At 38.5% G+C, this 72,089-nt stretch overlaps 1 long non-coding RNA gene and 1 pseudogene across 6 annotated transcripts; both read right to left on the reverse strand.

The window, feature by feature from the left end:
* Positions 1–12,379: 12,379 nt before the first annotated feature.
* On the reverse strand, positions 12,380–17,584 carry LOC145625046 (cell number regulator 8 pseudogene; annotated as a pseudogene). The gene is made up of 3 exons (XR_014110485.1): positions 17,185–17,584; positions 14,727–14,920; positions 12,380–13,161 (listed from the first exon to the last, which is right to left on the reverse strand). The product of XR_014110485.1 is annotated as a cell number regulator 8 pseudogene (transcript).
* Positions 17,585–39,567: 21,983 nt separating this feature from the next.
* LOC145623951 (uncharacterized) lies at positions 39,568–42,731 on the reverse strand. 5 transcript variants are annotated; one of them, XR_014110318.1, is made up of 4 exons: positions 42,297–42,728; positions 42,112–42,163; positions 41,001–41,086; positions 39,568–40,204 (listed from the first exon to the last, which is right to left on the reverse strand). It is a non-coding gene; the product is annotated as an uncharacterized LOC145623951 (long non-coding RNA). The 5 variants fall into 5 exon arrangements; XR_014110322.1 differs by lacking the exon at positions 41,001–41,086; XR_014110321.1 differs by lacking the exon at positions 41,001–41,086 and having other exon boundaries at positions 42,112–42,177.
* Between the last annotated feature and the right edge of the window lie 29,358 nt (positions 42,732–72,089).

The raw sequence follows: 72,089 nt of genomic DNA on the forward strand, positions 1-72,089 counted from the left end.
GTTTAACTCATTTTCTTCAAAAAAAAAAAAAAACATGCGTATGATCTTTATAAGATTCGAACATGCAACCTCAAACTCTTATATTAAATGTTTCACCAATAAGTTATAACATATTTTTATATTCTATGTCAAACAATATTTATATATGTAGTGTTGAAAAGGCTTTTCGTATCGATTTTTAGGATTTCGTGGCGATTGTAAATGATACGATTTCTCAAAATTATATAAATGTGTAAAAATAGTGTGGATATGTATTATTATGTTTTCCGTATCGATTTTATATAGGAAAACCATGGCGATTGTAAAATGATACGACTTCCTTAATTATTTTACAAACATACTTACATATTGTAGCGAATGTACAATTGCTACGAAATAATCGCTACAAAAAGGCATTTTTCTTGTAGTGTTCAGTCGCAGAACAAGAATAAATTCTGCCACTTCCATCAGGAGGTGGGCCATGACAACAACGACTGCTATAGTCTCAAGCGGACGTTAGACCGTCTAGCTGACAAGGGCTTGCTGAAGTCCTATGTCTTGAAGTCCAAAGCTACTTCTAAGACTAATCTAGGGCAGTCGTCAAAAAGTGTCCAGCCTACTAGTAGCTTGGATACTAACAAGGACTCGGTCTACACAATAGCAGGAAGATTTGCAAGCGGTGGCCCGACCATCTGGGGCACCAAGGATCATCCAAAGAGGATGATCCACTCAGTTGATGATGGACAGGCGTCCTCAAGTGGAACATTCCCAGACGTCCGCATCAGTGAGAAGGATCGGGGCAAAGTTTGTCGACCGCATGACGACCCAGTCGTCGTCGAATTCAAGGTCGCCAACCAGCTGGTTGGCCGGATCCTCATATACACGGGTAGCTCCTTCGATCTTATCAGCTACAACTATCTATTCAGGCTTAATTACAAGCGGGATGGCCTACGCACGTCTCCCATCCATTAGTTGGATTTGGGGGAGGTGTCGTACACCTAGTCGGACAAATTTATATACCCGTCCGGCTAGGGGAGAAGGGACAAGGGCGACACATGGTTGTCCGGTTCCTAGTGGTTAAAGAGTTAACCACCTACAACATTATTCTTGGCCGACCCATTCTGAACGAGTGCAAGGCCTTCATCATTCCAGCTATCATGCTTCTCAAGTATGAAAGGGATGATGGCACTGTTGGCTCCCTTAACGTGGATCAAAAGACGGCAAGGGAGTGCTATCTCTCAGACGTCAAGTCGACTGCTGCTGTAGCCGGTCAGCTAAAGGAGAAAATAGACCTTGACAATGTCAAGGATCCTGATTCATCCCCTCCAGCAGCCGTAAAGAAGAGGAAAATCGAAAAGTTGGTGGAGGTAATGAAGGAGAAGAAATATAAATCACTGACTGGGGAGCGGTCAGATGATCTCCGTCCCTAGCCAGCTGGTGAACACATTTATATCCCTCTGTATGACAACCATCCAGAGCAAACTGTTAAGGTGGGGACGACTGCCTTTGAAAGGCTTGGTGCAGACTTGCACCTTTTGCTGAAAGAATTCAAAGACATCTTTGCCTTTGAAGTGGAAGATATGTTAGGCATCAGCCCGAATCTCGCAATCCACAAACTCTCCGTGGATTCAAAAACAAAGCCCATCCGGCAAAAGAAAAGAAATCATGACAAGGAAAGAAGTCAGGCGGCAGCTGCCGAGGTCAAAAAGTTGTTAGACGCCGGGTTCATTCGGCCATGTAACTTTCCTGATTGGGTTGCGAATGTGGTGCTTGTAAAGAAGCCGAATGGTACTTGGCGCATGTGTGTAGACTACACTGACTTGAACAAGGCATGTCCAAAGGACAGTTACCCGCTTCCAAAGATTGACAACCTTGTCGATTCCACAGCCGAGCATGCCTTGATGAGCTTTATGGATGCCTACTCTGGCTTCCATCAGATACCCCTAAGGAAAAAAGATCCAGAGAAGACGACCTTCGTCACTGATTAGGGGTTATTCTGTTATATGGTGATGCCGTTTGTCTTGAAGAATGCGCCGGCTACTTTCCAACGGATGATTAATATAGTCTTCATTAATCAGATTGGGAGGAATGTAGAGTCGTATATTGATGACATGATAGTCAAATCGAAGCTCCAGACGGATCACCTTGCTGATCTCCGAGAAACCTTCACCACACTCAGGCGGCATAAGGTCATGTTAAATCCCAAAAAAACGTGTTTTTGGTGTTGAGTCTGGGAAGTTTCTCGGATTCCTGATTGATCAAAGGGAGATAGAGGCTAACCCCGAGAAGATATAGGCGGTGATTGACATGAAGTCACCTCGCACTGTCAAGGAAGCCCAGAGGCTTACCGATTTTCTGGCTGCATGCGCTTGGGAGATTCTTGAGTCGGTCAGGTGACAAATGCCTTTACTTCTTCCAAGCAATCAGGAAGAAGACTAGATTTGAATGGGGAGATGATGTTGAGGCGGCCTTTCAGAAATTGAAAGAACATTTACACTCCTTGCCAAGGCTTGTTAGCCCTTTGCCAAAGGAGACACTTTATATGTACCTAGCCGTCTCAGATCATGTCCTCGGTGCTGTTCTCCTTCCTGAGAGAGACGGCAATCAGCGCCCGGTCTATTTCATTAGCCACGTGCTCAGGAATGCCGAGCTCGGTACCCCATGGTTGAAAAAATTTTCCTTTCTCTTTACACGGCTGTTAAGAGGTTGAAACCATACTTCTTGGTACATCCGGTGGTGATCTACACAAATCAGCCCCTCAAGCGGCCAATGACAACTCTAGACTCATCCAGTAGAATACTCTAATGGGCTATTGAAATGCAAAGTCTTGAAATCACCTATAAACTAAGAAAGGTAGTGAAGGGTCAGGGGTTTGCCGACTTCATTGTCGAAATGACAAGGTCGGTTGCTCCAGATAACCTTGATCAGGTTTGGAAGGTGCATGTAGACGGGAGCTCTACTATGAACGGTTGTGGTGTAGGAAAAATCTTTCAATCCCCGGCAGGGGACAAATATCAGTATGCACTACGGTTCAAGTTCCAGGCCTTAAACAATGAGGCAGAATATGAAGCCCTACTAGCCGGCATCCGCATGTGTAAGGCGGCAAGGCCAACAAAAATTGACGCCTGCTCTGATTTTCAGTTGGTCGTTAGCCAATACCATGGTGAGTATGAAGCCACCCATCCGGCTATGATCAAGTATCTGTAGGCGGTCAAGGCTGAAACCGAGCCACTTGAGTAATTTCATCTAAATTAAGTGCCCCGATCGGAGAATAACAAGGCGGATGCTCTGTAAAAATTGGCATCCTCCGCCTCCTGTGATACGCCTCGGTCAGACTTTTGGGAAGTAATGGAAAAACTAAGTATATCTGATGACGAGCCCATTGGAATTATTGACCGATGTTCTACTTCGATGGATGGCATCCGGGCGTATCTCACAGACGGAACGCTCCCTGATTCACCCTAGGAGGCAGCCGTGCTGAAAAAGCGTGCAGCAAACATCGAGATAAGAGAAGGAGAGCTCTTCAAGCAGGGGTTTCTAAAGCCCTTACTAAAGTGTGTTACCCCGAAAAATGGGAGAGAAGTTCTCGAAGAGTTGCATGCGGGATACTACGCCTCTCATTCTAGCGACAGATCCTTCGTCGTCAAAGCCAGGCGGCATTACTTCTTGCCCACTCTAGAGTCAGATGCTATGGAATTTGTTAAGAAATGTGACAAGTGTTAAGGATTTGGCAAGCTTATCCATCGCCCGGCTACTAACCTGACAGCAATCCACAACCCAGTCCCGTTTTCTAAATAGGGCGTGGACATTCTATGTCCGTATACACCTGCACCGAGCGGAAAGCGTTATATTCTCATGGTTGTGGACTATTTCACCAAGTGGGTGGAAGCAGAGGCGGTTAAGGGCATCAAGACAAAGGATGTCATTTCCTTCATCTGGAAAAACATTATCACCCGGTTCGGGGTACCTATGTCGATGGTATTTGATAATGGACCTCAATTTGAGACGCCTCAGCTCAAAACTTGTCTGGGAGATCAAGGGGATCTCACACTATTTTGCATCAGTCGACCCTAGGCAAACAACCAAGTTGAAGCCTTCAATGGGCTAAAATGAAAATTAGTGGCTAAAATGAAAATTAAACTTAGTGGCTAAGTAAAAATAAACTAAGTCAAAAGACTTAGTGGCTAAAATGAAAATTAAAACAGAGGCCAATGGCCGGATGCAAATTTAATTTTATAAATTCGTCTTGTCCTATTTGAGTATGGCCTCCGGCGACGCCCCTCCGAGTGTTATCATCGCAAAGGGAATTATATCGTTTGCTCTACCAGCATATGCAGACGGCAAAGATTGAACGACCAAATTGGTCAACTCATAGTTGTCTGACCAAAATAGTCTAAAATAATGATTAAGCTTAAAACCGGATGTCAAGTGGCATCAGCCGGCAAATTACCGAAGTTCTCTGTGAGACTATTCAACGAAATTGTACCGACTACCCCAATGGGGCAGACGATTAATGTGCAATGGATTGCAGGTATCCTAGACAGCCTATAAGTTGTCTAGGATCCATCAGACAGGTGGACTATATGTCCTTAGTTCCATTGACCGCCAGGCGGCAATTTTCCGCCTGGCTCACAAAGAAATTATATGAGAATACTCGGTTGGGTAAAAAGACTGTTGTTGACGGCTATGTACTTGGTTTGGGGCAATCACTACTATGATTGATTGACTTAGGAACATTTCATACTCTTTAAAGTATCAAACCTTCAAAAGTCAATCAATCAAGGAAGTACTGAAACCAATCACACTGCCACCAGGGGCAAGAGTAGCCGGTATACAATCTAAACTGCTGCATGCTTTAAAAAGTTAGGCAAGAATTCAAAAATAGAAATTGCAAAACTCAAATGCAAAAATGAAATAAAATCACACATTCATTAAGCCGACTCAGTCGGAAAATTTCATGTAAAACCGGTTAAAACCGGAACATATCGTTAACTGAATATACATCCGGAAAAATAGAAAGTATGATTGTAACCTGACCCCTCAGTCGGTAAAACTAAAGAAATACTTGGCACGTAGGCCGGAAAGAGACAAAGGTTGGCATACTGCTGCAGAAATAAAAGGGAGGAAGCTGAATCACTACTGATGGGTCTGCTCCGGCTGGTTCTGACCGGTTGGGAGGATTGCTGATGTCTGAGCATCCGGAACCTGGCCATCCTGGACTTGATCATCTTTAACTTCGTCAGTCTAATCCTGATCGTCCTGGCCTACAGCCAGCTCCTCCTCCTCCTCCTCGTCATCAGAGACCTCATAGCCTTGCTCAAGAGCCCAGTCCTTGAAGAGAGGCGGGGTGTAGACACCTAAAAATGTCTCCCCAAAACCAAACCCGATGATGAACAACCTTTCACCGCCATTATTGGTCGAGTTGAGTATTTAATCTTGATGTGCTTAAATACATGTTCAATCCCAATACATTTCATAAACCAACCCAATTCTTAGCCCATTTCCCCAAAACATAACTTATTTTCCTCTTTTCGTGTCTTTAAACCCAAAATAATTCATTTTGTGTCCTTCAAAATAATTCATTTCGTGTCCTTTTAATAAAAACGTTTAATCCAGTTTATTTTGGTCCATAATATGTGTCAAATGATTAAATAGTTGGATGGGGCTTTAAAAGAGCTTTCCAACGATATATTATAAGCCCAAATCCGAGTTATAACGAATAAGTTATGGCCAAAATATTAAACTGAGCCCAAACCGAACTTAATGCTACCTTACCTACGACCCAATGATCATGTGGAGGGTCCAAATGATTTAATCCAATTCCTAAACCAATTAGGATTAAATAGAAACTTCTATAGTTTTCTAAAAGATCCTAATTATCCTTTTTGAAAAGATAAGATTAAAGAGTTTGAAATTGAATAAAACTCCTTTTTTTTAAAGTCCTAATTTTATTCGAATTGAAAGACATTCAAAGATAGACAGATATTATTTTCGTGCCTAATAGTTTTTATCCAAATTTTATATGGTTGGATAGCACTTGAAATTATCTTTCCAATGATATATTATAATATCAATTCCGAGCTATAACGGAAAAGATATGAATAAAATATCAAACTCTATCCAAAACTGACACCGTCTCACTATTTCGGCCATATATTTTATTATTAAAAATATTTTAATCTGATTCTAATTGGGTTAGAAAGTAGACTTCAAGATCTTTCCAACGATATCTTATTCATCTTAATCCAATTTATGGATCAAAAGATATGATAAAAACAAAAACCGCAAAAACTGCAGTCTATCGAGTTTTATTCCGATTTAATTCGGATCTTATCTTGTTTTTTCGACCCTTCTTTTTTCTCTATAAATAGAGGTCATATCTCCCATTTTTCAAGGATGAAAAGCTTGATCATCAAATAATTCTCTTCTCCCTCTTTAGCCTAAACACTAGCCTTCCTATTCTCTTAAAATACTTCCCCTAAGCAATACAAAGAGTCCATACAATACCCAAAGTTCTATACTTAAACCAAGACGTGAAAGGTATAATTGACTGAGGGTTTGGACCAAATCATCTCTAATTTTATTTAATTTAATTGTTTTAATTTGATTTATATTTTTATTGAAGTTACTAACAATTTATTCATGATGTAGCAATTCAAGGAAACACGGAAAGTGAGTAATTAATTCACTTAATTACACTCTTATTATTTTATATTGCTAGTATCATGATTAGGTTAATTTATATTTGATTTGACTAATGTTATTATTATTTTTGAATTTCTTCCAACATTAATGTTTATTCTATTATATTTATTGATCACCATATTGCATGTTAAAGGGAATACGTAATTGAAAATCACGCCTAATAGGATAATTCGGACAACCGTTTTAGGTTCCTTTTTAATCTTATTGTTTAATCAAGTGATCACAAATATTTTAGAATTATATGTTGCATTAATATTCATCCAATTTAGCCTAATAATAGTTTGGAGCAAATTGAATATTTTGTATGCCTTTGAGATCGCAGGAATGCTTTTCACTATAAGAATTGAGTAGAGGCTAATACGGGCGAATGTGACTCCATGACTCACTTCGTACCATCATCCCCGATCCTCCTTTTGTGGTTCCGAACCATATGAAGTTAGTAATATCATGGATTATGAATGGGGTATAACCTTCACGGGTCAATCGTTGTTGCCTATCGTTGTCCCTTTATCGTGGTTGCCTTTTATGATCCGTGAACGGTTTACAAGTTCCTTAAAAACTTGTTGGCGGCTCCCTACTTTCCTTGTCCCTAATCGTATTATGTCAATTTCCACTTCCTATGAGTGTCAAGCATATTCACAACATGCTTTAACGTAGGCGCACTTTGAACGACGCCTACACGGGGCCTGCTCATTGAGCTGCTGTGCATCGTACACCTCAGTGGGGTAGTCGTATCGAAGCTTCATCACATCAAACTCAACTTTGGGGTGGAGCAGACCCCATGTAATACGCAGCCTGGCCTCTGTGTCCCGCTCGTTCTCAGCAACCAGTCGTTTCTGCTCTTGGGAAATCTTGTCCCTATGCTGGTTCCTAAGGTTGACGAGGTCGACCCCCAGGAGGTTGACGCCTGCCCTCAGCTGGGTGTTCTCTGCATCAGCTCCCTCCAAGGCCTTGAGGTTTGACTGAGAAGTCTTTAGTTCCTCTTCGAGCTTAGCTACCCGTTCATTTGCGGCGTCATTAGCAGCCGTCAAATTCCTTATCAGCTCATCTTGTTTCAACTCTACTGTTTTAATTTCAACATCACATTGTATTTTACTGTATTCAGCAGAGTTGAGAGCTTGAACGACCCTCTGTTTAGCGTCATTTACCTATTCTCCCTTCGCCAGAAGGGGACCTTAAGCCCGTCTATCCTCAGCATCGTCTGAAAAGATGGGTACAGGCGATAAGCAGAGTAAGCTAAAAGTTTTAAAGACGTGAAGTCAAAATTAAGAAATTACCTCAGCCAGCAAGCCTTGGATCTTGTCGAAATCCAAGACCTACACATCTGACACATAAAGTTTCTGTGACCGGGTGAGAGTCCTCACCATCCTCTTAGCAAACACCTGCATGTCAGGCGGAGTTGAGGGAGTATCTGCACTAAAAGAAGTACTTGGTGAGAAAGTAGCATAGGCGGCACCCGACTCATGCCGGCTGCTCGTCGAACCTTCAGGTGAATTGACCCGAGTCTTGACTCGCATATAGTCAACCGGCCAGGGGAGTTCGATTTTTGTCTTACCTTGGACGCGGAGCTGAGGAGTTTCCCCTTCAGCCATTACATAGCCGTCTACAGCAGTGAGTGGCTCGCCACCCTTCGATGCCGTCGAGACATCTGGTTGTTGCCTAGCATATCGCCCCGAGCTTTCGCTTAAAGCCTTCATCACAGCCGAGGTTTTCCCCCGGTTGTAGGACGATCTGGGTTGGCTGAAGAGGAGGTAGGAGTATTTTTTTCTTCCCGTCTTAGATAGGGTCTTGGTCAGCTCGTCCCCTGGGCACTTATTATTACCTGGCTGCTTAAACAACTTGGTGATTAAGCGAGGAATAGACTTGCATCCGCCCTGCAAACAACAAAATAAAAATACAGACATAATTACAATCGGAAATTCATGGGTTGATTAAAAGGGATACAGCCGGGTAATTCATAAGTTGAACAAAGGGGTACAGCCAGCTTACCCCTCCCTTCTTGGCTTCCTTGGCCTCCAAGGACGCATTTCTCTCTAAAACCTGCTCCTTCCTCAATTGAGCAGCCGACTTAGCTGGCGTCATTTCTGGAGGCACCATATTCTTTCCTTCTTCTGCAAAACAAAGGAAAAAGTTGGTTAAAAGATGAACAAAAAACAATGATATCAATACAGACAGCAAATTGCCGGGTGTGTTATAAGTCTACCCCGCTTGAACATAGGGCTAAGCCCACAGGCGGAGAGGAAGGCCTCGTTTTTAAAGAAATTCGGATGGGGTATCCAGTTTTTAGGAACGATTATTTGACTCACGTCCTCTAAGGGCATGGTGGTAGTCTTAAAGAAGGTCGGCTCCATTATCTGCTCATAAGCCCTAGAAGACATCTAGGGTAGGGGACACTTCTTCCCGAGCAGCTCCGGGTCCTTATTGTACTAGCGAAGGAACCGGTTATGCCCCAAAGTTGGAGAGCAAATCAAGTAGAATCTCTCCATCCAGCTGGACCATTTGGACGGCTTGTCCAAAGTCATCAAATATTCCAGGTGTGTGGTTAGAGTGTACCACGCACCATGTCCGCCTAGGGCCCGGCTCATATAGTGCCTATGGGCAAATGCAGGAAAGCTGGGCTCAATGTCTTGAAACTCACAGGCGGCAATGAAACCTAGTATATTGAGCCATGAGTTTGGGGTGAGCTGCCAGATTCCCACGTCATACCCCCTTCAAAATTCTTTTAATTGCATTGTGAAGGGGGAAGCGGAGGTCGGCTTTAATCACAGCCGAAACAGTTGTCGGCATTTTCAATGTCGTCCTCCCAGGCAATCATTGCCTCAGGCGGGGGAACCTCCATTCTCCACCCCACTCCTACCGGGTGCACATTTGCAAAGGCTCTAAAGCTGCTTTGCATCAAAGCTAAATCCCTAAGAAGCATTTTGGTTTTTAAAGGATTTGGCTTCTTCGACCCTTTTTTCCGGCTGCTGATACTCAGCCGCAATGTCCTCTTGGTCAGAGGCAGACGCCTCTGAGCCGGATCTCTCGGCGGCTTCCTCGCCGCATGACTCCCCTTCATCAGACCCCAAGTCTGAGGCATCGTCCTCGCCGTCTGCCCCCATCGAATATGGTATCACTGGGGGTTGAAGGGGTGCCACCTGGAAAAGAGCCCGCCTGCTCTTGCTCTTCCTCCGAATCCTCGTATACCTCATCAGGAATAACTTCATTAGCGGACACTATTCTAGCGCGCCGCTTGCTTGGCTTAATAGTCGTTTGTTTGAATCTGGCCATGGTGTCCTGTATAGATACAGAGACGGAGGTGTTCGGGGATGAGCAAAGTAGGTCCGAATTTCAAGAAAAGGCACCCCCGATTATAGATTCAGTCGTACCAAGAGACCGGCTGAATGACCTAGGCGGTGTCGTGAGGGTCGATGGAGAGTCCATTTTATTTTTGAAGCCTAACTACACAAGCGGAAAATTATAAAAAGCCTGAAAGGAGTACAGGCGACCTTTAACTTGTCTCTGAAACTCTGAAAACTGCTACACGCGGAGACCGGGTGTGTTCTTTGAAAAGCAGCCGGAAAACGCGAAATCACAGGCAGACGGATGCAGATTGTCTCTCTCTAGAAGCTCTCTCTTTCTCTCTCTAAAAATTCAAATCTTAGGTGTGAAATGGGGAGAGAGGGTGGGCAGGTAAAACCTGCTATTTATAGAAGGGTAAAAGTAGGGACATCCCTGTAAAACCCTGGAAGGTGAATAGTTTTACTATTCACCGTTTATTGACTGCCGCATGTCATAGGCGCCACGTGGCCAGCCACGTGTCACCTGTGAAGGGAAAATGTTTTGGGTAAAATGACCCTGTCCACGTGGACCAATCAGAGAGGGCCACGTGTCAAGCCTAGGCAGGTCTATTTGGGCCAATCACCAAGTGACACGTGTCAACCTCAGATGCTTCCTGAATTGCGACCTTCAAAGCCCAATTCCCAAGAATGCCGTAAAACGGCGCAACCCACCAAATCTAGGTGAAATGACCTAGACAGGGGCACGTCCTCCAATGACACGATAAATAGGGAGATATTCCCCATTTTTGGGGACACAATTTTACATTCAATCATTTATTACACCTACCCTACATTTTCTCACATCAGAGAAACACCTGATCTCGGAATCCGAGAAGATCTCACTTTATTTTATCGTACTTTCTCCCACTCATATTCAAGTACTAACTTGATCGTCGGAGGCGGAGCTCCAAACACCCGGAGTCTCCGTTGTTTTGCAGGTACAGGCGCAATCGGATCAGTCCTCGAGCTGTAACTCTCCCAAGGGACAAAAATACCTAAAACAGCAACCACCAGCCAACCACCTCCCAATCATTGTTGCGCCTCACGTTCCCTCATAACAAGCACCCCTTCCCCAAATCCCCCTCCCAAACAATCCCTCAAAATCTCCCCAATTTGAACCTCCAAAACCCTAATTTCTTCCTTACGATTTCGCTTAAATTTCTGCAATTCTTTCTTTAAATTGTGAGAATTTCTTCCATGTAATTGAATCATAAGATTATGGTTTGAAGGCAGTGTTTCGAGCTCGATTTTATGGTTTGAAGGCAATCTTTCGGGTCCCAGAGGTGGGGGTCGATTTGGGTGGGATTCGGGTAGGAGAACAAAAGTGTGGGTTGTGCGCGACGGGGAAAGGGAGGAGGTCTGGGTCACCAACAGGGGAGGGGAGTGAGCTCCGGTGTGATAGGGCCGGGTAAAAGGGTTGTTGATAAGGAGGGGTTGGTTGGCTTTGTTTTTTTTTTTTTTTTTTTTTTAATAAAATAATTATTTAAGTGTTAAAAAATAATCATGGTTAAGGATTTTAATTAAATTAATTACTATGATTGGTAACCAATAATACAAGTTTACCATTTCCTAAAAAAAAAAAAAAACTAATACAAGTTTACCAAGGATAATAACAATTTTCATGATTAACCAATAAGGAAAAAAAAAAATCATAGTGCTATGAAAGAGAATTTGCCTATAAAAATTAACATGTATACAATCTGCAACTTTGTCTAATCCCCCCCCCCCCCCTTTTTTTTTTTTAACAAGAACTTTGTCTAATCCTTAATTGTATGTATAACGGTTGAGGAGATGTAACCAGACTAGCAAATTTTTAATTTATTTACTCTGTATTAGTTTATTAATTTTTTTTTTTCCCTCAAGTATAATCCTCTTTTCTTAAGGTTAAACTTTTGTGCAATCTACTAGCAGGGCATAGAGAAAGGGAAGGAGATTGCTGCTACTAGCAATTCTTCTAGCTGGGTTGCTCCTCCACCCGGGTTTGGGAAGGTCACCGCTCAAGGAGGTTTTGTCAGAAGAGAAGATGTTCATGGCCTCTTGTTTTTTCTGGCAAATACAATGCATTGACTCCACTTGCTGCTGAACTATTTGCTGTTAAAGAAGGAATAACTGTCGAAACTGATGCTTAGTCTCTCAATGACATATTTGATACCATTGGTAGAGCCTTGCACTATGAATTAGCTGCTTTGAATACTGAAGTTGCAGAGCTCATTGATTTTAAGGCTATGGAAATCAAACACATTAGAATGGTGAATAACAGCATGACCCGTTAACTCGCTGCTCTAGGTATTAATATGGCTGTGGGACAAGAGACTATGTCATTGTTCCCAACTACATCAAAAGCCTGTATTATTAAGAAATGGGTACAAGCACACTTCTGCTTGATCAGCGTTCAAATATGAACTTCTCTACTGTCTTATCATTACTATATACGTATATTTATGTTTTTATTTCCTGTGTAATATAGTTAAAATCCTAACATCAAACTTTATCTAATGTTTAAAGATGTTAATGCAATGGGAATATAAAAAAAATAATAATAAATATATTATATTTTTGCAATCTAGGAGCGGTAGTGAAGAAAAAAAAAAAAAAAAAAAAAAAAAAAAAAAAAAAAAAAAAAGCAACCTTATCTTAGGTCCTGAAAAAACATCATTTCCCTAAAAACAAAGGAAGAATGTGTGTATTGCAGATTGATAATAAAATAAGACGGAAATTAAACTTCACATAATACACAAACCACTTCCATTTTCATGTCTCTAACATCACACAAAAAATACTGCACAACTGCTTTCTGTAGGTCTATTAAACAAAATAGATCAAGTATTGACATATCAATTAGCCGCCAAAACAGAAACATCATGTATAGACATATCACTAAAGATGTTCAGGGAACACTATGAGAGTGCTTTGATGGTTAATCACGACCCATAGACTGTCCCCCAGGACAAGCCATAACCAGCACTGGCTGAGCATTCAAAGCAGGGTGTGGCAGCCTTAAACGAATCTCCCAACCTTCTGGCAGAGTGAGCACGGATGGATGACACAGGACATGGGTGAAAATGTCACAAGCGGTTTCCAACTGTTCACGTTGCATCTCATCATCAAAACTGCTTTCAAAACATCCATAGTTTTGCGCTAGAGCCTCGCACTTTCCCTATTAAAAAATTAACTAGTTGATTAGTCTAAATGTGGGTGGAAGATCAAGGGCCTTAGACTCTTCAGCTCAAGATAGGTAAGTAGAGGCTTCAAATCATTCAAAAGACATTGAATAAGAAGCAGAATAGCAGCTGACCTATTGTCACAATGAGTGGTGGATCCTAACACCACTACTCCTATATAATGCAAATACTACTTTGACCAATACTTTCAAAAATTAAATTATGAAAAAAAAAAAAAAAAAAAAAAAAAACACAATAAGATTGAAAATGTACTTGGTGGAATTGAAATTGCTACACAAGGCTACCAAAATATAAGAGGATAATTTCATCAACACCAACCAAACCTAAAGCACAATACTCTCACATTAAATAAGGGTTTGGGAACACATGTCCATGTTCTTTGCCCATGTAATTACACTACATGATTACATCCTTAATTACACGCAGTACCAAATGCAACAACCTAAATATGCATGTCAGCATCAAAATCACCATTACATTGAGGACCAAACACATTTCCAACAGCTTGTTAAAGGATGTTGACTATTTCCTGTTTAACTTTTTGTCAAAGAAGTTTGAGACATAAAAGACAAAATATTTGAATGCATAAAGCCATAAATCTAGTGTCTGTTTAGATTAATTAAGGCTTCGATGTTGTTGAACATCCATTTTAGTTAATGAACATGCATAAATCATGTTAGCTGACCCCAAATCATTTTGGAACTAAGCCTTTGTGTTGTTGTTGCTGTTGAACATCCATACACATAAATTTAATAGAACACAATATTCAAAAATTTTAGGGCTACGGTTTCATTGACAAAATTTATCAGGGAGCATTAAAAAAATTGTTGCCCACTTTATGCCCATATCTCCCTTCCAAAGAGAAGGAAAAAGAATGATTCAAAGAAAGGTGCCAAATAAAGACGCATACAGTGACTTGTCAGTAAACCTTTTATACTTCCTCCATTTCTTTTTAGTTGACACGTTTCTTTAGTCACGTTTGCCCATGCACAAATTCAACCGTTAATATCTCTAATTACTTATAAGCAAAAATTCTAAAAAGTTAATATTTTGAAAATAAATACCGTGATGAATCTAACAAGATCTCACATGATTATATTTTTCATTACGTCACAAAATATGGTCAAAGGGAAGTGTGTGAATAGTGCTAAAGTCAAAACGTGTCAACTAATAAAAAACGGAGGTAGTATTCATCAATGGAATCACTTTCCTAGATGAGCTACCTATATTGATCTCACTAAAATAGATTTTAATGAGATATAACATTGCTTTTTAGCAATCACCAATAAATGATGTCTCCTATCAGGTCACAACTTGGTAGTAAATTGAGCTACAAAATATCAAGAATACAATTCATATATTCAAAATGCACAAGGTTGCGTCCAATACACTAAATCTCCAATTCGTTTTTCTAACTGTTGGAAAAAGCTAAAGGCAAACAAACCAGGTGCAGACAAAGTTGGACTAGTAATTATGCACAAAAGAATGGTATTAAAGTAGAAAGTAAGATATAACAACATCATTGACTAAAACAACTTGCCTCGAGATTAAAAGTACGACAAACAGCAGTACGGCTTGTATATGAAAAAAAAAAGAGCCAAGTTCCACCCAAATAAGGAATTTCCGATCAGGTACAGAGCAGCATAAGACAAGACATGATTAGAAAAAATCCCCGTGGTTGATGTCAGCCTTTCGACATTACTTCCATATAGCGTACCATACTTCCAAGAAGACCTGAAAATCAAAATATTTGGCAAGGGTAAGAAAAGTATCACTCACACATATATGCTTTTGCACAAATTAACTAAGGCATGATACGAAACCTTGATAATAATGAGTGACCTTAATAGAGCCCGAATCAGAGAAAAAAGATATATATATATATATATATATATATATATATATATATATATATATATAAACTTGAACTAGCACTCATTATCTGTATTGTTAATGATTTACAGAGTCTCAGACTCTCAGCCAATGTATACTCCATTACTCATTCAGGCAAACAGCCAGTCAACTTGTACAGGAATTGTTATAGATCAAGTTCTATCCAGGTTTGATACTTGTTAATTAGATAAAAACAAACCATGATATTTTCCAGTCAAGCTTCCCCTTAACTACAACCTGAAACTATATCATCTACAAGCTTGATCATGTTGATTAACCAGGAATTATTTACAGATCCAGTTCTATATAGGTTTAATACTTGTGAATTAGATAAAAACAAACCATGATATTTGCTAGTCAAGCTTCCCCTTCACTACTACCTGAAACTATATATGTACAAGCTTGATTGTGTTGATAAACAATACAATACTTCCTTATTATCAAATAGTCACAAGATTCCTATCATCGGAGACCGCCAAACCTTCTCTTGCAAAAGCAGATTTATAGTATGAACTATGAAGGAGAAGAAATGTATTAGCGAAACTGGATGAAATTCTTTATAATGCGGTTATGCGGTCAAAATTTAATACCATGCATGAACCTTATAAAAATATTCTTGGCAAGCATATACATTTATTCCTAGTTCAAGATATTACATTATTGTAATCACATGCATTGAATCAAAGCACATCACTAGAGAGCTCTTGGCAAGGGGACCAAAGGATATGCCAATATGTTTCTAAAACAAAACAAAAGACAGTAATAGCCAATTTAGTCAAATTTCAGAGAAAACTGTTGGCAGGAAGTGTATCACGGAAGTTACTTTGAACCCATGCTCTGGAACTATAATTTGCAAAAGTAACTTTGTACTTTTTACGGGATTTCCTTTTAAAGATCTTTTCAAATCTAGTCTTCAAACTTCTTAATCTCCAATAGCAATTGCATATTTAATAGCAAAAATTAGTTATCAGACAAAAGCACAGCAAAAGTTAAGACTACAGACTATAATGCTTTTGACTCAATAAATAAAAGCAATCTCTCTTCCAACGTCATAGATTTAAATTCCACATAAGAGCTTGAACTTTAATTGAAAGTATATATTACTGGTGAAACTATCCCAAACGCCACACTTGGGATAAGGGAAAGGGGGAATTAAGTCTTCCATAATGAGGCCTGTGTGGAGGCAATTGTACTTGGAAGAGGCAGTCATGGGTTCTTATTACAATCATATGGGGATAATCAGTTACACTAGGAACGGGTAAACGTCACCTTGATATTAAGGTAATGGCCTCCGAGCATGAATCTATTTCCTATCCTCCCTCTTATTCGCTCGTCCACCAAAATTACTAACAACCACCACAACCTCATTTCATTAAAAGCATCATCATTCAACTTCTAATACGAAAACATACCTAATAAAGCAACTAATTTTCCTACCAATGGAATTTAGGTGTAAAAATATCATGAAAACTGCATATAGCTCCAGAAAAGGCTAAGATAGCACGCAACTCCAAACACCCTCTATACAGATCTATACATGGCAATTGATAGTTTCAACATAAACCAGAACCTAATTTCTGTTATCTACAAATGGTTATATGACATTCAAGAAACAATGTCAACCCATGTGCATCTACAATTGATATCATTAATATGACATTCAAGAAATTATTTAAGCTACGAAATTTTTTTCTAAACGCAGATTACGCAATCCCCATTGACATTCAAGAAATTGTAATTAATTCTATGAAAAATTTCCTAAGCGCAGATTGCGTAATCCCCATTAAAAGAAATAAGAAATATCAAATCTCTCCCTATGAATCAATCCAATTCCACCAAAAATCATAATCAAAATTATCAACAAATTCTACCCACAAAACCCCAACTCGACGCATGATCAAATAAGTCATAAACAAGCAACAAAATCAAAATTAAAATTAAATTCCAATTCAACCAACAATCACAAGCTTAATATATATCTATCAAAATAATCAACATTCTATCTACAAAACCCCAATTCGCCGCATGATCAAATAACAAATAAATAAGCATCAAAATTAAAATTAAATTCCCAAAATAAAAAAATAAAAAAAAGAAATACTCACAAACTTCAAGATCACTGCTAAAAAACTCATCATTGCAACCAAGACAAGAACAAAGCTCAGAATTCCAAGGAGTACGGCTTATCATAGGTTGACCAACCCCATCCATAGGAATACCATCAGCAGACCAACCGTAGGTTTCCGCCACCTGAGGGTAAGATACCTTGGGAACAGGTGGTTGATTCGGCGGCGGAAATGAAGGAAGCTTTGAATCATCAATTGCGTTTGATTGGTTGTTGTTGGTGTCGGTGGTTTGTAACAAAGGGCTTGATTCTGATTCTGAGTTTGATTGGTTTTCGTTAGTGTTGGTGGTTCCTATCGGAGGGGTTGATTCTTCATCTGGTTGCTTGCCGTTTTCAACAGAAATTTGTAAACTAAATTTTTGACGAGAAATTGTGAAGAGTTAAAACTGGAAAGAGCGATGAACAAAATTTATAAGTGTCTCGTAAATTTTGGTGGAAGTCACGAAGTTGCAATTTTGATTTGGTGCGCGGATTTGTGGCAGATGTCTCAATTTTGAGTATTTGAGTCGAGTTCAGTAAAGTCGGTCTTTTTTTTATTTTTAAACTAGTCTTTCTGGCCCGTGCAATGCACGGCTTGTTCATAGAAAATTACATTGAGAGATGAGTGAGAAAATACCAATAAATAATTATGAGTGTAATATGTAACTGAAAACATAATTAAAGAAATAAAAAATTTGGAACTTTAATTTGAAATGAGACTTAATTGAAAGAAGATGGAAGGACTAAAATTAAAGAGAAAAAATAAAAAGGTTGAATTAAAGAGGGGAGATGAAGATGAAGTGTTTGATGAAAGAGTTTAGAAAAATTGTATAATTAAAATAAAAAGGGTAAAATGACATGTGGCACGTTGGGTTGAAGAAGAAGTTAGGGAAGTGTAATAGAATGATGACATATGTCTCTTTTGGTTTGCTTTTTTAAATACTAAGTATAGATTTGAGTCATATAAATTTTTGTGATAAAATAAGTTGATATATAAGTTTTTTTTTTGGTTGGTTTTGGATCGGGTTAGGTAGGATATTGTGAGAACGGTGAAGAAAGGAGCCATAGATGATGCAATTGAATGGGATGACAATAGAAAAGATGACGAGGATGCCCGAATTGTACTTGCTCTAGTAGGAAAAATTTGGACGAACCGTAACATCAATGTCAGTGCTTTTATTGTGACAATGAAAGAAGTTTGGCAGTCGAAACATGGTGTTGAAATTCGGAGCATTGGAAAAAATATGTTCATGTTCCAATTTCATCATTGGAGGGATAAACATAGGGTTTTAGAAGATCAACCTTGGCACTTTGATAGACATGCTCTACTTCTCGAAGAAACCGCTGATTCGATAAAATCCTCGGAAACTCAATTTCATCTTTTACTAATGTGAATAAGGGTTTATAATTTTCCATTGAAGGGCAGGTTGAACCGTAACCTTGGTAACATTTTTGTAACAAACTGGGCATCTTTGTGAAGATGGACAGCGCAGCGCGAGTTGGAATTAACAAGTCTATTTGAGTCCATGTTCAAGTGGATGTTCGCAAACCTCTTGTGATGTCGATGAAGCTAAAGTTGCGAGGAGGAGAGAAGGAGAGCTTTGATGTATGGTATGAAAAACCTCTCATTTCCTGTTTCTTTTGCGGTAAGATGGGTCCACTAATGGAAAAAACGCTATTAGCAACTGGCGAAAAGTGGCTTTTAGCAACTGGCGCGTGAGGCTGCTATTGCGGGGGCTACTAATGAGAATAGTATTTGCAACTGACGCTTGTTCGTTGCTAATAATCATTATTCGCAACTGACATAATGCTATGCCAGGTGCTAATAGTGTGTATTTGCAACTGGCGTTATACAAGGCCAGCTGCTAGTAGTGTTTATTCGCAGCTGGCGTAGTATTATGTCAGCTACTAATTGTGTGTTTATTAGTAGCTGGCCTAGTAATACGCCAGTTGCGAATAGTCATTTCTTTTTTAAAAAAAAATTGAAATTTTTTCAAATTGATCTACAAATTATATTATATACTATTATAACAAATTTTTTTTTTTTTGAAGCAAGGTGGAATATTATTAATCAAACAGATAATTCAAGTTACATAAATAACCACCAAGGCCAAAATACATTGTGAAAAAGATTCTAAGTACATGTACTTGTTCCACCCCATTTACTGGACACAATCTAGCAGCAAGGTGGGCAGCAACATTGCCACCTCATTTCACATGTGAGAAAGAAAAATACATAAAGTGATTCCCCACTAAGCACACATCTTCGATGATCAAATTAATTAGAGCTTTCCCATGTGTAGAATTCCGGACAACCTTCAAGCTAATGCATCACATTGGAGCTCAATATGAGTATACCCAAGCTTCTGCGCAGTCAGAATTCCCCACTTGGCTGCGAGCGCTTCAGCCATCATCACCATTCCTTCATACTTCACTTTTAGATAGATGATAGAGGAATAAACGAGTCGTTAATTGTCTATCCCAAAATCAAATTCAATTTATAATATCCTAAACAAACCTAATACAAGTATAAGGCAAGTATAGGGTCGAACCCAAAGGAGTGAGTCGGTATTAACTATAGCCTAAGTCAAGCTATTTCGAAGATTGTAGTGAGAAAATGGTTGGTACTATGGTAACAAAGCTAGACTAATCAAGTAATTCAAGAAACTAAACACTAGGGATATAGGTTCCACATGCAAGTTCAATAAACATGCTAATTGATAGTTCATTCGCTTGATTCAAGCATTGCAAAGGACAAACAATAATAGCAATCAAGAGAATTCAAGAGCTATCTCCTAGAGTCCAAGCTAGGGGTCACTATGAATGGCTAATCAAGGAAATTCACAATCAAACTCAATCAATTAAAGCAATTCTCAAATTGATGGTTCATGTCATTAAGAATTGCAATGCAATCTAGATTAATCTTATAAGTTGATCACTCCTAATATAATTAATCACATGAAAAACTATGTCAACCAATTTAATTGCAACAATTCAATCAATCAATGATCATCAACTAGCACAAATTATCAATCAAGCATGCTTCCCCTTCTCCCTAGCAACTAATCTACTCACTAATCATGGTGTAGCTCAAGAACAAATCACTAGAAATAGTATTGATCATCATTCTAAATCAAAATCAGGAGAAATCAATATCAACTTCAATATCAAATTCAAATCCAAGCAAATCAAACAATCAAACATGAAACTAAAACAAACAAGTAAAGAGATGAACTAAAAGAAGAGATTCTCACTAACATTAATGATTGAAGATAAAGAAATCCAAGCACAATTGATCCAATGTTGAAATACAAATCCAAAACCAAGTACTTCTCTCTAACTTCTCTCTCTAAAACTAAGCTAATGAAAATTATCTAAAAGTTTTTTTCAAAAAGGAATTACAAGTGTATTTATAGGCAAAGAAGGAAAACGGAATCCCCGCGCCCTCTCTAGTAAACCCCGCGCCCTCGGGGAAATGGGTATAGAACCCATAACAAACTCCGCGGGCTATCTGGGCAACACCCGCGCTCGCGGCAAAAGCCTCCGCGCCCGCGGCAAGGGCACGGCGAATCCCCTGCTCCCAAAGGGTGATCAGAGGGTCGCGGTCTCTTTGGTCTGGAGCGGTCTCTCCAATTTACCGGCGCTCGCGGGGAGCCCGCGGCCAGACCGCGGAGAGTTTCCTGGTCGAAATTGTCTAATTTGGTGCAAACGAGCCCGCGCCCGCGGCAACCTGGCAGGGCTTGATGCCCTCTTCAAGACCTCTCCAAGCCCTCTCTGAGCCCTCTCCAAGCAGATTGCTTCCTCATTGCTTAGCCAATATAGCTCATCTTGATCCCCTTGCAAAGACAACTCCTAGGTACCTACAAGAACAAACAAAGAAAAGGAATAAAAGGCAAAAAGTACCAAATAAAAGGAAAAACGAAAAACACAAGGAAAGAAAGAAAGAATGGAACTAAAGGAAAAAGGACCAAAAATAAGATAAGAAAGCATGAAAAGGAGAAGAAACCATCTTAAAAGACTACCCTATGAGTGCCATAAATGACACTCATCAAATTCCCCCAAGCTAGAATTTTGCTCTTCCCGAGCAAAATAAAGGCTAAAAAGGAAAAAAGAAGGGCTTATTCAAAATAAAAAGAAAAAGAAAGAGGTGAGAATATACACTAACTCACTTTCGTAGGAATCACAGTCAATTTTAGCAACAAAAGACAAGCCATTTAAACCCCTAGATCGCTCTAGAGGACGAGTGATGCTCTTGTAAAGGTTTCCTAGAGATAACCTATAACTCTTATTAAACAAAACAAAAGAAGCAAAAATGAGGCAAAATACAAGAATAAAGAGCAAATTTTGAAAAACAATGATTTCAAAAATCTTTGTGAAATGGACTTTACAAAGTGACTATAGTTCAAATGAATAACAACCTTTCTAAAGTAAATCATGGTATGCACGTTATAAGATACCTAAGGTTGATTGAAACATAAATATGCTAAGCATAGGAACTAGTTGTCACACTCCACTTTCATCCCAAACGATCTTACCGCGTTCCCCCTACTAATCTCATATCTCCCCTTAGTGAGCGTCTCATAGATTCCACGAAGGAACCGGAAAAAGATCAAATTTTTGGCTACTCGACATCTTGACTTCGCATCCCCTTTCCTTAGGCTATAACCCATGATTCCCTCCACCGATGAATGACTCAACCCCTAGGTCAAAAGGTCTTCCCAAAGGTTGTAACGTAAGGCAAAGAGGGTTAAGGTAGGCTAAATTTAAAATTTGGTGGTTAACCTAAATTGTGAAGCAAAGATTGCGCATTTCTTTACACCATAACTAAGCAATCACCAAACAAAAATGCCAACACCCCCAAGCTTATTCAAGGCTAAGATCACAAACATATACACAAAAAGCGTGAGAACGCATCCCCCCCAAGCTTAAATGGAGTATTGTCCTCAATGCTCAAAAAGGGAGAATACTCTCATCAAAATATTTTTGCATTTTTCACGTTTTCAATTTTGTTTTATGTTTTTCATTTTTTTGTCCTAGCCCCTTTTAACTTTGGACGGCTATTTCAACTTGCACTTGCATTGTTGTAGGGAATATTTCAAGCGTTAATCCCCTAGCTTGAACCCCACTGTGATCATACACTAAAGTACGGTGGCGTCCAAAGGGAAAGAAGATAGAGCAAAAGAGTCGCCAACAAGTTTTAGGAACTTGTAAACCGTTCACAGGGTGAAGGTTACACCCCTTAACGATCCAAGAGATCGTCAACTCCATAAAGTCTTGAACCAAATAGGGTTCGGGGATGAAGGTACAAATCCAACCTAAAAGAGATTGAACCTGCCCTAATAATAGGCCTCTACTTTATTCTGATCGTATTCATGTGCGCTTTCTGACTAACATGCAATCAATAGATTTAACCCTAAACCTGTTTAATTATGTTGGTTGAATATTAATGCGCAAATAAACTATTATTGGCGATCACTTGAATTATAATCATATTAACCCTAAACAAGACTATTAATTATCTTATTAGGCGTAATTACAAGTACAAAATTCCCATTAAACATGCATAAAAAGTGTGATCAAGCAATAACAATAAATATCAAGCAACATAATAATAATCATAATAATTATAATAACAACAATAATCATAAAAATAAACATGTTCATATTAAAGCATAATAATAGCAAGATCCTAGGCATGATACTAACAAGATTAATAACAAACCCTAGCATGTCACTAAACAATAAAAATCAAAGTTTTAACCCTAACATGATACTAACAATCATAAATATTAGGAAGAACATAGGAAGCATCATAACAATCATACTTGATATTAAAATTACCCTAGACATGATACTAGGAATATCATAATAATAATCTAAACATGATTTCTACATAATATCAATAAAAACCATCAAAATACTTACTTTGATGTCTCGTACCTCTTTCTAATAACAAAATACACACGTTAGTAACTTCAAGGAAAATAATAAACAAAACAACAATTAAATTAAATAATTGAAATAGAGATTTGGGACCAGATGATGCAAGTCTAAGCATGGAGAATTTCGAAGATTTGCTTATCATGCATCAAGATAGCTTGTCCCTAAACATTGATTCAAGCCAAGCATTGCATGGACACTTTCTTGGATATCAAAGCAAAGCCACGGTTTGCTTAGTGGCTTTTCTTGGAGTCTAGTTCACTTTCTTGAATTTTATTTACTTAGATTTTGCTTACAAGTTTTTACCTTTCACTTGAAAGGGTTTTTCTTGGTTCAAGCATTAGGATCTTTAATCTTTATTTAGTTCTTTAATTTTTATTTATTTATTTAGTTGCTTTAAAAATCAGTTAGTTAGCAAAATAAATCAGTTTAGGCGTGTGCTTGTTCTCCAAGGAGTTTGGTGTATGCTTGTGCGCCAAGGTGCTTGCTCTTCAAGCAAGTTAGAATTCTAGTTTAATTAGGATTGAATTAGGAACTTGTCCTAATCTTCCTAGGTAAACTAAGTCTTATAAATAGGGCTGTAAAACACACGAATAAATACATAGATTAATATTCAGATTTATTTCTTAAGTTGCATACTTGAGTTTTGGTTGATTGCGATCAATTGTTGTTTTGCTTGTTTTAGTTAAAACATTCGTTTGGATTGATTAATTAGGTGGATTCTTAATTGATTAATCTTAGTTTTTATTTAATTCTTGGTGGATTTCCTGTATAGAATTAGACTTAAACATATCCCTTGTGTTTTGTTGATTTTCGGATCAATAATTCACATCATCTTTGGTATCAGAGCAGGTTTGCGCAACTTCAGAAAAAATTAAACTGGGAACAATTGGCTGGGAATTTTTGCGTGATGCTTTTTGCATTGAACTCTAAAAACGTCCAGCTATCACCATATAAAATTTCATAATTTTTAGTTGAGTAACTCGTTCTACACAGCCTCAAACTTTTGGTGTTTGTGCACTGATTTGCAGATGGGAGTCCGGTTTTTGTGTTGCCTAGTTTTCCTTCAAGATTCGATCTTTTAATCAAGATTTTTGCATAAACTGACTTGGTTTGTGTAGGAATCATGAGTGACGAGGAGTTTCCACAGGTTCCAAGGGGATTAACCTTAGAACAAGCTCAAAATCTTAGAAGAGATAGGCGAATTGACGAGTTGGCAGCAAGGATGGATGAGATATTAAAAAGGCTTGATACTCTTGCTGGAGATTCTTCAAGGAAAGGGAATTCTAACCCTAATTCTGGTTCAAGTGAGGAAGAACAACTAAGGAGGAACCCAAGGAGGCCACGAAATAATTATTCCTCAAGTGATGAATCACCAAGGCCTAGGAGGAGAGATCGACCAAAGGATGATGATAGGAACCTTAGATTAGATCTTCCCGAATTCAATGGGAGTATGAATGAACCTGAAAAATACCTTGAGTGGATTAGAAGGGCCGAGACACTATTTGATTACAAGGAGTATGATGAAAGGAAAAGATGCAAATTGGCTGAATTGAAACTGACCGGTTATGCTAGTCTTTGGTATGATAATCTAAAGAAGAAGAGGCATAAGGAGGGGCGTGCAAGAATCTCAACTTGGGAACAACTCAAGAAGCACATGAAAAAAAGGTTCGTACCTAGTGATTATATTCAAGATGTTTATCTTAAGATGCAACTTTTTAAACAAAATTCTATGACTGTTGAGAATTATATTGGTGAATTTGAAAAGTTATGCATGCTATGTGGCTTAGAAGAGATTGTTGAGCATAAGATTGCTAGATTTATTTCGGGGTTGAATGATAATATTGCTGAAAAAGTTGAATTGCAACAATATTGGTCCTTTGAGGATGTTTGCAAGGTAGCTTTGAAAGTTTAAAAACAGATAAAGGGGAAGAAAGGGACGTACACTAAGTCCTTTGTAAAGGGTTTCACTAAACCTTTTGAGAAGAACAGCTTGGAGAAAAGTGGTTCTAGTTCGAACTACAAGGAGACTAAATCAAAATTTGAAGCTCCTAAAAAGCTTGTTGAAGATAGGAAGTGCTTCAAGTGTGGTAGTGTTGGTCACATTGCAACTAATTGTCCATCAAAAAGAGTAATGACTGCTCAAGAGTGGGAACAAGACCAAGCTAAGTGTGAGCAAGGTAGTGACTATGAAGAAAAGAACGAAGAGGAAAACTTTGAAGAAGAGGAGGGGCATATTGACGAAATTGATCCCGAGACTCATGGTCAAAGTTTGGTTCTAAGAAGGGCGCTACACTCTAAAACCGTACCTATGGAAAACAATCAAAGGGAGAAAATATTTCTTACAAGGTGCAAGGTAGAAGATAGGTTGTGTGACATGATCATAGACACGGGGAGTTGCACTAATGTGGTATCTACTACTTTGGTAGACAAATTGAAGTGGCCAACTACTGAACATCCAAGCCCTTATAAGCTTCATTGGCTTAATAATTCGAGTGATGTTAAGGTAACTAAACAAGCCTTAATCTCCTTTTCAATTGGTAAATTTCATGATAAAGTTTTGTGTGATGTTTGTCCTATGGATGCTTGTCATATACTATTAGGCCGTCCTTGGCAATATGATAGATTTGTGAAGTTTGATGGAAGGACTAATGTGTATGTTGTGAGAAAAGGAGAAAAAGAGAGACCGGTTGCTTTAAAACCTTTGATAAGCAACAAGTCTTCTAATGTTACCTCTAATTCGAAGAGTTCTTATTTGATTAGTGAGAGGGAATTAGAAAAAGAGATTTGCAGCAACAATGTGGTATATATACTTGTTTCTAATGAGATTCGAATTGATCAAGATAAACAAGCAAAGAGGTCGTATGAATTGGAATCTGTTTTAGAAGAATTCAAGGATGTCTTTCCTAAGGAATTACCTCCGAGACTACCTCCTATTCGTGGGATAGAGCATCAAATTGACTTGATTCCCGGAGCACCATTACCTAATAAGGCGGCCTATAGAAGTAATCCGGAAGAAACAAAGGAGATGCAAAGGCAAATTGAAGAGCTTATGGCTAGAGGATACGTGAGGGAAAGTATGAGCCCTTGTGCCGTGCCTACTTTACTTGTCCCAAAGAAAGATGGGAGTTGGCGCATGTGTATTGATAGTAGGAGTGTGAATAACATCACTATCAAATACCGATTTCCTATTCCGAGGTTAGATGATCTACTTGATGAACTACATGGTTCAAAGTTGTTTTCTAAGATTGATCTTATGAGTGGTTATCATCAAATTCGAATGAGAGAAGGAGATGAGTGGAAGACAGCATTCAAGACTAAGTTAGGGTTGTATGAATGGTTGGTGATGCCGTTTGGACTCACTAATGCACCTAGCACTTTCATGAGGTTGATGCATGAGGTACTTAAACCTTTCCTTGGCAAGTTTGTTGTTGTTTATTTAGATGATATTCTGATATACTCTAAAAATTTGCATGATCATCTAAATCATCTAACAAGTGTGTTTGAAGTGTTAAGAGAGAAGAAACTCTATGCTAAGCTTGAAAAATGCTACTTCTTAGTGCCTAGTGTTACTTTTCTTGGTTATGTTGTATCAAAAGATGGAGTTTCAGTTGATCATTTGAAAGTAGAGGCTATTAAAACTTGGCCTATTCCTACTAATATGAGTGAAGTAAGGTCTTTTCATGGTCTAGCTTCATTCTATAGAAGATTTGTCAAGAATAAGTTGATGCCTAGAAGTGAAGGTCCTTTCAAGATTATTGAGAAGATCAATGACAATGCTTATAAGTTAGAACTTCCGGGAGAATATGGAGTTAGTGCTACATTCAATGTTGGCGATTTGGCTAAGTATATTCCTGATGAAGAACTTCGAGATTTGAGGACAAATTCTTTCGAAGAAGAGGAGGATGATGCAAGTCTAAGCATGGAGAACTTCGAAGATTTGCTTATCATGCATCAAGATAGCTTGTCCCTAAACATTGATTCAAGCCAAGCATTGCATGGACACTTTCTTGGATATCAAAGCAAAGCCACGGTTTGCTTAGTGGCTTTTCTTGGAGTCTAGTTCACTTTCTTGAACTTTCTTGAATTTTATTTACTTAGATTTTGCTTACAAGTTTTTACCTTTCACTTGAAAGGGTTTTTCTTGGTTCAAGCATTAGGATCTTTAATCTTTATTTAGTTCTTTAATTTTTATTTATTTATTTAGTTGCTTTAAAAATCAGTTAGTTAGCAAAATAAATCAGTTTAGGCGTGTGCTTGTTCTCCAAGGAGTTTGGTGTATGCTTGTGCGCCAAGGTGCTTGCTCTTCAAGCAAGTTAGAATTCTAGTTTAATTAGGATTGAATTAGGAACTTGTCCTAATCTTCCTAGGTAAACTAAGTCTTATAAATAGGGTTGTAAAACACACGAATAAATACATAGATTAATATTCAGATTTATTTCTTAAGTTGCATACTTGAGTTTTGGTTGATTGCGATCAATTGCTGTTTTGCTTGTTTTAGTTAAAACATTCGTTTGGATTGATTAATTAGGTGGATTCTTAATTGATTAATCTTAGTTTTTGTTTAATTCTTGGTGGATTTCCTGTATAGAATTAGACTTAAACATATCCCTTGTGTTTTGTTGATTTTCGGATCAATAATTCACATCACCAAACCCTCAGAAATTAAACCTTTCACGTCTAGGGCGAAGGCAACTTCGAATATGCTAGGTGTATCTAGATCTAATGAATGCGGAATTTTGTATTTGAGAGAAACTCGTTTAGAAAAGAGAGAGAGAGAGTAATAATCAAGAAAAACTTGATGAGAGTTGGTGATTGTCGGTGATTGTGGATGAATGAAAACGGAGTTTTTACGACGTTATTTATAAAGAAAATCAGCCAAAAAGATAAAATATCAAAAACAGAGTTCTGACGCGAAAAACTGAGTTGGCGCCAGACGCTGACCTTAGTGCCAGGCGCCAATCGTAGCGTTTGGCGCTACATCTGGCGTTTGGCGCTGACTTAGAAATCCACGCGTTTTTTTAAAATCAGATAAAAATTGCCGTACAGGAGGATAAAATCATATTTTCCTCAAAATATGTTCTTTGATTTTAATTAAAACTATGAAAAGTCAACAAAAGTCAATTTATCAATGCTAATTGAATTAGGAATGAAAAGAACCTTCTAGAAGAATCTAGAAGACTAAAACCATTCCTAATTGCATTAGGAATGATAAATCTATATTAGGCCCTCCCCTAGATCATTGGGCCGCATATAAGGCTCAAACCGGTCCCAGTTCAGTAAATTGGCCATAACTTCTCAATATTAATCGGAATTGGGCTTATAATATATCGTTGGAAAGCTCTTGTCAAGCCCCATCCAACTACACTACTATTGGACCCATATCATGGACCAACCAAACTGGATTGGCTGTTTCCTTAAAATAAGTTTTCAAAAACAGAGAGAAGAGAAAAGAAATTAAAACTATTCGCAACACTAAACTTTCCACACTTTCACTTCATTCGATTATGATTCGACGCGAAAGGTACTCATCACCGGGTTTGGTTTTGGGGAGACATAAATGGGTGTCTACAATTGTCCTTGCCTTTTTTACTTCAGACGGCTTTTTCATTTATTCACTTGCCACTATTCACAAAATATACACAAAACACGATCTTGCTTTCATTTTGAACCAAATACCAAACTTATATACCACAATCTCCAAAATATGACCATTTGCTTCACAAAAACAAAAGGTGAAAACGAAAATGATACAAAAGGCTCAAGATCTAAAGATGTGGCTTGAAAAGAAGGGAAAAAGGCTCAAAGGGCTAGCAAGTAGGCAAATGTATCCCTAAACCCAAAAGTAAAAAGAAGTACACTATCCTAGAAAAAGGAAAAATACCTCCCCGAAAAGATGCCTTTGTCCTCCCTAGGTGGTTCGGTCTCGGTCTTAGGAATCATACGTTAAGATTATAGATTAGGTTTGCAAAAGTCAAGGATCCAAGCCGCTCATGCAAGAATATGTTGAAAGCTTGAAAAAGTATGAATCTCGCATGGTTGTAGCAAAAACTCACTAAGGTTGTCAAATCAAAGATAGGGAGCAACTACCAAACATGCCACAAACAAGTAGAATCCGGCTTCATGATCCCCCTAGTTCTAAACAACTACCTTAGCATGCTCTATCCTAGAATCAACCAAACGTATCTCAAACCGTGCATACCATGACCACCTAGTAAGATTATTATTCAAAAGCAAGAGTCCATTGTTTACAAGTCCAAGTCAAAATAGAAAGAGTGAAAAAATAAGCCTCAAAAAGCTATGTACAAAACCAAGAACACTTTGAAAAGAAAAGAAAAGAAAATAAAAGATGGAAAACAAAGATAAAGGAAAAGTAGGAGAACAAAGAAAAGGACAAAGATGCAATCATAACACGTATTTCCCAATCGACATACAAGTGGTCAAATGGCCACATCGCCAAAGACCCCAAACACACTCGGTGTTATAACTATACATCCTCGAACCGTTCAACTCCCCTAAAACTAATCCTAATCTAAGCAACCAAAAAAAAAGTAACGGAATAAAAGTAAAGAGAAAATATAAAACAAGAAAGGTCTCACCAAGCATCCAAGCTATGCTACAATAACCAAGGAGCAAGAACGACCTCCTTTAAGAAGCTTCGAAGACCAAAGCATAAGCCACGAGCAAGGCGAGAAAAAGAAAAGGACTATATATATACAAAATGAAATTGTTAGTAACTTCCAAACAAAAGAAAACAAAAGAAAGCTTACGTGAATACTATGTACAAAGATCGAGAGAAACCACCACCATCATCATCAATAAAAGAAACCACAAAACATCATCATCAATACCAAGACAACAAGACAAACAACATACCAACGAGACTACCAAGAGCGAAGCAAGAGAAATCCATCAAAGCCTTTTCAAACACATCCCCATGAGTCCAAGGTGCCTCCCCCAAAACCTACCCTAAAACATCCTTTTTTTTATTCCCCCCTCACAAAATAAGGGCATCGACCGCGATGCTCAAAAACATGCAAAGCTAAAAGGGAGGAAACAAAAAGGGAATCAAACAACCAAGGGGGAAACTAATGGCCACTAGGGCCGGCACCACCATCACTCACATCCCAACCTCCGGTAAAACCGGGAGGGAACCCATAGCGACCCTTAAAAAGGTGAAGTTGGGATGTGGACAATTGGTCAAATGGCTCGGGTTGCATACAGAGCTCGGGGTGAGTGGGGTGAACATAGTAGTAGTCGGGGTCACCCCGATAATCACTCCCCCCCGAAACCCGGTAGTCATAATGACCAGACTCATCTGGGAAATCTCCACCTTCTCCTTCTCCACCTTCACCATCATCTCCATCATCATCATCATCGTCCTCCTCATCATCATCCTCCTCCATAACATTCTCAACTCTTCCATCGTCCGTGGGAATCCTCCAAACAATCCTGACCTCTCGAGTAATTGAGGTGGCAGCCGGGTTTGGGAGCAAACAATGGTGCACATTACTCACTAGCCAAGAATAAACACCGTTTCCCTTAGTTTTAGAAATGAAGAGCAAAGTGTTAAGTTGCTTAAATCCAAATACATGTCTTCACTCCCTCCAATCGCAGTGCAAGATCTCAAGAAACGTTCTTGCTTGAAATAATGCACCAATCTAGTAATCATACCACCACAATGAATCTCACTCGTCTTCTTCCCATTGATGATTACTTGACAAAAATTCATGAAAATATACCCAAAATTCAACCTCGGCCCCAAATCCGGCCTTGTAGCCATCCAAAGCACCAAGATCTCCTCCCTCGAAAGCTTCCCAAGATCTTGCTTATTTAACACGGTATAGCCAAGAATCCGATGGAGAATTCGAAGAGCTGGGTGAATGATCTCGCTAGCAAGCGATTCCTTAGAGTTATACAACTTATTTTTAGCTATGGCTCTCCACCATGCAACCTCATTTTAATCGGACTTGAGAAGGGGAACTAAGGGCTCATAGATGTCGGTATTGGGGTTGAAGCCAAGGGCTTTGTTGAATTCTACAAGGTTCATGGTATGTTTGGAATTGAAAAGTTGGAAAGAGATGATATAGTCGGTATCCCTCGTCATATTATACTCGAAGGTGGAGAAAAACTCAATGCACGGTTCTAAATAGGTGCGCGGGGATGACTTTACAAACTCATCCAAACCAAGGTTATGGAGCAAGATGTCAAGATCGGCATCAACTCCTAATTTGACCATATTATCGGAAAGATAGTTGCGGGTAGGTATAAATTTTTGGGATTTCATTCTGTTATAGATAGGGGTATGTTTAAACTGGTTGTGAAATTTGAGAGGAGGTAAAGGAGGAGGTGGGGTATCATCTTGAGTAGTTTGGTTTTGAGGGGGTTCGGTGGTTGAAGATTGGCTACGAGAGGATTGGCCGGGGGATTGATTTGAACTTTTCTTGCTACTCTTAACTTTCCATAACAAATCCATAGTCTCAAGCTCAACCAACACAAGAAATCACGCAATCACCCAAAATCAACACTACCACCAATTTTATCAAACCACCTTCACAATACCACCCAAAACCACCACAAACTACAAAGTACCTATTACAAGCAACAAACAACCAAAAATCAAACAACAACCAACAACATTAACAATCTATCACAAAAATAAGCGCAAATCACCTAAAATAATTCCAAAACCACCATACAAACTACCAAAAACATCATAGTCATGCTTAATCAAGGCAAATCAAAACCAATGTATAATAATCAATTGAAATTGACAAAAATAAAACAAAGGTTAGAAGTATAACAAGATTGAAGACTCAAAGTAAGCTCAAAAACTGTCTATGACTCGAAATTCTCGAAAAAACCACGAGAAAAGAGATTATGCTTGTTGAAAATGGAGTATGAAGGAAATTGGGATGGAAATTTGAGGGAAAACTAGGGTAAATTTGTGTAAATTTGTGGGAGAAAGATGATTTGGGGGTTAGGGTTTGAGAGGAGGAAGAGAGAGAAAGGGAAAAAATAAGGGTGAAATGGAAAATAAGAGAGGAGAGAGAGAGAGGGGAAAAACCGGGTACTAAACAACCCTGGTGCCCGCGCCCGCAGAGAGACCGCGGGGCTATTTTGGAAAAAAAATTGATTTTTTTTACCTTTAAGGGGCCGCACCCGCGGGGAGCTCGCGGGGCAACCGCGGAGAGTTCCTGATCCATTTTTGTGAAAATAGGCTGCGCCCGCGCCCGCGGAGAGCCCGCGGAGAGCTACTGGTTCGATTTCCCTATTTTTAAAGCAAGGGCACCCGAGGCCTCTCTAGGCCCGCGGGGTGCCCTTTCCCCTGCACTTCAAATTCTCCTTTTTCTATCCTCATCAAACACATTAAGTCCATAGATGATGAACGAAGGCAACCTACAAAACAAACCAAAAACACAAGGAAAGGTAAGAGCAAATATCAACAAAGAAAAATAAAAGAAATAAAAGAAAAGAGAGTAGAGGTGAGAATCCGGGTTGCCTCCCGTAAGCGCTTTTGTTTAACGTCGTTAGCTCGACGTTTACCACCCACTCAAGGTGGCTTGAAAAGAATCATTTTATGAATAAGACCAACAAACACTCCATCAAAATATCTCTTGAGCCGATGACCGTTAACCTTGAATGAAGATGAGGAATCCAAAGGAGAAATCTCCACGGCACCATGAGCAAAAACATCTTTCACCAAGAAAGGTCCACTCCATCTTGACATGAGCTTTTCGGGAAATAACTTCATTCTTGAATTGTAGAGGAGGACTTTATCACCAACACAAAACTCCTTTTTCTCAATAAGCTTATCATGAGCTTCCTTGGAACGAGATTGTAAGTGCTAGCACAGTTATAAGCATCAAGTCTAAGCTCCTCTAGCTCATGAATATCCAACCACCTTTTCTCCCCCGCACTTTCTAAATCAAAGTTTATCTTCTTGATTGCCCACAAAGCACGGTGTTCAAGCTCCATCGGGATATGGCAAGATTTGCCATAGACAAGGCGATATGGAGTGGTGCCAATATGGAGTGGAGCATCATCTAACTTGTCTGACCAATCCTTTCTATTCCTTGCAACCGTCTTCTCAAGAATAAGCTTTATTTGACGATTGGAGACCTCGACTTGGCCACTCGTTTGAGGATGATATGGAAGGCCGAACCATTGATGAAATCCATGTTTCCTGAACATCTTTTGGAAGGCATTGTGAACAAAATGAGAACCGTTATCGCTTATCACAGCCTTAGGCACACCAAACCTTGGGAAGATGATTTTTTTGAACAACTTCAACACTACTTTTTGGTAGTTTGTTGGGGAAGCAATGGCCTCAACCCATTTAGAAACATAGTCCACAGCCACAAATATGAATTGATTTCCATATGAAGATGGGAATGGTCCCATGAAGTCAATCCCCCATACATCGAACACCTCTAACTCAAAATAGGTTGTTGAGGCATCTCATTCCTCTTGGAGATATTCCCTGCTCTTTGACATCGGTCGCATGACTTTACGAAGCCCCATGAATCCTTGAAGAGATGTGGCCACCACAAACCACATTGAAGAACCTTAGTGGCGGTTTTGGAAACACCCATATGGCCACCACTAGGATCCGAATGGCACATTTTTAGAACACTAGGCACCTCTTCATTCGAAACACAACGCCTAAGCAAGCCATCAACCCCTCGTTTATACAAGATGGGATCATCCCACAAGTAATGTCTTGCCTCCCTCTTGAGTTTCTTCTGTTGGTTCTTGGAGAAAGAAGGTGGAAACTCCCCACATGCTAGAAAATTCACCAAGTCGGCATACCATGGGAGCTCCTTAACCTTAATGGCATACAAGACATCATCAAGCATTCTATCTTCAATTGGTAAACCATCATCATGAATTTGATCACCCTCAAGGCGAGAAAGATGATCCGCCACAACATTTTCTGCACCCTTCTTATCCCTAATCTCTATTTCAAAAGTTTGTAATTCAAGCACCTAACGAATCAACCTTGGCTTGGAATCTTTCTTGGCAAAGAGATACTTAAGAGCTGCATGATCCATGAAGACAATGATCTTGGAACCCAACAAATAACACCGGAATTTCTCAAAAGAGTGAACAATGGCAAGAATTCTTTTTCCGTTGTTGTGTAATTCTTTTGGGCCCCATTTAGTGTCTTGGACATATAGTAAATCACATAAAGTTTCTTGTCCACACGTTGTCCGAAAACACCTCCAATTGCTCAATCACTAGCATCACACATCAATTCAAAGGGTAAATCCCATCTTGGGGCTTGAACAATGGGGGTAGAGATTAGGGCCTTCTTCAATTACCATCATAAACAAACTCAACATCTTTTTGAAGAAGATCATTAAGGGGCTTGGCAATGAGTGAGAAATCCTTGATGAATCTTCTATAGAAGCCCGCGTGTCCCAAAAATGATCTCACTCCCTTGACATTCACCGGAGGTGGAAGCTTCTCAATAACCTCGATCTTGGCTTTTGTTGTTTTGGTGGTTTTTAAGTTGTTTGCCTTGTAGTTTGGTGCTTGTGTTGTTGTCTGGTCCTGGTTTCCAGAACCCTTCCTAGAAGGTGGCTGGAAATCTGAGTCCAGTTTGTTCTAAACCCTTCCTAGAACCCTTCCTAGAAGGTGGCTAGGTAGAATCTAGAACTGGTTTTGGGGGGTTGGCCTGTTTTACAGGTCTTGTGGTGTTCTGGTGGTAGTTATAACTTAGCTCTTGTAAGTTGTAACTTTCTCTCTTTGGTAATAAAATCTTATTTACCAAAAAAAAAAAAAAAAAAAAACTCGATCTTGGCCTTATCCACCTTTATTCCTTTATGAAAGATCTTGTGGCCAAGCGCTATTCCTTCCTCCACCATGAAATGATACTTCTTCCAATTCAAGATAAGATTAACCTTTACACACCGTGCCAAACATTTCTCAAGATTCACAAGGCACTCTTCAAATGAAACCCCGCCTACGGAGAAGTCATCCATAAAGACCTCCATTTCTTCCTCGAACATGTCTCCAAAAATGCTCATCATGCACCTTTGGAAAGTTGCGGGGGCATTACAAAGGCCAAAGGGCATTCTCCTATAAGAAAAGGTCCCATAAGGACATGTAAATGTTGTCTTCTCTTGATCTTCGGGGTGGATTGGGATTTGGAAAAATCCCGAATAGCCATCAAGGAAGCAATAGAACTTGTGCCTTGTTAGTCTCTCTAACATTTGATCAATGAATAGAAGGGGAAAGTGATCCTTTTTGGTGGATGTATTTAGACGTCTATAGTCTATGCACATCCTCCAACCGGTGACCGTCCTAGTTGGAATGAGCTCACCTCTCTCATTCTTGACTACGGTCATACCCCCCTTCTTAGGAACGACATGAACGGGAGTGACCCACCTAAAGCTTGAGATGGGGAATATGATTCCCGCATCCAAGAGCTTGGTGATCTCTTTTTTCACCACCTGTCCCATTTGAGGGTGTAGCTTTCTTTGTCGTTCAATAGAAGGAAGGGTGCCTTCCTCAAGCGTTATGTGGTGTGTACACAAAGCGGGGCTTATACCCTTAAGATCATCAATAGTATAGCCCAAAGCACCTTGGTGCTTTCTCAAGACACAACATAACGCTTGAGCTTGGCTTTCACTCAAGGATGCACTAACAATTACGGGGTAAGTGGAATTTGGGCCTAAGAATTCATACCTAAGGTGTGATGGTAAAGGTTTGAGCTCTACCATAGGCACACCTTTAACTTCTTTTATTGCGGCCGCTTGCAAAGCTTCATGGCTTGAGATCTTCAAGCACAATGTTCATCCACTTCCTCCATGCTTCCATTAAGCAATTCCTTATACAATGCCATCTCCTTGCATGGTGCACCTAGCTTGTCTTTGTTCAACAAAACATTCTCAAGAGCATCGTTAGAGGTGAGCAAGTGCTCATGCATGGAAGACACAACATGATCAAGACAGTCAATCATCATGCAATTTTCAAGAGAAGAACTTGGATATTTCATGCTTTCATTCAAATCGAATTGTATGACCTCATCTCCTACCTTAAGGGAAATCTTTGCACTCTTGACACCTATCATAGCACCCGAGGTAGCAAGAAAGGGTCTACCTAGAATGATAGGAATGGTAGCATCTTCATACATTTCTAGAACAACAAAATCCACCGGGAACACCAACTTCCCAACCCTCAATGGAACATTTTCCACTTTACCTTTTGGAAACTTGATTGAACTATCGGCTAGTTGCAAGGTAATTTTAGAAGGTAAGAGTTCCCCTAGATCAAGTCTTTGATAAACCGAGTATGGCATTAGGCTTACACTAGCTCCTAAGTCACATAGGGCGTTATCAATTTGCATCTTGTTAATAGCACAAGGGGTGGAGAAGTTTCCGGGGTCTTTCAACTTGGGTGGCATTTTGTTCATGATGATCGCACTACAATTTTCAGTCAAGTTGATAGTCTCCACAACATCACAAGTCCTCTTCCCACTCAAAATGTCTTTGAGGAATTTGGCATAGTTAAGCATTTGGTTGATCACATCGGTGAAAGGTAGAGAAAGGTGAAGTTGTTTGAGCATATCAATAAATCTCCCAAATTGCTCATCCAATTTGTGTCTCATGAATTTTTGGGGATAAGGGAGCTTGGGTTTCACAATCTCTTTCTCTACTCTCACCTCTCTAGGTGTCTCAACCACAACCTTATCTAAAGATGCTCTATCTCCCTCATTCTCAACCAAAGCTTCCTAGGGGTCCTTCTTGTCTTCACTCCTCCTAGGCAATCTCTCCTCAAGAACCTTACCACTCCTTGTAACAATAGCATTCACGGGTTTCTTGGGATCTAGGACTTGAGAAGGTAAAGAAGAAGGGATTGCTTGATCTTTCAAAGCATTAGCAAGTTGAGAAATTTGGTTTTCGAGCATTTTATTGTGGGTCATCATCTCATTGAACTTCTTGTCACTAGCGGTCATGTATGTGTTCAACAACTTGGTTTGATTTTCAATTATTTCCTCCAAATTGGTCCTAGAAGAAGAAGGTTGTGAATAGGAATTTTCACCTTGAGTCTTTGGAACAAATCCGGGTGGGGGACCTATTTGAGAATTATTTTGAAAATTGCCTCTACCTTGATTGTTCCAATTACCCCTATTTTGATTTTGACCATAACCTTGATTATGGTTTCCACTACCTTGGTTATGATTTCCATAACTTTGGTTTTGATTACCATAATTTTGGTTTTGATTTGTTATAGTTACCACGAGAACCTTGGTTCCCTTGGTTCCTATAACCACCACCTTGGTTATAGTTGTCAAAATTACCTTGGTTTTGGTAATTCCTATTCCATTGACCTCTTTGACTATCAAACCTTTGCACATTATTATTATTTGACACATAATTCACATGCTCATTATCATTATTATCAAAATCATTGCCACATTCCGGAGAAGCATGAGGGCAATTACAAGAGTCATGATCATAAGATCCACATGCATCACAAAACAAGCAACCACTAGGCATATTATTTGAGGAGGGAGGGGGTTGAGGGTTAGAAAAAGTACCTCTCCTCTTAAATTGGGAGGGAAGATTCGAAGCTTGAGAAGAAGAGGAGCTTTCCAACTTGGCCTTGATTGCGGTCATTTCTTTCCCCAAGTTTGTCATTTGTGAGGATAAGTTGTTGATCGCATTTAGATGGTCTATAGAGTACACCAAAGAGCCACTCTTGCTAGTTGAATCCCTCTCACCATCTTGCCAATCTCTATAGTACTTCACCACATTCTCAATAATGTCCACCACTTCTTCTTCCGTCCTATTCATTATGGGACCTCCGGCTCCCCCATCAAGGCATGATTTGCCTTGAGGACTTAGGCCACCATAGAAAATTTGAATGACTTGATAGGTTGGAATTCCGTGGTGGGGACACTCCCTTTGGTAATCTTTATACCTCTCCCATGCCTCGTAAAGGCTTTCATTAGGTCTTTGCTTGAACCCTTGAATCAAAGCTTTAGCCTCCGCCGTTTTCTTTTGTGGGTAGAATCGGGACAAGTATTCCTTGGTGACTTCGTCCCATGTTCTTAGGGAGTTTGGCTTTACCTCCTTATCCAACCACTCCAAGGCCCGGCCTATGAGAGAAAAGGGAAATAACTTTAGCCGGATGAACTCTTGAGAAACTCTGTTCACTTTGATAGTGTTGCAATAATTTTCGAACTCCTTGAGATGGTTCAACGGACTCTCATTCTTAGCTCCGCTATATGATCTCCTCTCTATCAAAGCGATCATAACCGGCCTAATTTCGAAATCATTCGCCGGTGTTGTAGGTGGAGTAATCCACACTCAAACTTGTACGCACCGGGAATTCCCAATTCTTTCAAAGCAACTCTTGGTTGTTCTCCCATGCTTAGTTCTTCTTCAAATCCTTTTTCGCTTGAGGAACTAAACTCCAAGGATCGACTAGCAATTCTTCTTTTTGAGAGAGTCCTTTCAATTTCCGGGTCAAAAGGCACAATGGATCGATCACGAGCTCTATGCATGCAAAACTCAATGAAAATATTAGTAGCACGGCTACAAATGTAGCCTCAAGAAACAAAATATTTTTGTATTTTTCAATTAAAGTGAAATAGACTCAACAACTAAAGCTAAGCACCAATATAACTTCCCAGCAACGGCGCCATTTTGATAAAGGAATAAACGAGTAGTTAATTGTCTATCCCAAAATCAAACACAATTTATAATATCCTAAACAAACCTAATACAAGTATTAGGCAAGTATAGGGTCGAACCCAAAGGAGTGAGTCGGTATTAACTATAGCCTAAGTCAAGCTATTTTGAAGATTGTAGTGAGAAAATGGTTGGTACTATGGTAACAAAGCTAGACTAATCAAGTAATTCGAGAAACTAAACACTAGGGATATAGGTTCCATATGCAAGTTCAATAAACATGCTAATTCATAGTTCATTCGCTTGATTCAAGCATTGCAAAGGACAAACAATAGTAGTAATCAAGAGAATTCAAGAGCTATCTCCTAGAGGCCAAGCTAGGGGTCACTATGAATGGCTAATCAAGGAAATTCACAATCAAACTCAATCAATTAAAGCAATTCTCAAATTTATGGCTCATGTCATTAAGAATTGCAATGCAATCTAGATTAATCTTATAGGTTGATCACTCCTAATCTAATTAATCACATGCAAAACTATGTCAACCAATTTAATTGCAACAATTCAATCAATCAATGATCATCAACTAGCACAAATTATCAATCAAGCATGCTTCCCCTTCTCCCTAGCAACTAATCTACTCACTAATCATGGTGTAGCTCAAGAACAAATCACTAGAAATAGTATTGATCATCATTCTAAATCAAAATCAAGAGAAATCAATATCAACTTCAATATCAAATTCAAATCCAAGCAAATCAAACAATCAAACATGAAACTAAAACAAACAAGTAAAGAGATGAACTAAAAGAAGAGATTCTCACTAATATTAATGATTGAAGATGAAGAAATCCAAGCACAATTGATCCAATGTTGAAATACAAATCCAAAACCAAGTACTTCTCTCTAACTTTTCTCTCTAAAACTAAGTTAATGAAAATTATCTAAAAGTTTTTTTCAAAAAGAAATTACAAGTATATTTATAGGCAAAGAAGGAAAACGGAATCCCCGCGCCCTCTCTAGTAAACCCCGCGCCTTCGGGGAAATGGGTATAAAACCCATAACAAACTCCGCGGGCTATCTGGGCAACACCCGCGCTCGCGGCAAAAGCCTCCGCACCCGCGGCAAGGGCGCGGCGAATCCCTGCTCCCAAAGGGTGATCACAGGGTCGTGGGCTCTCTTGTCTGGAGCGGTCTCTCCAATTTACCTGCGCCCGCAGGATCGCGGAGAGTTCCTGGTCGAAATTGGCCAATTTGGTGCAAACGAGCTCGCGCCCGCAACCTGCAAAATCCGCGCCCGCGTCAACCTGGCAGGGCTTGATGCCCTCTCCAAGGCCTCTCCAAGCCCTCTCTTGAGCCCTCTCCAAGCAGATTGCTTCCTCCTTGCTTAGTCAATATAGCTCATCTTGATCCCCTTGCAAAGACAACTCCTAGGTACCTACAAGAACAAACAAAGAAAAGGAATAAAAGGGAAAAAGGACCGATTAAAAGGAAAACACGAAGAAAACACGAAAAACACAAGGAAAGAAAGAAAAAAAGGAACTAAAGGAAAAAGGACCAAAAATAAGATAAGAAAGCATGAAAAGGAGAAGAAATCATCCTAAAAGACTACCCTATGAGTGCCATAAATGACACTCATCAAAAGACACATCAAGAATCTTTTGTCTCAATCACAAAAGGCTTCTAAATAACATAACAACAAGAGACAACCATTTTCTTTTTCTTCAGAACTTTCAGATGTTACACGCTAAACTACTGAAATTTAACTGCATAACCTGCAAATGAGTGTTGAAACAAATCTGATAGCACTAAGGGATTTAAAAAGAGGCTTTCATTAATATGAAAATAATATGCTTATATAGAAAGGGAATGATCTAACTAACACTCTGGAGGTATTGATAAATTAACAAACATTCTATACTTGTTCTCAATAGCTTATCAAAACCATAAGATAAGGGTTCGTTTGGCATCGTTATGGTTTTCTGTTTTTTGGTTTTTTGTTTTTTAAAAGTGTATTATATATGTCACATAATGAATCAAAAAATATATAGACTTATTAAAATCATGATAATTTTGAAAACTGACAACAGAAAAGTGGAAACACTTTTTTCTTGTTTCCTGTTTTTGGTTTTTGGTTTTCAAAAAAACAGAAAACTGAAAACCAAAAATGATGCCAAACAAGCCATAAGTTATTGAAAACAAGTATAGAATGAGCACAAGCTATCAATTTCCACCTTGAATTTCTCCTGTTCTGAGCTTGTCAAGGTATTCCTCGAAAACCTTGCCGGACAGCCTGACCGTGAGACTCCTCTTTCAGTTTCTACCAATTCAAGCTTTGAAATGAGAGTAAAAGATAGAAAAAAAAATACAGGATAACATAAGGAGGATGATACTTCTCAAGTAAACTAAGTCCACTCAATTATTATACTCACATCAGTAGAAGGATTAAAGTTCTAAAATGACATGTAACATCTTATAGTCCCTGGATGGGGGTCTCCTCATAGATAATGACCACACTGTGAATATAAGTGAAGTTAATGCTTCTATTTCAGCCAAAAATAAAAGGCAGATCTAGATAAATACTTTATTATGTGAATCTTCATGCTCAAAACATATAGAAGATGACAGCAAAAATCAGTTGATCAAGCTCTAATGAAAACTAAACTAAACTTCAAGTCTCAGCAGCAATCCCCTCAGCCACTTTTTAACACCTCCACCTTAATTACCTTCGTATTTTCCTTTGGGTCATGTTACATACAGTTTAAACATAAAGCGTTTTTACTAGTTAAGGCGGCAACAAAGTTTGAAGTTGAAGACATACTTAAATCCTTCATGCCACAAAACTAATTAGAGCTATTATAACATCAAAGAAACTAAACTCTCAATAATGATAACACATTTACACACAGCAAGACATATGCACCATATCAGAGCTATTACACCATCGAATAGAGCTAATTCAGTAATAGGCTTAGTGTGATTGAATCAATCAATAGCCTATCTATTGTAGATACATCTCTAGGATCTTTATAAACGCTACATGGAAAATTCTATTTCATGATATGCATTTCAAATAATTCACCCTTTAACCGTAATAAAAAATAGGAAATTTAAATAACCCTGTTCATCAGTTCCTCTAATTCATGATCCTCAATTACTCAAAATCTAGGTAAAAAAAACAAGCAGAGTTTCCAAAAATTAAAACCTAAAATATAACATTAGATTCGAGAATCAAACCACAACACAAATCGAAATAAATAACAAATATAAAAATAGCCATAATTTTACAAGAACAATAAAAAAAACAGAAAACTTGAATAAAAGTGAGGGAATAATTACATTTACCTCCAACGAATTTTCTGTTCATTGAAGTTTTGAGCGACAAAATTGAAGTTTGCTGAAGAATTCCAACTTAATTTTAATTTTGTTTGGTGAAGAATAAGTTTAGTCAGTGCAAAATCAGAAACCCCGATTAATATCATTACACAATTCAAAAAACAAACAAATCGACAAAAACAACAAAAACTCACCACCAAAGCACCAGATTCAAAGCGGATTGCAAAAGCCTCAGCCGTCATAGCATACAACTCCTCGGATCATCTCCATCAACGAGCGGTGGAGGAGGCGGCGAAACAACCTTAGGAAACAGAACTTGAACTATTGCACCTTCCTTAACCCTAATAATCCATGGATCTGTAAGAAATCTTTCAACCTCAAAAAAAGAAATTCCAGATTTAATCTACAAAAAGCCTAACTCGTAAAATAAATTCGCTTGCTAATAATGACGACAAAAATGGAGATCAAAAAATAAATATTGCAGCATATTATAGAGAAAGAGATCGAAAATATGCTGTAATTCGAAGCTACGAAATCAGAGCCATAGAGAAGATGAAGAACGATTGAAGGATCAGAGAGAATGAAATGAGAGGAGAGCGAATGAAGCTGAAAAAATAAAAAAGAAAAAAAAATAACTTTAGTAGCGTGCTTTATAAGCGAGATACAATTGTTTTGGTCAATAAATATGTTACTAAGTAGTTGCAGCAGGCAAAAAATATGTCGGTTGCTAGTAGAAATTTTAATTTTAAAGTAACTATTATTAGCAGCGCTCATCTTCATGTCAGCTGTGAATACTATAATATTTGCAACGGGCATTAACAAGGCCAGTTGTTAATATAAATTTTATCTTTTATACACTAAGTATTAGCAACGTTCGTTTATACGCCAATTGCTAATGACATAGTATTTGTAACTTACATTACTTTAGCCAGTTGCAATTAGTGTTTTAGCAACTTACATGTATAGCGCCAGTTGCTAATAGGGTGCTGCTAATAGCATTTTTTCCACTAGTGGTCATGGTGTGAAGGATTGTGAAGATTATAGGGATACTGATGATCCAATTGTTCTGTATGGGGCATGGATGAAGGCGTCCCCTTGGAAGTATAGTATTATTTATAGGAGGGAGGATGAAGTGGGTGATGGAGGAAGCCGTGCTAAACCTTTGTTCGTTACAAAACCCAAGCAAAATGCCGAGAAGGAAGGTCCTAGTGCTAAAGTGGTGAAGGTGATTGATAAACTTGAAGGGGTTGAATTGGAAAGTATTGAACTATGCAATTACATTTTAAAACAATATAGTAGTGATGTTTTTACTTTTTGTAGAAGAAAAATAAATAATAATTGTTTGGTGGAGAAGGTAGATGGGGGAAATAAAGGGAGTGGTGGTGTAGGGAATATTTCAAGCATTACCCCAAACTTGAACCCCACTGTGATTAGGGATGTACACCGGTCCAAAACCGGACCGGACCTGACCCGGACCTGAATGGACCGGGACCTGAATTCTTGATTTTTAAGGACCGGAGACCGGACCTGAATCAACAGGTCCGGTTCCGGTCTAGACCTGAAAAATCAAGTCCGGTCCGGGTTTGGACCTGAATAGACCTGATTAAATTTTTTTTTTGATTTTTTTTAAATAATATGAAAGTGCTTACCTGTTTAGACCTGTTTAGACCTATTTAGACCTATTATGGACCTGTTTGGACCTGTTATGGACGTGTTTGAACCTGTTTATGAACCTATTTAAACTTATTAAATAAAAAAAAGTAGTTTTACCGGTTTCAGGTCCGGACCTGAAATTTCCGGGTTTTACCCGGACCGGACCTGAAACCCGGAATCCTTGAATTTCAAGGACCGGGACCGGACCTGAATCTACAGGTCCGGATAAGGTCCGGTCCCAACAGGTCTGGTTCAGGTCGGTTTTTAGGTCTGGGCTAGTTTTTGTACACCCCTAACTGTGATCATACACTAAGGTATGGTGGCGTCCAAAGGGAAAGAAGATAGAGCAAAAGAGTCGCCAACAAGTTTTAAGAACTTATAAACCGTTCACGAGCTGAAGGTTACACCCCTTAACGATCCATGAGATCGTTAACTCCAATAGGTCCGGAACCATGACTGGTAGTTCGGGGATGAAGGTACAAATTCAACCTAAAAGAGATTGAACCTGCCCTAATAATAGGCCTCTACTTTATTCTGATCGTATTCATGTCCGCTTTCTGACTAACATGCAATCAATAGGATTAACCCTAAACCTGTTTAATCTATGTTGGTGGAATATTAATGCACAAGCAAATCTTTTAGAAATGTTAAGGATGGGGAAACGATCCTTGGTTCGCTAAATGTTCGAAACAAGTAGCTATTAAGGCTAGAAAAAGTATTTCCTAGTCTTAACGCGCTAAAGAATTATAATCAAGTAGCTATTATTGGCGATCACTTGAATTATAATCATATTAACCCTAAACAAGATTATTAATTATATTATTAAGCGTGATTACAAGTACCAATTCCCTTTAAACATGCATAAAAGGCGTGATCAAGCAATATAATCAAGCAACATAATAATAATAACAATAATAAAAATAATCATGATAATTATGATAATCATGTTAAAGCATAATATTAATAGCAAGATCCTAGGCATGATACTAACAAGATTAATAACAAACCCTAGCGTGTCACTAAACATCAAAGATCAAATATATAGCCCTAACATGATACTAACAAGAATATTAGAAAGAAAATAGGAAGCATCACAGGAATCACAATTGTCATATTATATTAGAAATTATAGTTGTTACCCTAAACATGATACTAGGAAAATCAAAACGCCCTAGACATGATACTAAGAATCATAATAACAACCTAAACATGATTTCTATATCATAATATCAATAAATCAATTAAAGCCCTTACTTGGATGCCTCGTATCTCTTTCTAATAACAAAATACACGTGTTAGTAACTTCAAGGAAAATAATAAAACAAACAATTAAATTAAATAATTGAAAGAGAGATTTGGGACCAAACCCTCATAAATTAAAACCTTTCACGTCTAGGGCGAAGACAACTTTAAACTTGGCTAGGTGTGTCTAGATCTTGTGAATGCGGAATTTTGTATGCAAAAGCTTGTTTAGAAAAGAGAGAGAGAGAGAGAGTAATCAAGAGAATCTTGAAGAGAGTTGGAGAATTGAGAATTAGAGAGAATTAATTGTTGTTGATGATTGAAAACGGAGTTTTTAGGAGGCTATTAATAGAGAAAATCAACCGGATTGATAAAAAAATGAATCAGAGCTTCGAAGAGAATAAAACGAACTAGCGCCAAACGCCAGACATTAGCGCCAGACGCCAAGGCTAGCACCAGACGCCAAGTTTGACGCCAGGCGCTAATCCTGTCGTCAGACACTAAGAACCAGTTTCCATGCGTGTTCTTAATTTGATAAAATTTGGCTGTACAGGAGGGCAAAATCGTATTTTCCTTAAAACACCTCTTTGATTCTGATTAAAACTCTAAAAAGTCAACTAAAGTCAATTTATCAATGCTAATTAAATTAGGAATGAAAAGAACCTTCTAGAAGAATCTAGAAGACTATAATCAATTCTAATTGCATTAGGAATGATAAATCAATATTAGGCCCTCCTCTAGATCATTGGGCCGCATATAAATATCAAACAGGGCTTAGTTTAGTAATTTGGCCATAACTTCCTCATTATTCATCGGAATTGGGCTTATAATATATCGTTGGAAACTCTTTTCGAACCCGACCTAACTACACTATTATTGGACCCTTGCCATGGACCAAAACAAACTGGATTGGCTATTTTCTTAAAATAGGTTTTCAAAAACAAAGAGAAAGAAAAGAAATAAAAACTATCCGCAACACTAGACTTTCCACACTTTCACTTCATTCGATTATGATTCGACGCGAAAGGTACTCATCACTGGTTTTGGTTTCGGGGAGACACAAATGGGTGTCTATAGAAGCCCCCACTTTGACTGGGTTTGGAGAAACGCGAGTTTCGAAAACAAAAGTCAAAGTATCGATAGGGACGAAGAATGATTCAGAACGTTATGTGATCCTAAATCACTCTTTTAATGCCCATACCTGGAAACTAGCGTTAGTTAAACAGATAAAAGAGTTAAGAAACACGCATCTTGCACCGTCGAGCACACGTCTCTGAAAGTAACTGATTTGCTGCTGCATTTGTTGTTGTTGTGACAACCTTCCGCAAGCTAGGGAATGCCATCCTGTTGTTTGTCTTGACGATCTTTTGCAAGCTAGAGAATACTGCCTGAAGACTGCTACGCTTGTAACTGCCTCCAATTCCTCCGTGATAGACTTCTGCAAGCTAGAGAACCCCATCGAAGATTGCTTCGCCTGAAATGACCTTTTAGCACTTTGTGACCATCTTCCGCAAGCCAGGGAACATGATCGAAGATAACTTCGCCTGGAATCACCTCCACATCACAAACCGTCCTTCTCAAATCTTGGTGACAACCTCCACAATCTTAGCGAATGCTGTCGAAGACCGCCCATCTCGTGCTATCTTCTCAAATCTAAGTGAAAACCTTCACAATCTCAGCGAATGTCGTCGAAGACCGCCCATCTCGTGCTATCTTCTCAAATCTAAGTGACAACCTTCACAATCTCAGCGAATGCTGTCAAAGACTGCCCATCTCGTGCTATCTTCTCAAATCTTGGTGACAACCTCCACAATCTTAGCGAATGCTGTCGAAAATAACTCTACTTGAAGTCATCCTCAGTTGTTGCGATAATATTCCGAAGAAAATTACCGAAGACCAATGCTTTTCGATCTTTAAAGCTCACTTGAACTTTGCTTTAGCCGGTGCTTCAGCGCTTCTACTGCTTGTAAACCAGTATGTCGGTGCTTTTATTGCGAATTTGTATGTCGGTGCTTCTGTTGTTTATGAACCATTATGTTGGTGCCTTTGCGATGAGCCAATGTTTAGGCGCTTTAAGCTAAGTGAGACGATCATTCGTCAGGTCGATCACTTATTTGCGATTGTAATCAAGTCGACTACTCAATAATGTCAAATTGCTTATAGGGGCTAACTGGCGTACCAAGGAACCCAAAATTGCTGTACGAGGTCCGCATAATCTAATATGGGGGCCACGCATTGTGTTGCCACACCAGCGCTCGATGGAACTATCTGGCGCCGCGCTTTTCTTCTGTCGCAAGGCGGCAAATGTTGTCGTCAGGCGACAGCCTTCTCGTCTGGCGCTGGATTTGGGTCTTCCCTATTTTGCTCTTGCTGCCGCTGTTGCTTGGTTTTGCTCCGAACTTTGAGCTTGGTTGTTTCCTTTTAACCAAATACGCTCAAATATTTTGTAAATTAATGCTCTTGATCTCTAATTTACTGATCTATGCAATCTTGCTCAAACTCTCCTTGTCTTGGAGGAGCCTCATGCGGCGTATTTGCGGTTATTTTAAAAAAGTTTGGGAATATTCTTGCTTGCTGGGATGTACCTGCATTTGTATTTTTAAACTATAGGACTTTGCTTATCTTTATTTAGGGTTGACCTAAGACTAAGTGTTGACTCAATGTGATAACACGACATGACTCAATGTGTACATGACTCGTGTGTGCATTGTAATGTGATCGTGCGACTCGAAAATGCAAAAGAGCAAAAATTTTCCGTCATTTTTGTGGAGGGTACCGACTTTCTCCCAAAAAGAAAGACATGAAAAAGAATCGAAGTTTTTGAAGGTGCATGTTGAATGAGCTTAATCCGTTAACGTTGTCTTTCACAGTACAAGGATTGTAACATCTTAGACTATCCTAGTTGACTCGATAATGAAAGTATTTAGGTAACTTAGGCGCGGAGGCTAAGTACTTCATACTTCGTTATGTAATGATGAGTGATCTTGATATGATAAGGCATGCTTCAGCGTTGTGTTAAGATTTCATGACAAAGGGTTCCTAAGGGGAGTATATTTGGTCATGTATTTGTGATGTGTGTGATAGTGATACTAAGGTTAGGCCGCAAAGGCTAAGTGTGTGAAAAAATAATATATTGAAAAGAGTCAAATGGTGGTGACTCTTAGGCTAGGTAAGATAATGATGTAGGGATCAAGCCCCCAAGTCTAGCTCTAAGTAAATAGGGATGAGCATAGGAGATCCCTTGATATGATCATGATGTGTGAATGTAAATATGAATGCATTTTTATTACGGCCGTACCTCGATGTGAGGTTGCCTACGTATTCGTTAGGAATCAGGCTGAACGTAGCTCTAGCCGAACCTCGCACAAGTGTGTGTATACCTCAAAAAGATCTTTTTAAAGGGTTGTAACGTGGTTAGGCTAAAGGTTGAAGAAGGGGATAAAAGGCTCAAGACCCTCGATAAGCCCCCAAGGTGTGCAACCTTGCTTTTGAATCTTTGTATTTTTATGCTTGAGTCTTTCCACTCTTTTTTTTAGCTCTTTCTTTTGCTTTAGCATTTATTTTATTTTTATAAGGGTGGGCAATCCCGATCATGCGGTTTATCACTCACTTGGCATTCATGTTTCTCAGGCACGGTACCGAGCACTCGATAAGAGACGCAATCTAAGACGTGTTCTTATCAAAGATATTTTCATATCAAAAACATTGGAACACTTGCCCTTTTGTACACTTTTATTTGTTTTTTATGCTTATTTTTTGCTATTTATTGAATTCACTCAAGTTTTTTAAAATTGCATAAGTTACACATCATCCCATCCCAAAGTTCGGTAGATATGGGTTGAAAAATGAAAGGTCTATCGTTAGACGAGGCTCAAAGTGGTTTGTCAAAAAAAGGATTGCATATTTGAAGGGTGAAAGGAGATATGATGTGGCTACAAGTGGTGCATCAAATCATTGGCATACCTTGTGCTTAATTCGACATGGATTTTTTTGTTTTTTTGTTTTTTTTTGTTGTTTTTTTTGTTGTTTTTTGTTGTTTTTTTTTTTTTTTATAATTGCAATTCAATGCAATGATCATATGTAAAGAAATAAATGCTCATTTTATTAAAAGGGAAAAGAAAGAATCTACAAAATTAATCTAAGGGAAGAGAAAGGTGTCTATTCTAGACTTATTGGGGAAATGGTAAATAAAAGAAACAGAAAAAGAGGAGGTCACGAAATCTGGTCGTTGAAGCTCGCCTCTTGTCTGTCGTCGTTTGCTTTATCATCACTCGCTCTTCTTGTTAGCTGGAGGCATGGGAAGCTTGTTATTATCGATCAAATGTTGGATAGCCTCCTTTAGCTTCCAATAGTTCTCAGTAGAATGACCCCTACCTTGATGGTACTTGCAGTGTTCATCTGGATTCCAACTAGGAAATCTCTTTTCAGGTGCGGGATCTTGAATAGGTCCAATGGGAGTAATGAGTCCCTTAGCATGGATTTGATCGAAGGCGGTATCGTAACTCATCCCAATGGGGGTGGAGTATTTCCTTAGTTTCTTCTTGGATCCTTGGTTATCCATGGCTAAAACCTTACTGAGATCAAAGGTACTAACATTGTTACTAGAGTGGGCATTTTCGGAAGAAGAAGGATTGTCGTTCTTCTTTCCTTTTCAGCCACTGTTGTTGCTATTGTTAGTAGCTTTTTGCTTTGCGAGGTCATCTTCGATCTCGATACCTATGTCATAGACGGCTTTGAAAGTATTCAAGTTGTGTTGATATTTAAGTGCTTTGAATACTTTTCTTGTAAGTTTTTGATGAACATCCTCACGGATTCTTTTTCGGGGGGCACCTCAATCATTTTAGCGGAAATTTCCCTCCACTTATTGAAGAAAGAAGTAAAGCCTTCATTCTCTTTTTGTCTTAGCATCTCAAGTTGTTTATAATCGGTTTCAACTTGAATATTACATTCATACCTATCAATGAAAGCGCTTACTATTGATTCCCAGGTAGAGGTTTTCTCTTTGTCAAGGGAGAAGAACCATTGTTGGCACACGGTTTCAAGAGACAAGGAAAACAAGGAATGAAAGACTTTCTTATCAATCCCCTTAATGTTCATTATAGTTTCAAAGGCTCTTAAGTGAAGATAAGGATTATCTGTTGCCTTGAATTTAGGGATGTCAGTGGCATTGAACTTCTGCGGAAGAAGCTCCTTGTCCACCAAGATCCTTTGTGAACTAATGCCTTGAAACTTGTAATCACTAGATAACTTGCTCAAGCTTTCTTGCATAAGGTCCATTTGTTGTTGCTTCACAGGGTCATTGATTTTGAGGGTTAAAGCCTTCAACGCCTCAGTCACGTCAGTCAATTGATTCCTAAGTTCGTTGACTTCTTCTTGAGTTGCCATTATCTTTTTAGCTTTCCTATTTTGACGAATTGGTTTATTAAAAAGTAAGACTTGAACAAAGGTGTTGTCCTTGATTAATCGCCCTTCTCTCCTTGACCAAGTACTGTGGAAAAGGAAATTAGGGATATAGACTGTTAATTAGGGATATGGAGAAAGATGATGTATATGGAGAGATATGAAAAATTAGGAGTAGAATGTACCCCCAACTCAAATGACGGAAAAAACCGACTCAAGCATGAACCTAAGACATGGTCATGGTGATATATACTCATATTGTGTGCTAAGACTAGTGGGTGTAGTGAGCGTAGTGAAAGGAATGGTATCCTTCGAACAAGTGTAGTATTCTGTTAGTGGGTTCAGAATTATTAGAAAGCTAATACATTCAGTAAGGTCAAGTGATCGGAATGCCTAGGTGGAGGCCGCTTTCGATCAGTAATATTAATGCATAATTAATATTACAGCTTAATCTTGACTGAAACCTTCGGGTCACACCCTTAGCAGTAAACAAACCGACTCGACGAATTAATTCGGAAGAAATTAATTCGTCGCCCGAGTATTAAATATTTAGACGTCGATAATTCAAGCTTGGAGTGTCGAAACCGAGCATCGGAGAATCTCAAATGTCGAGCCAAAATTTAGGATTTGGCGAGACGGGAAAATGCTTCAAGTAACAAGTAAAATCCTAGCCACTCGAAAGGCTAGGAAAGCGTGCCTAATATGAGCGTGCCACGTGGCAGCACACATGGAAAAACGCCATGTGGCAGCACGCGTGGCAGCCACGTTGGTAGCCGCCACGTGGCAGCCGCCACGTTGGCAGCCACCAAGTGGCAGCGTGCCACATAGCCAGCGTGCCACGTGGAAGCGTGCCATGGTGGCAGCGCGCCACTGCGGCGACACATGTGGCAAGGGCCGTGGACTCGGGGCGATGGGTCATGGACACGGGCCAAAATAAAATGGCCCAACCGAACCCAAATTGGGGCTCAAGGTTGGTTGACACATGGTTAGTTCACATTGCATGTGAAATGCCTTGGGGACCAAGTGGGAAAGTGGTCCTCACCTAACCATGTGACACTTGGTACTTGTTCCTTGGTTTATTTAACTAAGGATTGAATTCATCAATCTTGCCATGTGGGATCTTTTTGTGAAAAGTCCCACATTGAAAGATGAGTGGAATTCACAAGCTATCCTTCCTTATAAATAGCCAAAGCATGACATGAGAATTCCTTGCTTGAGTAGGAGTTCAATAGAGCATTGCATTAGCAAAAACTCTTAAACTCATATAATACTCGGGTTTTGGTCAGACCTCGCTAACCTCGAGGTAATGGACCTAAAGTCGCTAGTAGTTTTTGCGGGTGGATTTCCGTAGGAGGCTCGCGTATTTTCGGAGCTTAATCTTTCAAGTAAGAGCCCGACTTTGAGGGCGAAGCACACTTCAAAGGTAAATTCCGATTTTATCCTTTTATGTTTATTTGTTATGCTTTATGGTTTTATTAATTGCGAGTGGTTCTTTGGGTCGGGGTTATTTCCGCAGTGAGTCGGACTCACCAAACCCCAACATCGGTATCGGAGCCTCGCTCGTTTATTTTTAAAATCATAATATTTTTCAAGGTATATTTATGGCTTAATTTTTCAGGTATTAAGTTGCTAATTAGATTAGTAGCTCGTTTTATCTATTTTAACCTCGTATTAGAGCTGCCTTTAACTACGGAACCCATATTTTGACCCAAAAATAGTGAATCTTGGGTGGAAAAGGCGTTCTGGAAATGGTTTTTCCCTACTAGGACTTGATTTTAGCTTAAAAACGACCAGAAATGCATTTTCCGAGGGGTTTTTCGTTATTACGAAAAATTTTAAGTCTTTCTAACCTTGAAAATTAATTGCGTATTTATGGTGGTTATGTAATTGGTTCAATACATATTTTATATGCAATTTTAAACCTCTTTAGGCATGATTACTTGGTGGTAATTTATGTTTGAAAGCTTGGTTTAATTTTTCACATAATTGCAAATTAATTGCATTAAGTGTGAAATTGTTGTTCTTTGATGCTTCTAAGTACTAAAGATTCAATCTTTAATTATGTTAAGTGATTGAAACTTTGAGTTACTAAATTCCATGAATTTTTGTTGAACTTTGTTGATTAATCATTTTTGAGTTGATTGGAATCATAAAGTTTGAAACTTTGTGATAGAAATTTGTTTATCTTCATATTGGAAGATATAATTTTTCAAGGATTCACAAATGTTAGTAGTTGGATTTTTCATTTGAACATTTAAGTTCACATTTTTTCAACTCCCTTTTATTTTGTCAAAAACTCAAGATTAATTTAAATTAATTAAATTGATAGTGAGAAATTGCCCTCTTATTTTTGTTGCACCAAGTTAAACCAATTTTATTAAAGAATGGTTCTTGGAAATAATTTTGGTTACATGCACTTAGATGATTTTTTTATTTAAGTTAGACTTGTTTAACTTTTCATTTTTGCTCACCAAAATTAGTTCTAAAATTAATTTAGAATTAATAAATTGTCACGCGAAATTTGGGATTAAAATCCCGAGGCTATGGCACGCAAATCGAGGCAAAGCCTCCCTTAGCTAGTCGGGCTGCATAGCAGCCCGCATGTGGCTGCCAAGGGCATGCTCGATGCGTGCGGCCATGTGCGTGGGGTGTGCGAGCGTTTAGTGCGTGTATGTGCTTGGTGTTTTTGTATACAGGGGTAAGCAGTCGTGGCCTTGTGTCTAGCACCTTGTAACCCGTAGCAAACGCTACTAGGGTGTACCTAGCTAGTGCTACGTGGGGTGGTGAAGGCACGTGCGCCAAGCCGTATAGTGCGGGGGTTGTTGGACAACCTTGACTTTCATGTGGCACGTATGTAGTGCGTGAACAACTTGAGTACGGTTGGTTTCGTGTTTGCTTATTTTGCCGTTTTAATTATTTTAATAATCTAATTTGGTTTTAATTATTTTAATAAATTTTGGAGGCTAGGCCTCGATTTTTTAGCGGCATTGGCAAAATTTATTTTGACAAATTTTGGGTTTTACCGGCTAAATTAATTGGATTAATTGAGTTGGATGCGGAATTTAGTGGGAGCTTCAAATATTAATTGTGCTTATTTTCTTAACAGGTTAAAACAACTTTGACTAGTTTTAATTAGGCGTGTTAATCGGATTAACCACCTAGATTAGTTACTAGTGCGGGCATGTGTTTTATGCATTGTTACTTGTTTATCGTTTTAAAATGCATGGGCCATTCACATATAGTGAATGGATGAATGGAATGTATATTCTCTTACAGGTTTTATGAAATGGCAACTAGTGGGACCCGATTAGGATAGAAAATACGGACTGTGATCCGTGATGTATTTTTGTAAATCTAAATACGTTCTGCGAACCGTTGAGTATTTTTGTACCTTAATATTTAGATTAGTCCTAATCGTAGATACTAGTAGTTGCATTTATTTTGGTCAAGTCTTGGAAGACGAAGCCATGAAGTTGCAAATGAAGACCTTTTGAAGATTTGAAGATCTCAAGGGGTCATGCTAGTTGCCAAATGCATCTCTATTTATATTTTTCGATATATATATGTTTATGTATATGAATTATATGTTAGATGCATGTTTAGGATTTCGAATTTGTGATGATTAATAAAGTTCATGACAGGGTAAAGTCGTATCCCCTAATAAAAAATAATTCCTAAGTCCTCTAACTAAAGCAGATAGGGAATTAGGGTCGATCTCCACAGGGAAACAAGTCTTTCTATTCCTAATTAACTAAAATAATCTAGATTATGAAGTAACCAAAATTTATATTTGAATAAGAAACTAAACTACTAAGATTGAGAATAGGGAGAAAACAATATATAAAAGGATCTAGGGCATAGGTTCACCAATAAATAATATTCCAGGGTAAAACATAATAATCAATCATTGACATTGCATAAATAACATGATTAACAGGCTCTCGCAATTTATTAATCAACATAGATCTAACAGGCTGTCGCAATTTGCTAGATCTAAGTTCTTATTGAAAATAGCCTTTAATATCAAATTAACATCTGCTCGATTCATCAATTCAATATTGCTATACCTTTACAAGCCATAATTGTAAAGCATTAAAACAATTCAATAAGAAATTATCATGCAATATCAAGAACCAATAATAGTCAATCATCAATGCATCAATTAACCAGATTGTAAAGGGATTTCGCTACGTATTACAATCACAAAATTAATCTACCGGTATTAAATCTCATCTCTCGAATCTTGACTTAACCATTTATAAATTAATCTGCCTATTGAAACTAAACCTAAACATCAATTCTCATCTCTCGAATCTCGAATCAATATTGTCAAACTCATGCATAAAAGATCAGGCCTAATCTAGTCACATAGCATTAAATCAATCAACAGGAAATTAATCTAACATTGATAATTAACAACAATAAATTACCCCTTCATATTATCACTACTACAAAATGTGGCTAAGAAACCATTTAATATAAGCCTAAGAAACCAACACTTGTATGGTTTCTATCTCAATGGTCTCTTAGCATAAGAAATCATACTTTTGGTATGGTTTGTTAGATTAAACAAAAATACCTTGCTTGTAAGATGTATGGTTTCTTAGATACTTTTCTTATTTACGATTTAAGAAAGCAAAGGTACCTTTTTTCTATAAAATATGGTTTCTTAGGTTGGAGAAAAGACACCACATGTTTGTGAAGTACGGTATCTTAGATTCATATTTTTTTTAATAAAAAATATTAATTTACGTGAAACAACCTTTTGTACCCACTGCACGCGCCACCATCACTAACCTAATTTCCAATATTATCCCCAATCACTAGCATTATTGTTCTCTAGGCCACCCACCATCATACCCACCGTGCTACCCCTACCACCTATTCCCTCTACCCCTACCACCTCCACCCAGTCGCCCACTGTACAACCACCCACCCACCCAAAAACATCAGATCTGAAATTCTAAGAGTACTCAATAAAAAAAATATAATGTACATATAAATGTAGATCGTCACATAAATAAATTTACAAGCTCATATATTACAGATTTACAATTAATTATCCCCCAAAACTTTATACTCTGTACTATAAAATTCTTAAGAAAATGTATAGATCTAAAACTAAAACAAACAAACTTAAATTTTTTACAAACAATTACAACAAAATCTAAGGTGATGAGAAGAGTAATCTATAGTACTAATAATAGATCTAAAATTGAAAATTTTTATATCAAAATTACCCAAGTAATTCAATTGACTAACTAGTTATTCTTGCTCCTTTTGTTGTTAACTTCGTATGTGGTACTACTGCCTCAGTGGACGAAAGCGTCTGATTGCTAATTGATTGTACGAGTCGTTCATACCGAGGGCTCAAATCGGAGTTGCTTCAATGGAGCGACAAAAACTGGGACTTGCGTCAATGGAAAAGTAGTTAACTAAGGATTGGAAATATGAACATGAAGTAGAAAATAGAAAGAGAAGATGAGGAGTGAACCGTGAATGAGAAAAGAGAGTACTCATACGGATGGAGCGTTATAAGCGGCGGCTTGATTTGTGACTATCTGTATATAGGGTTCTATATTGAAATTTAGAATTATAAAGATTATTAGAGAGAGAAAAACGTGAGAGGAACTGATTAAGGAAGTATGAGATATAAAGAGAAAAAGATTTGATAAAAAAATAACAAAAAAAAAAAATGAAAAAAATACGTAGTAGTTTATCTGTTTATAGGTGACCATTGTTCTCGTAATAATGGTTTCTTTGTACTCATTCTTTTACACAATTATTTTGTTTTTATTTAATATTTTCTAAAACACCATATTTCATTGAAGTGTGGTTTCTTATATATTTCCTAAGAAACCACATTTGTTAGTTATATGGTTTCTAGACCTAAGAAACCAATTAAGTGCATTCTATGGTATCTTATCAATGGTTCCTTATCCCTTTTTTGTAGTAGTGTATTTATGGATCCCCATAAACCCTAGAAATAAAACTACTCACACATGATAAAAACTAAACTAATCAAAGCAATAAAATAAGACATGATTAAAGGAATAAAATAAATAACTAAGATTAAAAGAAGAGATATCGTTACCAAAATAAAGCTGGAATTAAGAGTAGAATTAAGAACAAAGGTTTAAGAGAAAGAAATCTAAGAGAACAATTAAGAGAGTAAGAAAGAGTAAAAAGAGAGAGAGGAAAAAGATCCCTAAAATCGTATTACGGAGGAGTATTTATACTCCATACAAATCCTCAACTAAAACAAACTAAAACGACGCTAATCGTCAACTAATAAATACACGCGCCCGATCGGGCGAGGCACCGCCCGATCGGGCTTAGCTTCTCCTGCCCGGCCGGGCGCGCCTCCGGGCGCCAGCCTCTTTGGCCGGGCGGCTCACTTGGACCACTATTTGGACTACGATTGGGCTCCAATTCTTCGGGCCAATCTGGGTTTCCTCTTTCGGTCTTGAATACTCGGTCCAAATGCCCCGGTATCACCTATACCGAGCCCTAAATCATCGGTTCGATGGCTCTAACCGGCCCTGGGCTATAAAATCTGGTCGTGTTTCTCCAATGTTCGTGATTGCTCCAAAATATCTCGGGAAAATACTCCAAAAGCATAAATCCCTGCAAAAGTCAACCAAATTTACGAAAACACTAGAAAACACCAATTAGTAATAAAAGTGGCTCTAAAGAGCCAAAAACACTACTAATTATGACCAAGGGACGGGGGTAAAATACTATATAAAATAGACACATCAAACTCCCCCAAGCCAAACCTTTGCTTGTCCCTAAGCAAAGATCTCATCAATGAATCAATAAATATGCTTCACCCCAAAAGTAAAAATCAAGCACAAACGATCCAGGGTAGCTCAAATAGACATGTTTCAAAATCAACCAATCAAATCCATCTAATTACCAATCTTCCCTAACAATTGTCAAACAGAGCAAACCACAAGAGCATATAGAATTCAAGACTAGTGCTCACGCACTCAACTCTCATTTTTGTGGCGAGTAAAAGATGTACTCGATCGCTCTCCATCCAACCCCTTTATGTGAACAATGCCCTCCCAACTCACACTCTCGTGTGTATAAAACAATGAACGCTCAATCCTACTAGTTGACTCGAAATATGCCAAATCATAACTTGCATTGATAAACAACACTTTCACATTCATACAATTCTATGCACAAAGGTCGGAAGGTCTTTAAAGCTTGTAATGTAAGGCTAGGGTAAATGGTAGGAATCATTTGGGAAAGTGAGAGAAAAGCTATGCTTAAAGGAGCCATATCCTAATAAAACCCATGATCAAAATAAATAATGACCAACACCTCCTACATAACCAACTCTAACAAAAACCAAATATACTCCAATCATAATAAACAATCCCAACTCTTACATATCACTCATAAAATATAATAATGAAGAAGTGGAGTGAATAAGCAAACTTTATTTCCAAACTTGAATTTTTCATTGAAGCTCTAAATTATTTTTCTTTTGATGAACCTTAAACTAGAACATTTGAACACTTTTCTTTCTTTTCTTTTGAAGTTCACTTATTTTTTTTTCACATTTTTTTTCTTGAACTTCTCTTTTTTTTTTTTTCTTCATAACATCATGTTTTTTTTTTCCAAGAAAATATTACTTTCAAACTCATTAAAAATAAACATGATCAACAACAAAACAACTTCTCAAAACCCGCCCAAATTGTGCAAATAATAAGCACACTACAAACTCCCTCACCTCACTAATAGCTCCCCCAAGCCAAGCTTGGGACTAGTAACCAATGGGGCAAAATAGGCTTGTAATATGGCTAATAAAACAACAAAAAGGTCAAGGCAACATGGGTAGCAAGAAGGGAACAAATGTATCTACAATATATGGAGGCTACCTAAAAGAACAAATGCCTTTGTCCTCCTCAATGTGCATAATAATGAATCATATAAATATTACTAATAGTTGCAAACCAATACTCAAATTCATTGACATACTAGGAACTATGGAACTATCACACATTCCTTACCAAATCAACTAGTCAAGCACTATATTCACAAGTAGTTGGACAAAATTGACGCATGTTAAGATTTCAAGGCAATCAAACATCAAATCATGATAAACTAATCCACAATGCTTATCATCAAATACCAAGAATCAAAACAATTTTCTCAAGTAAGGGGCACAGGGAAGCATAATTTACAATTCATTGGAACGTATTTTTGGATTTTTTATTTTTCAATTTTTTGTATTTTCATATATAAGAAAGCAATAAAACTAACCTAGAAAGCAAGAAATCTAACCTAAGAAAACACACCAAAAATAAAAGAAAAGAGGAAAAGAAAAATACCAAAACCAAAATCTCCCCCAAGCCAGAATCAGACAATGTCCTCATTGGCTCGGGAACTAGCCCATCATAGCTAGTCCTGATAATCCTCATCCATCGAGCCGAAACCCGCACCTCCACTGCCACCCGCACCACCTGCACCAGAAGAGCTACCACCAAAATAATCAGCATGAAAACTCCCCCCCCGCCGGTCCCTCGAAAGGAATGTCCTGGCCGTACCCGTAGAAGGAAGAATAGTCAGTGTAAATACCACGGGAACTGGGATCCCTATCGTATCCCTGGGGTGGAGGCTGAAACCAGTCAGGGTGAATAGCGTCGTCGGGAATGTTGCCCCGACGAGCATAATCATCGTACATAGGGTAGAGAGCTCTACTCTGGTTCCTCTCTAGGTACCCTAACCTCTGGTCTAAGGAGCCTACCATCCTCCTAAGGTCAGTATGGGAATGCTCTATACGTCCTAAGGCCTGACCTATACTATGAATATCCCAAACTGGGTCAGAGTCAACATGAGGGACGGAGTGAGACATACGAGATGGAGAGAATGCCACCTCGGGCTGAGGCTGGGGTGGTGGAACTGGTGGTGGTGGTGCCTGCCCCCTAGCGTTGACAACTAAAACATCATAAGTGTAAGAAGGTTGCCCTGGGGGAAAGGCGGTCAAGTCAGGACTGGGAAGGGGAAAGATGGGCAAAGGTTGCTCGCTCCCAGTCCGAATACACCAAAAGGGTGTCTACTCGCTATCCGGCCGAACCCACCCCAACTCCTCGAAATACCTAGTAGTCATATAGGTATCTGATCCACAGTTGGTCAGCTGGTGTGGTCCGTCCACTACAAAACCGGCCTTTTTCACTGCTATTCGAGTGATAAGGCCACCTAAACGGATAGGAGTCTTGGATGTGGTGTTGGCCGTGGCATGTCTACTCAAATGGTGAACTATAAACCTGCCTATGTTCAATTTCCCGTACCCATACACATAGTGTCCTATGAAAGCTAGTTCGTTAGTTTGGGCATTATGGGGCTCGACCCTACCTAAAAAACACAAACCCGGAAATCTTTGCCAGATTTTTAGGACAGGGTGGTGAATAGGTTTGGTACTAGCATGTTGGGGGTCGGGAGTAGGCAAACCAGTCAAAGCATTATATATGTCACCCATTTTATAGTCCGCATGCCATTGGTGAGATAGTTCAGAATTTAATTCAAATATTTTACAAAATTCTACAAAAGTTAAACTAATATTTCTATTGTTCAACCTAAAAAATAAATTTGGCCCATTTCTACTACTAATAACATGTAAAGAATACAAGAATTTACAAGTAAGTTCTCGTAATGTAGGATAATGCATATCAACAAATTTTCTCATGCCAATGTCATTCAAAAATCGTTTTACAAAATCAAACAAACCAAATGATTCTAGAGTAGGGCGGTGTAACCACCGAGAAGGAATTACCTCACGACCGATTAAATGTTCTAGCCGCTCCTTTTGCTCTCGGCTAGCAATACGGATCGTCGGCCAGTATGGAAGTTGCAAATCTGGGTCGTATTCCTCCCTCGAACTGGAGCTCCTACCGAAAATGGACCTAGCCCTCTTTGAAGCCATGGTAGAAAATGGGTTTGAAAATTTATTGAATTAAATCTGAAAAATTTTAATATGGAAATGTAGAGGATGAAGAGAGGATCACAAATATGTAAAATTTTTTGAATTTGGTTAAGAGATGAAGGAGAAATGTTAGAGAGAAGATAGAGAGAATTTGAGTTTTAGAGAGAGAAAGTAATGGAGGAAAGAAGAAAATGAAGAAAGAAAGAAGAAAAGAAAGAAGAAGAAGATGCGGACGGACGCGCGCCCGGTCGGGCGATCTGGATTATTTTTATGTAGAGGTTCTCGCGCGCGGTCGGGCGATCTGATGCCCCAATTTTTTCCAACTCTCGCGCCCGGTCGGGCGCCATTCGCCCGATCGGGCGATCTATCGATCAAAATTTCACATCTTCTTGCGCCCGGTCGGGCGAGATTCGCCCGATCGAGCGGACGATTTAGTCCGTATACGACGTATTTCGCGCCCGGTCGGGCGAAATTTCTTTACTTTAAAGCCTTGCTCTTGCGCGCGGTTGGGCGAGCTTCGCCCGATTGGGCCCGAGGCTAAATCGTCTAATTACTGTTTTCTTCTTTTCTCCAAAATTTGGCTAACTCTTTTCCTTCAAACCTGTACAAACACTCATAAAACTCATTAAATTCCCTCATATCTCCTCTCATAAGAAAAAGGAAAGAAAAACTAGTCTAAAAAGCATTAAAAATACGGGTTGCCTCCCGCAAAGCCCTGGTTTATCTAGGTCTCGCACGACCTTCTTACCTAGTACAATAACTAGGACCCTTGGCCTAACGCTTGATCGGGTGGTTTCTCACCCGGTCTAGCAATGTTTAGGCTTCGATGCGGCTTCCTAACATACCCTGTGGGACGCCAAATCACTTTATCTGGTGGATCCTCCTTGACTTGGACTGGGGGATCTTCAATGCTACACACTAAAAATCCTTCTTCGATCGAAGATTGCTTCAAATTGTCATTGCATTCAACACTTGCAACTCGATCTGGCGGAATACCTACCGTAGGCTCGATTTGCACAACTTGCTCGATCGGTTCCACCTTTTCATCTTCGAAACCAAGACCAACAGTGTAAAGTGCTATTTCTATTGCATCGACTTCCTTCTGCCATTTTTCTATCTCATCTGAAAGGGATGCAACACAAGATACCGCCTCCAAGGGATCTTTTTCAAGAGCTTGGGGGTTGTTAGAATAATTTTCAACCACATCAACACTGAAACATTTCTCCTCAGTCATGGAGATTTTAGGGGCATTATTCAGATTAAAAACAACTTTATCATCCCCTACTGATAATGTTAACTTACCACTTCTTACATCTATGAAAGCTCCTGTAGTGTTAAGGAATGGTCTACCCAAAATAATTGGGGTTTGCATATCCTCAGCCATATCAAGAACAACAAAATCTACAGGTATATAAAATTTACCTACTCTAACGGGGTCATCCTCTAAAACACCTATGAGGTATTTGAAAGAACGGTCGGCCATTTGTAGAGTTATATTGGTAGCTTTTAATTTACCCATATTCAACTTAGAACACACAGATAATGGCATGACGCTAACACTAGCACCCAAATCACATAATGCATTATCAATCAAGAGATTGCCAATATGACAAGGGATAGAAAAACTACCCGGATCTTTTAATTTAGGTGGAGACTTATTTTGAAGTACGACACTACACTCTGCAGTGAAAGCTACTGTCTCTACCTCACTAATAGACCTTTTCCTCGTCAATATTTCTTTCATAAATTTTGCATACGAGGGGATTTGTGTGATTAATTCAGTGAAGGGAACTGTTACCTTCAAATCATCCACCATCTCCAAGAACTTACCAAACTGCTTATCCAAGTTTATCTTCAATTGACGATTGGGGAATGGAAGTTTGATAATTGGCCTTAGAGCATTATTGCTCTTATCTGGAGTAGCCACATTCTCTGGAGTCGTACCCTGCAATGTAGAATTAGATATGTTAGTACTATCCTTTAGCCCAGCAGGGCTATCAACTACATTGTTTGGTTTAACGGAATCAAGATTAGCATTATTTAATAAAACAGGTTCATCAACTTTGGGCATAGGGGTCCCTTCATAGTTTGAACCACTCCTTAGAGTAATTGCAAATGCTTGATCCGTAGGTATGGTCGGCTGTGCCGGTAGAGCTCCTTGTTGGCGGGCTTGTAGAGTAGCAGAAAGTTGCGCAATTTGATTATCTACAATTTTATTATGTGCTAAAATTTGATCAATTGTCGTATCTCTACTCTCCATGTGATTTTGCATATTAACCAACATTGCTCTAATTTCCATCAGAGAAGGGTCAGAAGATGAGGAGGATTGTTGTGGTTGGTTCTTCTGGCTAGCATTGGGATGATAATATTTCTGCTGCTGTTGCTGTGGCGCCTGTGGTTCTTGTGGTGGTGGATTTTGAACATTAGTACTCCGGTAGGAAAGGTACGGATGATTCCAATACCCAGGATTGTAGGTGTTAGAGTATGGGTTATTCTGCCTATAAGCTTGAAAGACATTAACTTGCTTCACGGAACTCCTGCAATCTTGCTCCCAATGACCTATAATACCACAATTTTCACTAGAAAACCTCATTAGAATTATTATTAATTGCAGAAACATTAGCTACATTGGAAGTGCTCAGATTATCTAATTTTTGGCAAATAGAGGTCAGCTGAGCTTGCAAAAAGGATACAGAGTCAACACTATGCTTCCCCTTGTTCGCAAATCCTCTAGGATTCCCATATTGGGAATTGTGTATTGCCATGTCTTCAATAACCTGACCTGCATCTTCAACATCAAGATTCATAAATCTCCCACTAGCTACAGAATCTAAAATTATTCGAGAAGAATTTCCAAGGCCATTATAAAAGGCTTGGATTAACTGCCATTGTGCTAAATTGTGGTTGGGGCAGTCTCTTTGTAGATCCTTGAACCTCTCCCAAGCCTCATATAAAGATTCATCGGCTTCTTGGGCTAAGTTCTGAATTGCACTCCGTAGTACGAATGTTCTCTCTGCAGGATAATACTTGTTATAAAAATTCAAAACAAGAGTTTCCTAGTCAGTTATACCAAGTGCAGTTCTATTTAAGCCATTAAACCACAATTTAGCTTTTCTAGTTAAAGAAAAGTGAAAGAGAATCTCCCTGATTTGGTCTTGAGTGACCTCGGCTTGCCTGATGGTGTTACAATATTGACAATAGTCGGCAATGTGAAGATTCGGGTCTTCACCCTTAGCTCCACTAAATTGCTTCCTTTCTATCATCGTTATAAATTGAGGTTTAATTTCGAATTGAACCCCATCAAGAGCCGGAGTAGGGGTGAGATGTGGAAAATCTGTGAGCTTTAGTTGTGAATAATCACTAAGCTTCTTTGGAGTCGTCATCTCTGATTCTGGATCTGATGATACCTCTGAATCGCTAGAACCAGTTGGAGGATCGCGGTGAATATTGTTATTATCACCAGAATCCGCCAGGATTTGCTTGTAGAGATTTTTCTGTCTATGGAAGGAATGTTCGATCTCAGGATCGAATGGGATGTAACCTGATCTGGAACACCTGGGCATAAACAAAAACTAGAAGCAAATGTGAGATTTGCCTCAGAGAACTAACGCTCTCTGAGACAAAAGGAAAATAATCTAGACCACAAAAACAATCAGAAATAAAAATAAAACCGTTTCCCCGGCAACGACGCCAAATTTTGACAAGGTAAATTCGTATCCCCTAATAAAAAATAATTCCTAAGTCCTCTAACTAAAGCAGATAGGGAAGTAGGGTTGATCTCCACAGGGAAACAAGTCTTTCTATTCCTAATTAACTAAAATAATCTAGATTATGAAGTAACCAAAATTTATATTTGAATAAGAAACTAAACTACTAAGATTGAGAATAGGGAGAAAACAATATATAAAAGGATCTAGGGCATAGGTTCACCAATAAATAATATTCCAGGGTAAAACATAATAATCAATCATTGACATTGCATAAATAACATGATTAACAGACTCTCGCAATTTATTAATCAACATAGATCTAACAGGCTCTCGCAATTTACTAGATCTAAGTTCTTATTGAAAATAGCCTTTAATATCAAATTAACATATGCTCGATTCATCAATTCAATATTGCTATACCTTTACAAGCCATACTTGTAAAGCGTTAAAACAATTCAATAAGAAATTATCATGCAATATCAAAAACCAATAATAGTCAATCATCAATGCATCAATTAACCAGATTGTAAAGGGATTTCACCACGTATTACAATCACAAAATTAATCTACCGGTATTAAATCTCATCTCTCGAATCTTGACTTAACCATTTATAAATTAATCTGCCTATTGAAACTAGACCTAAACATCAATTCTCATCTCTCGAATCTCGAATCAATATTGTCAAACTCATGCATAAAAGATCAGGCCTAATCTAGTCACAGAGCATTAAATCAATCAACAGGAAATTAATCTAACATTGATAATTAACAACAATAAATTACCCCTTCATATTATTTATGGATCCCCATAAACCCTAGAAATATAACTACTCACACATGATAAAAACTAAACTAATCAAAGCAATAAAATAAGACATGATTAAAGGAATAAAATAAATAACTAAGATTAAAAGAAAAGAAATCGTTACCAAAATAAAGCTGGAATTAAGAGTAGATAAGAACAAAGGTTTAAGAGAAAGAAATCTAAGAGAACAATTAAGAGAGTAAGAAAGAGTAAAAAGAGAGAGAGGAAAAAGATCCCTAAAATCGTATTACGGAGGAGTATTTATACTCCGTACAAATCCTCAACTAAAACAAACTAAAACGACGCTAATCGTCAACTAATAAATACACGCGCCCGATTGGGCGAGGCACCGCCCGATCGGGCTCGCCTTTTTATCCCTAATACTAATCTTGCGCCCGGCCGGGCGCGTCACCGGGCGCCAACCTTAGCTTCTCCCGCTCGGCCGGGCGCGCCTCCGGGCGCTAGCCTCTTTGGCCGGGCGGCTCACTTGGGCCACTATTTGGAATACGATTGGGCTCCAATTCTTCGGGCCAATCTGGGTTTCCTCTTCCGGTCTTGAATACTCGGTCCAAATGCCCCGGTATCACCTATACCGAGCCCTTAATCACCGGTTCGATGGCTCTAACCGGCCCTGGGCTATAAAATCTGGTCGTGTTTCTCCAATGTTCGTGATTGCTCCAAAATATCTCGGGAAAATACTCCAAAAGCATAAATCCCTGCAAAAGTCAACCAAATTTACGAAAACACTAGCAAACACCAATTAGTAATAAAAGTGGCTCTAAAGAGCCAAAAACACTACTAATTATGACCAAGGGACGGGGGTAAATTACTATATAAAATAGACACATCAGTTCACTTAAATCAACCAACATAGAAACCCTAGGTCCCTAAATATTGAGTAAAACTTGCCATTCCAAAACAACACTTACCAACCGAACGAGGGTAGTGGTGGGCTACGCCAAAGCGAGGCATCACTACTTCTCCAAGGAACGCAAGGCATACCGGGTGTGCAAGGTTGTTTTGGTTGTACTCAACGATATGAGTGATGGAGTCCTAACATGTCGTGGCAATGTGGATAAATTGTTGAGAGAGCATTAGATGCGACGATTTATTCAACCAAGAGTGGCTTAGAGGTATTAGCAAAGCGTTGCTTACCTTAGGAGATTGAGTGTTAAGACAAGCCAAAGCATGCTTAACCACTCTTTGTTTCTTTGGATCTTGGAATCGACTTATTTTCGCCAAATGGGGACAGTTTTAATGCATGGATAAGATGTTAAATAAGATTGAAAATTTGCATGAATACCTTTTAATTTTCAAACTTATTATGTTATTTACTTGATAAATGGTTATACTTTGCACTTATATTTGTAGAATTCCAAATCAAGCTGTATTGCTTTCTATGATTGGTAAAGGAAAACTTTGAGAATGGTTCTCACAAAAAAGTAAAGCATTTCTAATATACAATTCTCATAAATGACTTTTATAACAAAGTCCGAAAGGACGGTTGGACATCATGTATTCAAAATACTAGGTAGTTTTGATAAAACATGAAGTATTGAGTTACAAACTCAAATTGTCAATTTTGACAACAAACATATCTTTTTGCTTAATACATAGATGAGTAGGACTCAATGATGTAGTAATTCAAGCGTGAATTAAAGGAAAAGATGGAACTTTGTTTTACGGAGCATTAGATGCTTAATTATGCCTAACAAAGTATAAAAGTCAAAGACTCTTAAAGAATTGGTTCTTAAAAGATTATGAGATAAAGTATGATAAGAAATATAGGAAACGAGGAACGAAGAAAAGGAATAAGATTCCATTTCAACCCATGAGTTCATATTATTGTAGTTAACTTAGAAATTCGTTATCTTCACAAGTATCGGATATTGCTTGAGTGTTCCACTTCGAAAGTGACCTCAAACTATTGAAGATAAGCTAAGTTATCGACTTACAAGCTAAGAATGAAGCAAGTGGTGCTACATCAGTTGTAAGGACGTATGCTTTGTTTAAAAACCTTTAAGCTAAGGCTGGAACAAATAAATGATTATTGTGTTCCATAATCAGCAATTGATCCGTTTACACACGAAAAGACTCACATTCAAAGAAATGAGAAATATAGTTGCAAATTTATTTGAATGGCATGGTTGTCTAAACTATAAGTCAAAAATTCTTGATTGTAAACAAACATTATCTTAACATGATAAACTAGCAAAAGCTCAAATTCATGGGCTTGATTTGCGTTCTAAACATCTTTAGCAATATCACATCGAGAAGAACATACTCAAGGATTTATTAGATAGGCTCTTGATAGTTGATCGATTCGGAATCGTTTTAAGACAAGCAAGTCTTACTTGTTGAAACCGACAAAGTAAAGAGCTATTGTTCTTGGTATAGACAATTGACTCCGAAAGCTAAAGAGGATTCATTTACTTCAACATTTCACAAAGAATTTGAAAGAATATGGCTATATTCATCAAATGTGAACAAACTTGACCTTGAATAGTTCAAGAGTTCAGTGAAGTACATAATCGACATTGCATAGATCGAGCGATGTTTGCTTGAGGCAAGCGTGACCATCACAAAGTTATGAAGTTGAAATTTTCATAAATAACTCCTCAAAGAACATAGTGTGTCTTCACGGAGACCTCGATGCCATTTAAAAATGACTCGAACAATGATGGATCACATCCCTTCCTATAAAGTTCTTAAGATTTGCACGAAGGACTAATGTTACACTAAACAAAATGTCGAAGCTAAGAAACGACGCCATATTCAATTATGGATAGAATTATCTTTTAAATGTCTTTTCAAGTATATGTTTAAAACTCTTAGCCACAGTGGGAGTTCACTGGCTCAGTGGGAGCTAAGTGACTCAGTGGGAGCTCACCGGCTTAGCAAGAGCTAGGTGGTTGAGTGGGAGCTTAATGGCTCATTAAAGGCTAAGATAGCTCAAGTGGGAGCTAACTGTTTGTTTTACAACGAACTTTTACCCAAAGACAATATACATGTCTCTTTGTAAGCATTCAAGTGAGACCATGGGCATTACCTCCACAACCTAATTGAGAACATAGTGTTTGTTGCTCTAAGTGGCGTCTTTCTGGAAATTAACACGTTTCCAAAACGACAAGTGGGAGGAAAATGAACTCGATGACAATCGAGCTTAGCAACAAACTAGAACTAAGAATCTCGGAAGACCTTAAAAGGGCTTCGTGAGAATGCTTGATCAAGAATACTCAAAAGGACTTTACAAGTGCCTTAAAAGAGAATTCATTACTCACAAAACATCAGAAATATTGGAGTAAGATCAACATAATAAAAGGGCTTTGGAAGTGCCTTGAAACTCAGTAGTTGATGCAATTGCCCCGTATAGGTACATAATTCACCAAAGGCTTGGATTGAATCCTATAAATGTTTCTATTAAGTTAGAAATAAACCTAAGACTTACAAGCATACTATTTACTATTAGATAGTAAAGGAATAATGTCTTGTAAGATACCTACGACAAATCCAAATTCCGAATAATAGTTAGAGGCCATGAAAATCCGAAACAGACCCCATGTTTGAAAATCATGTTTGAAACTTGATTAATTTGTATTAAGGGTGAAATACCCATAGATTGCAAATAAGTTTTCAAGTAGAAAACTAACAAATGTGGAAATGTATATGCATACATAGCTATATTGGTTGAAAAGGATACAATTAAATTCACGGAGTTGATTTTAATAAAAACCTATTCACCCATCGGAATGCTAGAGTTTTTTCGTGATTGTTTTAGCAAAATTGCTCATATGAAATGTGGCAAAATAGTTACCAAAACCGCCTTCCCAAAATCGGATTTTGGAAGTGACTATGGAATAGTCTAAGGATTTTGAAAATCTAAATAATGCTAGATTTGAAAGCAAACTCAAGGAATCTTTCATGGGATTAAAGGAAGCATTTCATATATGAATTGGAACGTGTTTTCTCATAAAGTTAATAAGAGGATTGACTTATGGAGAAACATAGAAATTCTCATGAATAAGAAGTTTAGTGGGAGAAAAAGTAAAGGTCCAACGAGAAGTTTACAAAATCTATTGTGAAATAACTATCAAATGCTAAATGCTTAGATTTGAAAGTATTTTTGACAATGGACCAAGCAAAATACGATACTTAGTACGTATTGGGTATTAAGTTCTATTGTATGGACTTAATAAAATGTTTGAACGTGTAAAGGAGTTTACCGTGTTAAACATGAATTGAAGGACTTTGAAAGACTTTCGACCCGTATGTATAAAACTAAGTAAATGTTTGAACTAAGTATAAGCTAGGCTAAATACTAAGTCAAACATGAAAGACTCTAATAGAGACTTTCAACCATATCACACAACAAACTATTTAGCAAAGACTCAGTGAAACTGAATGAGCCAAAATGACAAATTGATGGAATAAGATTGAGAATTAATCTGCAATTTAATCCATCATGTACGCTGTGATATGGAATCGTCGCACGACTTACTTGCTTAGAGCATCAGAAGTATGTATGTAGTACCAATAAACCTAAATCTATGTAATAGATCGTTAGATTATGGCCAAGAACATCCAAAGTACTTGGATAAGTAACAGGATGAGCTCTTGACTTGTGGAAACAAATACGATTTGAGAATTGATGTTCCAAGCACAAACCTTAACAAGGATTAGATCCTTAACAAGGAAGCCGTTTATAAGCACGAGATAACATTAAGTCGTGGCTTGAGAATGGTAACATGGACGTGGATCCATGTGTAATGTGCAGGAATTCAAGGAAAATTTCCATGATCATAAGTGATCAGGATATCCCAAATCATTGTGAGCCGTTTGGAATGAAACCCAAGCAAAGAATCATCAGGAAGTCTACTAAAATATATGTTGAGAATATTGTTTCCTTAATAGCGATAATAAAGAAGATGTTCTATGGAAAGTTCGTTGCTGAACGTTAATGATTGTAGGTCGTCAAGTTGAAGGTCTCAATCATGAAAATGTGTGGGAGCCATCACTTGCAAAATAAATCCTAAATCACATATAATCCATGAAACTCTCAAATTTTATCATCTTATTATGAAAGTGATCAGTAATGAAGATGCTAAGATTAGCAAAGTAATTATAACTAAACCTATGCAATGAGTGAACGACAACATTCACAATTGCATGAAAGAAATCAAGCATATTAGATATGGGTGTGATTTCTATAATGTTTTATAAAGAGTGATACTCTTAAAACATTCAGAAAAACCATTTATCATAAGATGAACCATTCAGGTTTTGGAGTAATTTAAAATTTCATGCAATTTTATCACTCCGTTTGCTATTTAATTGTGGTTTAGAATTAAATAATGAGTCCATTCGATTCTTGGAATATTCAAAATAGGGTATCAAGACCAGTCATGGTAAGGAAACACCTATTAAGTGAACGTTGAATATTATAATCGAAAATTATCCCTAATCGAGGTCATTTAAACGATGAACGATTAATGACCAATTGAGATTAGTGTGTAGTCTGATTTATAGCACCGTTTCTTGTGCTACGAGGACATGAATATCATAAATCATTTGCACAGGTATTGGTTTAGAACCATACTGGATCGACCTATGAGAATACTTTAAGAGATTAAAAATCGTCATAAGTATACTTCTCATTATGGCTATCGGAACCTATTTCCTTGACCATGAGTATTGTGAGTTCTCTTGTTTGAGTATTAGTCCGCTTTGATGTTGTCAAACTTCTGCCATAATAAGGGATTATAACGGCAACACTCGGGCGGCTAGGTTCTCTCAGTAAGAGGAGCTACATTATAAGACTGGGAATGTCCCCCTACTAAAATAGGGAAGATGTCTTTGCTGTATACAAGACCTCTCGTAGAGCGAGACTGTGAAAATTCATGGCCATGCTCGGATGGATTTTAGAAATCATCTGTTTACTGACAGTCGGACTCGAACTCGAGAAACACTTCTGGACGTAATAAGGATGACAAAATAATCTTACCTTATAGTTCATGAAGAGACATTAAGCGACATAGGAAAAAGACCGTACACTAAATGCGCACTTGTTCGGAAGAATAAGTGGGAGATTGAAAGGACTTGTGTCCTTTGAACAAGTGTACTATTCTGTTAGTGGGTTCAGAATTATTAGAAAGCTAATATATTCAGTAAGGTCAAGTGATAGGAATGCCTAGGTGGAGGCCGCTTCCGATCAGTAATATTAGTGCATAATTAATATTACAGCTTAATCTTGACTGTTCCCTTCGGGTCACACCCTTAGCAGTAAACGAACCAACTCGACGAATTAATTCGGAAGAAATTAATTCGTCGCTTGAGTATTAAATATTTAGACGTCGGTAATTCGAGCTTGGAGCGTCGAAACCGAGCGTCGGAGAATCTCAAATGTCGAGCTAAAATCTAGGATTTGGCGAGACGGGAAAATGCTTCAAGTAACAAGTAAAATCCTAGCCACTCGAAAGTCTAGGAAAGCGCGCCCAATAGGAGCGTACCACGTGGCAGCACACATGGAAAAACGCCATGTGGCAGCACACGTGGCAGCCGCCACGTGTCAGCCGCCACGTTGGCTACCACCAAGTGGCAACGTGCCACATAGGCAGCGTGCCACGTAGGCAGCGCACCATGGTGGCAGCGCGCCATTGTGGTGACACATGTGGCAAGGGCCGTGGACCCGGGCCGGGGCGATGGGTCATGGACACGAGCCAAAATAAAATTGCCCAACCGAACCCAACTTGGGGCTCAAGGTTGGGTGACACATGGTTAGTTCACATTGCATGTGAAATGCCTTGGGGACCAAGTGGGAAAGTGGTCCTCACCTAACCATGTGACACTTCCTTGGTTTATTTAACTAAGGATTGAATTCATCAATCTTTCTATGTGAGATATTTTTATGAAAAGTCCCACATTGAAAGATGAGTGGAATTCACAAGCTATACTTCCTTATAAATAGCCAAAGCATGGCATGAGAATTCCTTGCTTGAGTAGGAGTTCAATAGAGCATTGCATTAGCAAAAACTCTTAAACTCATATAATAATCGGGTTTTGGTCGGACCTCGCTAACCTCGAGGTAACGGACCTAAAGTCGCTAGTATTTTTTGCGGGTGGATTTCCGTAGGAGGCTCGCGTATTTTCGGAGCTTAATCTTTCAAGTAAGAGCCTGACTTTGAGGGCGAAGCACGCTTCAAAGGTAAATTCTGATTTTATCCTTTTATGTTTATTTGTTATG

Source organism: Chenopodium album, chromosome 3 (assembly GCF_948465745.1).
Source record: "Chenopodium album chromosome 3, dcCheAlbu1.1, whole genome shotgun sequence".
In the NCBI taxonomy this organism is placed as follows: Eukaryota; Viridiplantae; Streptophyta; class Magnoliopsida; order Caryophyllales; family Amaranthaceae; genus Chenopodium; species Chenopodium album.